Consider the following 72,089-nt stretch of genomic DNA (forward strand, 5'->3'; position numbering starts at 1 on the left):
TTATGTGGGATTTTTGAAATCCAACAAACTCATAGACAATGAGAGTTATAGCTTGTAACATCAGCGGGCGGACGAAAATTAAGTTTTAACCTATAAAAAGCTTGAACCAAGCTTGGATGGGTTTTGATAAGTTATTTTTTCAGATACACGCATTTACCTAAAAATAGATGTGGCACAGTACCACAAACGAGTAATATCATTTTTTTTTTGTTTTCCTTTTTAAAATCGTTATATGATTTCAATATCGAACTACCTTCGAAAAAGTTTTGTAATCTGTGAAATTTAGCTCGATTTGTCGTGGGCATGGCTAAATCGACTTCTCCCATTAATTTGCACCGTTTAGTATATCTACCGGTATGTCTATATCTATCTTGATTCCTATATGAATTTATATACAAGAGTTATGTGAACACCTACCTACACTTGTATACCATACACTAGCATGCGCGGGTATAACAAACAGCAAGCAAAATAGTTAGCTTATGGGTATATGGTGATAAAGGCAGAGCCAAAAATAGCATACATTGAATGCATCGCTCAGCCAGTCGCAGGCTTTAAGTAACCGACCGCACAATGGAATTTCACACCAAATCTTCTTATCTGCCTCACTCCCACCTACCGCACGTTCAACTCCAAGTTAACGGCATTAACGGCTGCAATTTAATTGCACTCAATTTACGCAATAATAGAAGAAACAAGAGCAACAAGACCATTAGTTTATGAGCTGCCAACATTGGCGACAATAGTCACAACTACAACTACCGTTACAACCACAGCTATAGCAGTTGCAGGCGATGTCGTAACTTCGACAAGCTGCAAACAAAGTTACTCTTCCAACTTCCTGTGGTACGGGACACCGGGAATTGTTTAGCAGATTTTCACTTCCGTCAGCAGCTGCGATTGCTCGCATTTTTTCAATTGAATGCACCCAGTATATGTATGTATGTACATGCATATGTATAATTATATGCTTGTGTGTAGATATGTATGTGGCAGATGCGTGACTACTTCAAAGAACTATTTTCGTAGGCGTGTCAACTATACTGCGAGTTTTTAGTAGCATCCTGCTAGTTGGGAGGGGCATTGTCAAGTGGTTTACTGGCTTCCGGAGTTTGTGAAAATACAAACATAGGAGTACAGTGGCATAATTTTATGTAAATTGGAAAGCAAAGAAGGTTGTGTTCGCTGTTCAATAATTACAACAAAATTACGACTCTCTTACTTTTTTGATGACCTGTTGCAATTACTCAGTTGATTAGCTGCCGCAATATGGCGGTAGTTTTTTCGCGCCGAAACTATTGTTTGCAAATATGGAAATATGGATTAATAACTTTTTTTCATTTGCGCTTAATTTTGCACTAAAAACAATAAATAAACAATATTACAGGGTCCGGCACTAGAAGTGTAACCAAATTCAGACACAGACGTGTTAGTTGGCTAAATGACAGTCCAGAGTATTGTTTATAAGCACACGGAAGCATTTTGAAAAAGAGTAAACGCGAAAAAAAGAAAATCAGGGATTTCAAACGTAATAGTGTAATTGCATAATACATATTTGGCTGAAAAATCACAACCAGCGATTGATTGTGAGCTCAAGCTCCTTAAAGTATATAAAGTTTTTGTTCATCCCACAATTACTCGTTACAATGATACTGGTAGCATCGCGAACCGTCATGGAGGTGGTCATTAAAAGACTGCAATGTCACGTGAAATGGTTCAAAGAGCGAAGCAGTGAAGTGCCAATCATATGGCGAAAGAACTGAAAATTTCTGACCGTAGGATCCGCCGCATACTGAAAAATGATCTCAAAGCCAATCCTTATAAGATCCAAAAGGCGCACGATCTCGCACCAAAGCAGCAACAAGTCAGACTTGAGAGAGCGAAGGAGTTGCTTCGCTTGGCCGAATGCGGTCAATTTCCGAATATTGCGTTTTATGACGAGAAAATTTTCCAAATTTAGCAATTCGTTAACTCCCAAAGCGATAGGGTTTATTTGACCGACCGTTCATACGAGAATTGGAGTCATCGATTGACCATCAGGAGGACCGCTGTAACCGCAGGTGGACGCTCTCCAATCGTTTTCATCGAGCCTGGCGTCAAGGTAAATGCGAAATATTATTGGGAAAGTATTCTGGAGGTTGCTTTGAAGTCATGGACAGAGAAACATTTCGATGACAGAACATGGACTTTTCAACAGGACTCGGCACCGTCTCAAAAATCTCGAGTGAACCAACAATGGCTAAAAAACAACTTCCCGAACTTCATAACGTCCACACAATGGCTCTAAAATTCACTAGAGTCGAATTCGATGGATTATTCTCTTTTGACCATTTTGGAGAACGAAAGTAAATTGATACTTAATTTTGTATTATTTTCACACATTTTTTACTTTGAATTGAATAAAAGTAATTTTCCAAACTAAATTTATGGCCTTTTTAATAGGTTACACTTCGAGAGCTGGGCCCTGTTAACTTCGAAGTAGTATTTATTAAATAAAGAATTTATTTTTTCTCTTCCATTTCTACTCCGCAGTGACAAATATTGTACTGCGCTTGATTAGCTTGTGCTGACCATCAAATTGCGAAAGTGAGATGTCTCGGTTCTCTGCCGAAACTAGCACTTATTTTACAGGGTGCGTACGGTACTTGAGGACAACTTGAGAGTAAAACTAAGTAGCTTTTATTTTGAACAAACTTTAATGAAGCTATACTAAACTAAACTTTACTTTACGAAACTATTTATCTATAAATCATTCCAGAAAATTTTCATTAATTGCAATAACTTCCTCGATCCGGGTCCGAAAACCACTGCAAAGCCGAATCAAAAGCTCTGTATTCATATTGATCATAATTCATATTGCAGCATTCAGAGAAGAAATTGTGTTACGGTGATGCTCATTGGTCTCACCCTCAACTGCACCCCATACGTACTAGTCCGAGACTAAGGTCTGAGGAGTTAGGCGGCCATAAGTTCGGTATTATGTGGCAACAGAAATGTTCGATCATCCAATCATGTGTCGCCATCGCTTTGCGTGAAGGAGCAGAGTCTTGCTGAAAGTCGTATAGGCAGTCACCGCGTACACTACAAATCTATCAAGGGTTTTATTACTGTCTCTACAACCTCGATAGATGCAGGAGAATTCATTCGAAATTTTTAATAAAGAAGTGTGGTGGCAGGGCTTAAAACCACAACAGTGGTTCGTAAAGTAGTAGTAAGTTCGTATGCATGAAAACAGGAACCTCCGTAGGTTGGTATTTTGGTTTGATAAAACAGGTTTTCGTCAGAAAAAACCCATCAAATCTTAGGCACTTTGGTACTTGCAATTCACGGCGAACCTTTTGAATGAATGGACGGGCGCACTTATGAAAGTTGGAGACTTCTAAATCCGTATGATTTGCACATATAGCGACGATAACTCCATGTCTCTTCATTTCTTGAGTTAAGTTTTAGTCCTACATGTTTTAACTGAAGAATAGCAAAAAGAAAAATCATGATTTCGCGAAGCTATGGCCATATGCCCCTAAACTACCTATTCACCCTGTATAATTTGAAGTCCTTAAAATCTTCTATCAACTTAGCGCGCTGCGGATCCACACCAGGATGCATCCCTTACCTTTTGTGCGCCAAATGTATAATTACCCCATACTGAGATGTATCTAACGCTGCATTTTTCAGAGAACATTTAAAACAGAGAAACTATACTGCCAGCTGGCTATTCTAACGAAGTGAAAAGCATTTACCGAACTAGAAACCAAATCTTTTCAATAGATTTTTGGCTTGAGTGTTGGTAGAGGAATGGTTAAAGGCAAATTATTGGAGATTTTTTAGATGCATCGTTAATACTAATAATCCGTGTGCAAAATCGTTCGATCAAAATCGTGCAACATCCCATACAGCGCATAAAAGATTCACTTTATAAAGGGGTTACATGGGTTTCGTTGGTTTCAAAAATCGTTTTTTTTTGCTTATTAATTTCAACAACATCTCAAGAATATTATCCTAAATTTTCAAGCCGATCCGAGTAATAGTTTCAGAGATACAGCCTTTAGAAGGTGTGCGCTCCAAGCCACTTTTATTGTTACTCAAAACTGTAAACGCGTTTTTCACTGAACGGTGTTTTCAAAGTCGGTTGTCGAAAACTACTCAACCGATCTTGATGAAATTTTACACAGGTGTTCGAGATACAATTTACTCGTGCTTGGACGAAGGATTTCTTTTATTTTCAATTACAACTATTTAAAAAAAACAAAATGTCAAGCAAATTTGACCGAAATTTGCATTTTTTTGGAAAAATGTCTGCCAAAATTCCAATTATTACTTTTTTTCTTTCCTTCGTTCAAGCACGAGTTTATGATCTTAACTAAAACACTTATTTCTGTTTTTCCATTTTCGATAATCCTGTCAGGAGTTATGCTGACAACGCGGACGCACCTTTTTTTCGAGGGGTCACCGAAAATGACGTCACAACTTTTAATTTTTTTTTGATGAAAATTTCAAAAATTATACTTTAAAAATGTATCTATAAGACAGAAAAAGTTTGAATTAAAAAATAATTTTTTACATAGAAAAAAAAAAATTGAAAATAGGCCTTTTTACCCGACGAAACCCATGTAACCCCTTAAGAATATGTTATTGTAGCCGCATAAATATTCCACATACATATACGGGGAATGCTGCTGAAGTGACAGTTCTTGGCCGGATATAAATACGGTTCCTTCCGGTTACGTAGAACCGACTGTCGCGGGAGCGAACAAGAATCTGTGGCTTGTTTACGTGACTTGGCTACTCAATACTATTTTTTGTTCAAAGTGCGTCAGATCATTAGTGTATTCTAGTTTACTAACTACAATTGACGACTTAGGAGCAGACTTTACGTTATTAACAAGATAAGGCGGGTTACACTGTAAACCGAATTTATATCCATTGGATCGTGTGTTTGCGCATGGATGCTGAGATGGAGGCATACTATGATACGGTCTAAATAATATAGTGTGCCTCCATCATGTGGAGCGATTGCTTGGGAGTCCTTCTATCAAGAGTACCGACAGGTTCAGCGCTTACAGGTGTGCATCACCGCACAGCCCAGCTTACACAGTTTAGTATGACTAGGTTTTGGCATAGAAAAAGTGATATCATCACAAGTCATACAAATTTAAAAGAGATTCTAAGTTGAAATGGACGATAAAGCCACTTGGAGTACCCCGCAAGGAAAAAACTGCAGGCACCGGTTTAAAGATGGCTCGAAAAGACCCGTAGACAAGGAGCTGGGATATGACCTCAAAAGCAAGAACATAAGGCCTTGGGTTTTGGGTATGAAATTCAAGCCTATCACAGCATTCAGGTAAAATCTTAAAAAAAAAGATACATACCTCTACAAAATTGGTTTTCTTATCCATAGAATAAAAAATAAATACAAATAAAATATTAACGAGACAAAAATAAAAAAGTGAAAAATTTATTCTGTCGCAGTGAAATCTTTCCGAAAATGTTCACTTTAAGAACATATTTTTTGCCCTTAAAATACTGACAACTTTATCAGCTTTTATCACTTACGTTTACACTACAACAGTGTAGTTTACCTTCTCCCTTCTCATATGTATGCATGTACATATATTTTATGCAGCTGCCTTTGCTGACGTTGCGCGCTGTATTTAAGCCACAAATCACTCCAGTGACACGATAAATCTACAGCACAAAAACGATTAATGTCCAAAGGAATGTACCATGGATTTGCGATATAAATCAGTAAATCTCTTTAATTAAAAGTTTACGCGAAAACTACTTGCAAAATTATTGCTATTTCTGCGTAATGTCTGTATGTTTGGTACTATATGTAGTATAAGTATGTGTGTATGGGTTACAAAATATTTTCTCTGAGTAAACTGAGTAAACAAAAACATTTAATAAATATTCTTAGTCATATGAAAGTAAATTCTTATTAATATGCTTTTAATATGAGAAGTTCTTAACTTATAACAGATGTTGCGTGGCTACTTTAAGGCGCTCTCAATCAACTTAAATTGACTTAGCTCTAAAAGCGTAAAAAAGTGACGATTCTCAACTTCTTCATGTTGAATAGTTCCTGTTCCTGTTGAATAGTGAGATTTTTAGTAAATCCACATGTCAATGTCTTAATTAGTGGCTTATATGTAAAAAAATATATTATCATAATGCTAACTTCTTAGAAATATGAGTTCATTTTGCAAGGAAATCAGATGGCTGACTCCGAAATTTAGCCTTCGATGACACATAAAATATTAATGCCGCTTTTGCCAAGATTGACACCTTCCAATGCACCTTCCTGATGTGTTTTCATATAGATTAAAAATTGTATGATTACATAAAAGAGATTATTACGATCGCAGACGCATGTATGAATTTCGTTGTCGCTTATGAAATTGAAACGTGGCTTTTGCGGATTGGTACAGAGTATAGCGCAGTGTGCTTTATTCTTCACAAGCGCAACCGTTTCCTTGGCAGAACGTTTTTCTTTGCCTATAATTACATAACGACTGAAGAAGGGACGACCGCCACCTTGCGGTAAAGGCATCAGTTGACTGTCCATATAAACGCAAAATAGATGGAACAATATCTGAAACAAACACAGAAATACAAATCTTAATGAATTTTATATTGATATATATGTAAATGGTTATACAGCTGAGTCAGTGGGTAGATGTTCATCCCATTTCAAGCCATGATAAGCTGCACCCGAGTTCCAGTGGTAGTCAGCAATGCAAGAACCCTCAGCCAAATCTGAAAAATGGTAAATGAATAAATTAAGTTAACAGTTTGTACAGTTTGCAATATCTCTTGTTACCTTTTATACGTTGCACCAAATACTCTTGATTACTCGACATTTCCAGAAATGGCAATATCAAAGGCAACATTGGCATATACTGATTCACAAATTTTTGATTCTCGACAGTTTTCTTAAGACGCTCCAAACCAATGCCTCCCATACGCATATCGGCGAATCCGCGATTTTTAAATGACTCATCAACATTTTTAATTTCTCTGGCCAAACGCCCCAGGATAGTTGCCGAAATCCACTGAATATAGAAAAATTGTTTAAATATTATTTTAGTTAATAGTTTACTCTTGGAGTTTATTAAACTATTTTTTGTGGTAGTTTCTCAACTGTCGTAGACACGACTATTCTGTGAACTTCCCAACTCTTTGGGCATCACTCAGAATTTTTAACAGGTGTTGCTGAGCTTAAAATATGAAGAGTGACTGGAGTCCTGGTATAGCTTAAAATATTATTTAACTTATAAAAGCAGCTGTTCTTACCCTTCTCAAGTTCACTACATATTGTGACAGTTTCTCGGAAGAAATGAGTCTAATGATTTCTGAATTGCTGTCCAAAAATTTAAGCCCCCCGTCCTCACTTGCCAATTGTTTACTTGGTGTGGAAGGTGCTGAGAGTGGCGTATTTATTAGACATTTTATTCTTTGTGAATCAATCGTATTTATACTCACTTATCATTGGAGCTAGTTGATATATAGACGTTTTAAGCATATTAGCTGCGGTGTTGCAGTAGTTCCAGAATGAATTTACGGAACTGGGATTATAGTGATGACTAACATCAGCTGTATCATTCATGCTTTGTTCGTGGATAGAAAATTCTCTGCAATTTAAAGTTTTTTGTATGAAAAATAGATTAAACTAATTTATTTTTTAACAACTTTTAAGACTGTTATTTCTTATCTAAAATTAATTCGTGAATATTGATGAATTTTCTACTTTTATAAGGTGGCGCAAAATTATTCACCCCCCAATCGAAAGTTTTACAATTATTGCAAATGGCGTCGCACGTCAATCACACAGTCCGGCTCACTTGATTAGATGCAATAATTTGTATGGAATGAAATGGTTATTACAGCAAGTGTATTTGATCTAGTAACCCAAAGTTTTCTGATAATTCAAGTGAAGACTGTACTGTGCTCGAAAATAAGCATGCAACAAAATATAATTCCCTGTAACGGTTGTTGTTATTATTCCCCAAATATGTACGGGGAATGCTACTGTAATGACAGTCCTTGGCCTGTTATAAATCCGGGTCGTAACGGTAACGAGTATCCGGCTGACGAGGGAACGTTCATCTAACGGTATTTTGCAGTAGTACAATTTTAGCAGCTGAAATGTTGTGCTTGATTTATTGGTTCACTTGAGTAGAGGCACTAACCAAATATTTTCTTTGTTGTTTTTTCAGGAAATCAGGAAATTTAGTAGTAATTATGATAGCCAACCAGATTACTATCTTGCCCTCGAAAAGGTACTAATATCCGCAATAAATCCTTTACTTCTGTCGCAAACTACGTATTTTCGCGAAAACCGGTACTAAAGTAAAACGTATAAAGCAAAGGTATATCATTCCCATGACAGCCGGTTCTACGTTACGGGAATTAACCGGCTTTTTCCGTTCAAGGGCTGCCACCCCAGTAAACTATCCCTGTCTTGTGCACCGTACAGGTCCTGACTATGTCCTTCCTGACTATGCCAGCGTGTTCCAAGCAGAACTGTTGGCGATCAGAGAAGCATGCAAATCACTAAAACTCTACAATGAAGTTGGTGCAAGAGTAGCTATCTTCTCAGACAGTCAAACAGCTATAAAGGCCTTAGACTCCAACTGCATTTCATCCAAACTAGTCTTACAGTGTAGATAGGAGCTGGAAATGCTTAGTCATTGGCTTGAAATCACTTTAATATGGGTTCCCGGTCACAGGAACATAAGGGGTAATGAGATAGCGGATGAGCTAGCAAGAAAAGGTTCGACACTAGACTTAGCAGAGGCGGTGGCAGTCTCCACCCCACTGAACACAATAAAAGCACCCATTGCTTCACACTAACATGCTTTAGTCGAAAGAAGATGGAAGCAACTAACTACATGTATTACAACAAACACTACATGTATAAAACAAAAAAACATGGCCGTCATACAAAATCCAAAGGACGAATGATCTGTTAGGATGCTCTCGGCCAAAAATCTCACGCATCACTGCAACCCTTACAGTCCATTGGAAAGTAGGGGATCATGCAGCTGGACTCAGCCTACCCTTCAATCCTAACTGCAGAAGCTGTCAAGCGTAAGGAGCGAAAGAAAGTCTTCTCCACTACTTATGTGAATGTCCGGGCTAGCTAGGGCACGACTCCGCTCCTTTAGTAAGCCTTTCTTGCAGCAAATTAATAAAATCTTAGGCATCGAGATGAAGAATTTACTATACTTGGTCCTCACTAAATGGACCGGACTTAGAAAAAAAAAAAAAAAAAGTCACCATTCCTAATACAGAAATCTATCAACTCAACTTGTAGCGAAGTATACTGTTAGAAAAAACATCAGAAGCGTTCAAATCTTATTAAAAACAAAGAAACACAAGCTAACAAACTCACGACTCTAACAGCGCATTCGAATACAATTACCATCAAAATTAGTGCGCACACAACTATTCAAAAAGTGAACCTATTACAACAAGCTACAATCAATCGACATTGAAATTCTTAAAGAACTGAAACCCCAAAATCGATGCGAGGAACAGAAAAGTCTTAAAAAAGTCATTAATGATCTTATTGAGATAGCCTTAATTATCTTAACATTTGCTACAACTACACTAGCTACAAAAACAAATAAAAACCACAGTGCGTTTATATGTCCCCTCACCAACGCAAATTCGTGGCGAACTGTTGTCATGAATAATTAACGTAACTATTCCCCAAGACAACAATGTTATGTATCGCGCTATACGCTTTAACAGACGTCTTACTTGGAAGACATATTCTTGCCAAAAGTTCGAAAACTTAAAACTTACTTATGAACCAGAAATTTGCATAAAAACTAGAATACAAAATGCCAATAAGGATCTATGGTGTACATTTTTGGGACAATACCTGTTCTACTGACTTCGATATGGTACAAAGAGTACAATGCAAGGTATTCAGAACAATATGATTAGCACATCAAAACTTCGAACATATAAAATAATCAGTAATAAAATCATGAATTGAGAAATTGGACTTACTTTAAATATTGTTTGAGACCCTCTTCATCAGTTATTAATTCCTCACGTCTGTATTTGTTATAAGGCTCCACGATAGAATTGGAATTATTCCAAGCACTAGTGTTTGATGCTAGATTAATTGATCTGTTGCCCATTGAAGAATTCCAGGAAGCATTAAATGGTTGCTGCTGCTGTGGCGGGCTAAAGCTATTACGTGACGGAGTTCCACGACTATAATTCCAAAGGTGAGACATGCCAGCTCGTGCTACAAAGATATACAATTTAGAAAACTTAATTTTTCCATATACAATACTTTATTCTTACAATCGTTAAAAGACGAATGCCAGCTTAACAAAGTGCTGTTGATTTGATTAGGTGCTAAATCGTCGCACATTCGTTTCTTTCTTTGCGGTGGTGGTGTGACAACAAAAGAGGAATCTGAAAGTTATATCGTGGGTAAATATTTGAAAAATGAAATTAATAATCTTCCTTACCGCAGTCTTCAAATTTAAGTAAATTTTTCTGTTCCTTTGTGCCCAATATGGGATTTGTATGAAATAAGTAGAGGAAATACTTCAGGAAGCATGAGAAGGCACCGAGTCCCGTCAGCACGGCCGCCAAATACTCCGCGTAATACCATTTAGAGTGCGTATACGGACACTGATTAGATATATCGAATAGTAGTATTGCGAGCAGTACCACATTGAAAGAGCCCCAACGCAAACAATTCTTAGCGCGTTTAGTACGCAAATGCAAATCTAATCCGCGCTCTACCAATTTGTTCGGCGAGCCACTAATCGAGGATAAATATTATAAATTAAGTCAAATAAACTCTTGAAAGACTTACCAATACTTCTGCAAACACTGCATTCTTTTGCAGTTAACTTTTATGCATTAAATTTATATTAGATTATAGAATATATTAGACAGATTAGCTATATAAACCACAATTTTGCGCCTTTTATCTCAGCTGTTTTATTCTCAATATTGTTTTTAAGGTTAGTTTTACGGCGAATCCATTACATGAATTCGTCTTGGTTAGCTGAGTAAGTTCCACAGGTTCCATCTCCACCAGCGACATCTGCACGCTTACAACGATGAGCGAAAATAGTTATTTATTGTTCAAATTCGGTTCAATTTATTTTATGATCCTTAAATCATTTCATATCTTCTCTTTAAAAATATCATAAAAAATAATAATTTCAGTTAAAATAACTGTATATTTGAAAAGCAAAAGAACTGCAAAATATTAGAACAATTCTCCAGATAAGAGTCTACTCGTGGAATAGGAAATTCTTAGGAACCAAACGTTTATTTTTTCATTTTGCAAACTAAGTATGGACAGTTGGAGAAGTAGATCGTTTCAAATTTCATTCCGTGTCTATATAAGTAATAAATATGTTAATAAATTTTGGCGGAATCGATTGTATAGTTCTCAAGTTATGCTGGCATCTAATTTAAAGCATTGGCTTTCAAAAAACCAAGCCCCTAATACATGAATATCTCTCTATAATATTCCGTTAAAAATATTTACTATAGAACTAAGTGGTCCAAATGATTACCAAAAAATATATTATGTAGGTTATAAACTTCAAGTTAAAGCAAAAATAATAATTGCTCCGTAAAGATACAAAACAGACTTTACTAATGCATTATATTCCACTTTCCGTGTCCCATATAACTTTAAATATGTCGCCCAAGACAATTAAGTAAAACGAAAAAAATCCGATAGTTTGAATTGTTTTGAAATTTTTTTCATAACGCTATTATAAATACAACCCTGTGCATTTGGATTCCAGGTCAAAATCCCGAAAACACATGCCCGAATGGACATTCACCCGAAACCCAATCACCCGAAAATAATTTACCCGAATAAATTTGCCCGAATACGAATACCCGAATCTTATTAATTTTCCCGAAAAATGCCCGAAAAAATAAAAATAAATTTTATATAAAAATGTTAATAAATAATTAAAATTCAAAATTTTGTAAACAAGTTTTAATTATATGGCATGGTGTGAAAGAAATTGAATTGTGTGAATTTAGGATATTTGAATGTTGTATGCTAAATTAGTTAAGTATTCCAAAATTTTGTTTTCTTCTTTATATCTTTGGTATTCTTCCGTTATTGTGCGTAATCGTTTTTGGAGTGATATCCAGGTTTGACGTGGTGTCGCTTCTTTTCTTCGAACCAATTGACAGTCCCAATAGAATTGATTATTTTTCGACGGTTTGGATCTGACATAAATGTATCCTCCGATTATTAATTTTTTTCCGACAAGTTGTCCCACTTCCTCAATTTCTTCCATTTTTATGAATAATTAAGAACGAATGACTGACTGATGAATTTGACACAAGAATTTTGACAACATTTGTTATGAATAAATAAAGGAATAGCACTCTTTTGTTCTTTTCTTGCATGTACTTCAAGTGTATACTAATTCTTAATTATTTTAAATTTTTTTTTCTTTTCGGGTAAAAGGATTCGGGCAAATGGGTTCGGGCGAAGACGTTCGGGCAAAAAAATTCGGGAAACTGTCAATTCGGGAAAATATACATTCGGGCGTGTGGATTCGGGCGGGTGTTTTCGGGCGTTTGGGCGTAAACGGTGCATTTGCTGCCATAACTTCCGTTGTAGGTCAATTTCTGTGTCCGTGTGTTTACAATGAAGTTGAGTTATGGTTTTCCGTTGTTTTGAAGTAATTATATGGATAATGTTGTTGTAGTAAAATTATTTTCGAAGAATAATTAGTGTAATACCGCGCGCTTTAAAGGAAATGGTGTTTGTAAGCCCGTAGTATTTCTGCGCAGAACTCCTTCTCGCGTTGGCGGCAACGGCAGCTCTTCAAAAAACAAAAAAAAAAACCTCATAAATCAAAACGTTACATGTTGTATACATTATGGAGACATGATAATCCCATCACTATCATTAGCCCTCGCTTTTATTAAAATTTTTATTTTTAATTGCAGAGCATTTGGCAGCACAATATTATTGCCTGTGGATTCTGGGCTTTAGTGCATATCTGCCTTTGCGCCAGTTTCACAACAACAACAAATGAGAATTTGTAAAGGATATTTCAAATAATTTTTTTGTTCAACACAACAAATGTGTAAAGAAACTCAGCTGATATGTCTTTATCTACCAGTTTTTGGTGGAGAACTTTTGCTTACGCTCTTGATTTGGATTGATGGCGGCTGCTGTATCCGAATTGTAGCGTGATTACCATTTGGTAATGTCCAGGTTATAAATCTCGGGAATGAAACACCAGATGATAGAAACGATTTTTCTAATAGAATTCGCCTCGCGGCAAGCAATGGCAAACCGCGTGGATTTCTACCATGAAAAAGCTCCTCATAAAAACACCATTTGCCCTTCGGAGGCAGCATAATTTTCATTGGAAAATTTTTAATACTAATATGAAAAACGAGGGAAAGCACGTGCATAAATGATCAGTGAAGTTTAAAAGAAATTTCAGTATAATGCGCCAAATTATAGGGGTAATGTCCCTGAAAGCAATTTAAAGACGAATAAACTATGATTACCGGAAAGTTGGGAGTTCTAAAAATTTTGCAGGAACCTCCCTCCCAATTATCTTTAAACCTATAATTAAGCTAAAGCCAACCCATTAATTGAGATAGAAGACATTCAGAAATATGTATTACCAAAATGCTTAGAATGGCGAGATTAGTCGATTTACTCATGTCTATGAGTCCGCTTGAGTCCATTATTTTCTCGGTAGATAGCTGTAGTGATCGATATCTCGTAATTTAAAGTTTAGGCTCGATGTCAAGGTGACATTTCACATTAAAAAAATGCGTTTGCTGTTTTTTGTTTGTTCCATTCAGTTGCGATGGAAGTTAAGAAAGAGAAAATTCTTTACATTTTCCATTTTTTCGTTGATAAAGGCGAAAATGCAAGCCAGGCCGCTGAAATTGTGAATGGTGCTTATGGTGCCGATGCGGCAGCAACTAATTATGTGCAAAGAAAATGTCGAAGATGTCGATAAAACAGAAGGAATCGAAGTTGACCACTACGTCAGCAGTCGTAGCACGGCCCAGGGGCTAAAGATCGAGCAGTTTTAATCCTTTTACGCAAAAATTTACCGCAAAAAAATGAAAATCTTTTTCCCCAAACTTGTATTTCAATGAAACTTTGTACACATATTCTCAATACCTACCTGCATTGAAAATATGTGAAATCGGTCCATAACCACGCTCATCTCCCATATAACGGTCATTTTCGAAAAAAGCAAAAAAAGTAATATATCACAAAGATCTTACGTTGATGCAAAATTACTAAAATTTTATACACATGATATTATCCAAGAAAATAAATCAGACGAGAAAAAAACGTGCTATCTATGTGTGTGGCAGGCTAATCACCTACCCTGTCAGAAATCAAATAGATTAAGGAAACCAACGTAAGACAAGTCTTGTCGAGGCTCTATGCTCCCGAGAGGAGTGAACAAGGAAAAAAAAATGGTGAACAAAAATTCCGATAAATTTTGTTGTGTTTTATTTATAGAAAATATGTACACATATTGTCAAATTAGTTAATAATCAAGAAGTAAAAGCATAAAACACAAAATATACCTTGAATGCTTTCGACTTGTATTACGGAAACTGCACCAACGGTGCCTGGAAGCTGTGGTTTAGAAGTACATAAATCTATATCATTGACCAATTCCTATTTAATATATGACTTGAAATATACTTTAAATTTTATCTAAAATATTTTGACTTACATTCTTCGTTTTAATCACCATTTTTAATCACATTTTAATTCGTGTTTATTTTAGCTTTGCGATCAGCTGTTTCACTAACTCGCAAATTCTTACAAGTAAAAATGTATCCAAAAAAAAATTCCAACCTCAAAATAAAATGTAATTTTTCTCTCTCACTTTACCCTACTTTGCAAATTTTTTGCATACATTCACACCAAATCTTCATAATTGTTACAAATTATTTGCTTCAAGAAGAGATCTCGTATCTGCTGAAGGTGACAGCTATTCGAAAACTATATTCATGGGTGCTATATGAGTGGAAATCGAACAATTGTCCGTATAGAGCACAAAAATATACTTAGCCACAACGGACCCTTACAAAGTAATTGTAAGTTAATTTCGGATAAAGCTGCTGGTGTAACTGTACTTGCCCGATCATAAATCCAAGTTGTCTTGATTGTGTTGGCCCGATTATCAGTAAACACTCAAACTTGTGTGCTATATTTTTACAATAGTCTTTATTTAAATGTGTTTTTCATGATTTTTAATTAGTTTATACATTAAACCAGAGTCAGTTGACTAGATTTGCTTGCTGCTCTTCTCTTCTCCTTTTTCGTAACCCTTTTCTGAGTTCATTTGATGTTCGAAATTAATTTTTCAGTGGGCGAAAATGCTTAAATACTCATTTCGAAATATATATGTAAATACAAAAGACAAAATTATATACATACATTTACATACAATACATACACAAAACATTTAAGGCTTTCATACATTTTTGGTATTACAAAGTCCACACAGAAAATCGGATGTGAATTAAATTGAGTTTTTTAAATGCTGATCATGGATTACTTTAAATATTTATTTTATCTTTACACATCAGAGTGCTAAAATTAATTCTAATACTAATTTGTAAATTTATTATGTATATAGTAGATGTACGTATATTTATATACTAAATTCATATGTGTATGTGGATTAGTACTTGACTGTATTTTACATTTGCATAGCTCCCGTTGTATGAGTTACTTATATTTAATACATACATACAATATTAGAAGAAACATTCAGTTAAAATGTACAGAGATGTAAGCTAAACTTTACAATAGGCAAATATGTTTATATCTTTATATAAATTTTTAAGTTTTTGTATATTTTAGTTATAAATGGATTATTATTTGATTTCCTCTTAAAAGGTCGGTAGTCAGTTATTGCGTTTATAGCTACACATCCAGTTAAGAGAGTTAATGCCAAAATTGACTCCATTGCGTGTGTTTCAATTTAGTTCAAAGCGCGTTTGCCCCAGCCGCCATGCAACTTCACCCAATCCTTCGACGAACGCTTGCCCCACATGCCCTTGAGATTATTCCAGCCCGGTTCGCGTTTGCCCCATGCACCTATGAAGTATACGAAAATTATAAAAGAATAATTAAAAATAGTTCTCATATTCAAATTTCTGCCAAATTGTCTTACCCCTGAACTTATTCCATGTTGGCGTATTACGTCTCTTACCCCATGCAGTATTCATTTTGTTCCAAGCACGTTTCTCATTTAGCAAATCGTTGTCGCCATTGTTGTTGTTGTTAGTAATAAAGCCTTCATTATCCTCAATAGACGTTGGCAGCTCATCATTGAATCTTAGCCCACTTTGCTCCTCTTGTTTTTCATTCAACAAACGATCTAGCGTACCAGCGTTGGTTAGGTACATCATGGAGTACTTGAGAAATGGTTCATCACGTTCGCCATTGCTTATCAATAGCGGTACTAGCCGTTCATCATCCTCTTGTTCGTTGTTGGCCTCAGGCAATGTTGGACCAGTATAGTGTGCACGTTTACCCCACGGACCCTGAAGCGCTTGCCAATTCCGTTTCTCTTCGTTGCCCGTCGAGAGCACGACGCCAGTAGCTGCATCTTCCCCTACTGCTGAGGCAGCATTCACTGCCGAAAATTTGATTTTCAAAATGGTGGTTACGAGTAGTACGTGGAAAATGGTCGGAAGGAATTTACACTTAGATTGTCGCTCGCAGTGGGAATGGTTCATTTTGAGTTTTAGTAGCTTTGCTGTAGCTGTAGAATTGGAAGAGAGTGCAAAAACAAATTTTGCGTTAATCATTTGCTAAATAATGTAATTCTTAATTTACTTATTAACAGATTGAAATTCATGCGTTTCAAAACACACAAGATTTCTTAAAAATAATAATATTAATTTCTTTTAGCTGTTTCATTTACTTGCACTTAATCATTAATTAATTGTATTAGAGCCTAGACAAACGGTAGCGTTAAACGGGATTAACGAATTAATTCGGAAGTATGTCAGGAATTAGGCGCAACTAATGCGGATTGACAACTATTTGTAGACTTAATTCTCATATTTTAAGCGGATTAAAGAAGTGTTCGATGGCAAAATTGCCGAAAATGAAACTTTAAAAGAGAAAAACAAGAAAGGCGTTCGAAATTACATTAATTGTTTTTATATTTCGGAATAGTTTAAGAAATTGCAATTTAATATTTTTTTTAAATAAATTATTTTTTCAGCTAATACCCTTTTTTATTGCCTGTGGTCCATCTTTTACTGGCAAAGCTATCCAATAAGCAAATCAGCTGTTCACTAATGCACACAGTACCATTCTAATCAGAATTTATTGATTTCGTAATCCCGATTCGCTAAGCGAACTTCCTCGGACAAAACATCGTTGTCAAAAATAAAACACCCTGCAGTATATGAGAATGCAAACAACCAAAGCAACGACGAACTTCGCCGATAATGGATTTATTTTTAATTTTACCCCTGCCATCGGCGGTAGCAAATCTTCTTCCCAAACGATGCCCGACTTGCATATTATAAAATTATAAACATAATATTTAAAACTTTGATAATTTGGAATAATTTAAATAAAGGGTTTTTCAATTGGCGCGGGTCGATTTTGGCGCCTTGTGGCAGCCATTTTGTTTTGGTGACATCTATCAAGTCTTTTGTTTATAATTCAGTTGTTTATGCCAAATCATCATGGCAAGTTACACGATTGAACAGCACGTTCAAATGATAAAACTTTATTATCAAAATGAGTGTTCATTAAGGCAAACGTTGCGCGCATTGCGCCCATTTTTCGGTAGACGTGGTGGCCCTTCCAATTTCTTATGGCCCATATTGAACCATATGGACCTAGACGACATGTGGTTCCAGCAGGACGGCGCTACGTGCCACACAGCAAACGCCATTTTATTCCATTTCAACATCTACCCGCCCTTATTGAAAAACCCTTTATTTGAAGACTAATCTGATTTACTAAGCGAAATGTAACGACGAATACCATCCGACGACATCGCACGGCTTGACGAAGTTCTCTCAGCGATTTGATTCTATTTATACTACGATACTTGCACAATAGTGAGATTTTTGAGCACTGAAAAATGCTGTTATAAAACTACGCTCAATGTTTTCTTCTACTTTTCTAAGTAAGACCGCTTTTTTTATATATAAAGCATACAAACAATTAATCCGAAAAAAGTCACCCAAAAAAATTTGTTGAATATGTTGAGAATGGCGGTTACATCAGAAACTATCGATTTTGATTTGTTGATCAATAACTAAAATCAAAAATAATTGAATACATGTTTCCCCAAAAAAGGCGACCGACGTTTTTTCTAATGGCAATCGCCCCTCGGTAGGCACTGACAAGCCACTGAGCGTATTTCTGTCATGAAAAACCCCATTTGCCGAAGCAATATTAGGACTCACACCAAAAATTGGAGGAAGAGTTCGTCCAAACTCCCAATAAAGGGTGTAAGACTTAATTATATATATGTGTATATGTATTACAAAAATCGGCACTCCGTTAAAAGTGTTCATCGCGCACTCGGGCCAACTTATGGTGTACATAACTGTTTAGCGTTGAGGCGCATATTTGGCTTATTGGCTACGTCAATCAGCAAAAATCGACTTATTTGGCCTGAAGAGCAATCCGAAGCTATTCAAGAACAGCCATTACATCCATTGAAAGCAACCGTTTGATGCGGCCTATGGGCTGAAGAAATCACTGGTCTATATTTCTTCAAAGGCGAAGTTGGCGCCAACGTAACAGTGAATGGCAAACGCTATTGCGCCATGATAGACTTTTAGATGCCGGAAATCGAAGCCCGGGATCTCTACAGTTGCGCTAGTTGCCATACAGCCCATGAAATAATGGATTTACTGCGTCGTTGTTTCGGTGAGAATTTATCCCTCGCTTTCGGATTGGCCACCAAGATTGTGTGGTATTGCCCCTTTGGAATTTTATGTGTGGGTTTGTAAAGTCTAAATGTTTTGTGAATAAACTAGCTTAGATTGAAGTATTGGAAGCCAACATAACTAAAGTTATTCAGGAGATACCGGCCGAAGTTCTCCAGCGAGACATTCAAAATTAGTGTTTACGGATGGAGGAATTACGGCGCAGTTGCGGCCAATATTTGAAAGAGATTATCTTTAAAAAATAAATGTCATGAATAGTTCTACACAAAAATAATAAATATTACCCAATCAATTTGAATTTTCATTGTTTTATTTCAATTTAAAATGCGATTCCTCTAATCCTAATAATTCAGTTCGGTATCTTAAAAAAATCACGAAATAAACAACTGGATACTAATACCATTTTATAAAAGAGTAATTAAAAGTTTTATGTATTTTTAAATGTTCAGCTTTGCTTTTGCATTTCTTTACAGCAGTTGCGAAATTCTAAGTTTCTTTAGTTTCGAGACACTTTACGTAGCATCAGAAATAGTCACAAGAACTTAATTTCTGCCTAATTGTGTACATATGTATTGTACATACATACATAATAAACACCTCCAAAAATGCAAAAGCATGTAGACTGGAAAATATGTCTACGCATGTAAGTAAGCAACGAACAAGTATTTTAATCGGTTTGCGTATAACGCCACTCGACTCTACGCCTATGCGAGTATGCTCCCAGTGGTCAGCGATTATGGCTAAAAGGTATAATAACAGTTAGAAGTGATGGCCCTTAAACGCTTAAGCAGCAAACGCATGGCCGAACAAGCATTCATTTGTGTAAGCATATACACACATACAGCTTTACATGCATATAGCAGAGCTGTATGCGAACAATGCCAGCACTAGAGATGGTCGTCCCCGGGATCCCGTAATCTTTTAATACACAGATATCGACGTGTATAGTATAGTATAGACGTTTCACAGCATGGAAAAATCAAGTATCGTGCAGTGATTAAATGTTTATTTTTGGAAGGTTTAAAAGCAAAGAAAATTTATGAAGGAATATTGAAAGTGTTGAGGACTTTTCGCCATAAATTAGTACAGTAGAAAGACGAGTTGCTGAATTTAAAAGTGGTCATACAAGCCTTGAAGACGATCCATGTCAAGGACATCCAAAAACAGCAAAAACACCAGAAACCGTAGAAAAATACATGATATCGTATTGGCAAATCGTCGAGTGACTGAAAGAGATTTAGAGTTATCTCATTGGGCAGTACAAGTAATATTTTGACTGAAGTATTGAGCGGCCATAGCCGAATGGGTTGGTGCGTGACTACTATTCGGGAGTGCGTAGGTTCAAATCTCCATGCTTGAAACTGTAGGTCCCTCCATTTGTTGAGCAACAGAAATTTGCACGACACAAATAGGAGAAGGAGCCCGGGCAAACACCTATCGGAAGTATACGCGCCAATTATGTTTTTTTAATTAGGTTTGAAAAGTTGTGTGTACAATGGGTGTACAAGACACATTGCGATTTTCTCTTTCAGAGCCTTTTCGAAAGGATAAAGTAGATTTAGTGCGTCAATTCATCACAATACATATGACTTGGATCTATCACCGCGATCCTAAATGAAGAGAAAAGGCTAAAAAGTGGTGTGAAACGAGTTCGGCTCCGAAACGAGTTCGTGTCCAGAAATCGGCAAATCGGCCAAGAAGGTGTTAGCATTAATTTTTTGAGATGCGTAAAATATTTTGTTTGTGGATTACTTGCAACAAACTAATTAAGGAAGAAACTAAGAGTATTATTGTAACCTTTTAGACTGAAGCTGAGGGAAAAAGTTCGAAAAAAAAGACCCAGCTTACAAAAAAAAAAAATTCTTTTCATCAGGACAATACGCCGTGTCAGCTTTTCACAAAAATAAACCAGATTTGACCCTTAGCGACTTAGCGAATCTGTTTCTAGACCTAAGAAAGTCCTGTATGGAAAGCATTTTTCATCAAAGGATGAGGTCATAATAGCTGGGGAAGCGTATTTTGCAACCCTTCCAGAGTCTCACTTTATAGAAGGAATTCATAAATTGGAATCTCGTTGGAACAAGTTTACTGAGGTTCAAGGAAACTACATTGAATAAATAAGTGTATTTCAAACTATAAAATTGTGTTTTTCCTATCGAACGTCGAAATTTATTGATCAACGTAGTATTCAGTAACGCTGTTGATATCCACGTCGCTTTAAACAGCATGTCATCGCTAGTAAAATTGGGTCTGAAAAGAGTGTACATTTACCAGCAGAAATTTTTACACCTGACCGATTTTCTTCAACCTTCAACTTAAGTAAATACGATTTAAAATGTGTTTATTTACTGACAGCTACTTTAGAAATTGTTTGTTTGTGTTGTTTTGAAACTAATTAAATAATAATCAAAATCAAATTTATTTAAAATTTTCAAGAATTTTCGTATTTATGTATATATACCTAATTGTATATATATTATTATATATATACATAATTGGCGCGTACACCCTCCTATTTGTGGTGTGCGTCTTGATGTTGTTCCACAAATGGAGGGACCTAGAGTTTCAAGCCGACTCCGAACGGCAAATATTTTTATGAGGAGCTTTTTCATGGCAGAAATACACTCGGAGGTTTGTCATTGCCTGCCGAGGGGCGACCGCTACTAGAAAAATGTTTTTCGTAATTTTTGGTGTTTCACCGAGATTCGAACCGACGTTCTATCTGTGAATTCCGAATGGTAGTCACGCACCAACCCGCCTGAACTTATGTATGGGTCTTTGCAAAAAACAAAAGTTATGTCCCGAAAGGACTTACGAAATCCCGAAATCAAAGCAAAGGTATCCCGAAATATCATAATCGAAAATAACCGCTAATATTGGTACATAACAAGCACCCAGTGCAGGTTTTCACAGCCGAAAATTCAGCCAATATCAAAAGTAATTTATAGTATGTGGCAGCAGAAGTAGTGACGACGGAAAATTGTCGAGCAGTCAATTGGTTGGAGCATTTGTTTGTTCATTTGTTGCTTTGTGGTGCATGAAAATTCTTTTGTTTGCTGTTTACTCTTTATGTGGCGTGATGTTGTGTTTCGCCACTTCACTATCCACACAAATCCGCCATCATCATAGATGGTATCGACTACAGCTGAATCTGGGTGGTGTTGTTAAGCGGTGAGTAGGCGCAAATTGACACTCGGGGTTTTTGGCTATAATAGCAAATCATCATCAGTTACAACAACAACCACAACATAACATGCATATACATATATATAACTTTGCAACGTTTCTCTGAAAAGATACAATACAAAAATGTTTCACCTCTCGACTTACAACAAAAACCAAGAATGATTAAAGAGCAGTGGGCTGAGTACAATCAAAAGTCAAAGTTTTGAATGGATACATGGTTATACATTTATATACGAATCTATGGCATAAACATTTTTTCTTCATTTTCATAAAAACGCTTTCCCACAAGGGATAAAATAATCAACCGCTTATCACTTACGCCAGCTCATTGACTAAACATTCATCATACGCCCTGTTGTACGTGAGCATCATCCAACTCGACCTATAACATTTAAATTCATTTGTATATGTACTTGGGTGCGTATGAAATACAAAGCCTGTCAAAAAGCAACTACAACACCATTCTTCACTGTGATTTTCTTCAGTCTTTTGTTTTCCATGCATTCTCTTCCATACTACATTCGTCTATTATTTGGCAGCAGGAGGAATGTATGTGTGTGCGCGCCTGTTGTGCGTACTAATGCTTGGGTTTGCCTTAGATAACATAGCAATTATGTATATATTTTGATTTAAATCACTTACGATTATTTGAATTTTACCGCATAGTAGTTACGTGTATTTTTACGTATTAAAGATGAGTCTAATAAGAAAAGCTTATAATTTCAAATTATTATTGTATGTATAGTACATGTCAAAGTTCGCACAAGACATAATTAGGGTAGAAAACGAAGACCCTTAATAATTTTGTATAAATTTTTTACTTACAAGCTAAATAATGAAATCTCATGATAGTTTGACACTGGCATCTATTTTGCGCTCGCATAAGTGTCTAATAACCAGCAGTATATATCCGCATTACATACCTATTAGATCGATTTATGGTTAAATACACACTGGTATACAAATACTCGTACATAAATTTTTGCCCAAAACATACTAGAAATTATCGTACGACAAATATCTTTCGAACATAACCATTTTAGTTATACCTTACGAAAAAACGAAAAATCGGTGTGGTTTAAATATTGCAAAACCTACCACCCTTACAGAGCGAATTTGCAGTTTAGTTAAACACTTCAAACCTGAGCTGAGCAATAAAGAGACATGAGAGGGGTTATCTACAGCCAGCAAGATAAATCAACGGAAAATTTACCCGGAAACGCTACGCAAGAATACTAATATATTTCTAGCGGAAGCCTACGCAATGGTACCCAGGCTTGCTGCCTCGACTTTTACCAAGTCACTTCAAAACTGGTACTGGTGTGTTTTGATAAGCTGGATATCTTATGTCATTACAATTCTAGGCCCATTTTTCTTGCTAGGATTTTTATTTCCTCTTTAACCGTTGGTATTTTAAGATCCTTGTGGATTTTGGAAACACGGACAATTTATTAACATCTTGAGCATTTACACTGAAATCTCTGTAGTATTTGAGTAGGCTGCGGTATCCCATATCTAGACATCGTGTGCCCTATTGGGTTTTTGAATGGCTTTTTAAAGGGTGATCAAATTGGAAGTAGTTTTTCCAATAGGGTTTCTTTCACAGATCACGCGTGACTAGTGTCACTCATTGTATCATTGAAATAAAATAACCGTTTGGTTCGGCCTATAAACTGGAGGTATCATCGGCCCACATTTCTTCAAAGACGATTCTGGCGCCAATTTAACAGTGAATGGCGAACGCTAACGTGCCATGTTTAACGACTTTTTGATGCCGGAAATTGAAGCTTGCGTTCTTCACAAAATTTGGTTTCAACAAGACGGCATTACTTGCCAAGCAGCCAAACCGCCGGTAAAACAATAGATTTATCAATTTATCTCTCGTCTTGGACCAGTAGATTGGCCACCAAAATCGTGTGATATCACAGCTTTAGACTTTCATTTGTGCAGGTATGTCAAGTATAAATGCTTTGATAAACCTGCTTCAGTTGAGGCATTAGAATCCAACATTACTAAAGTTATGCAAGAGATACCGACCGAAGTCCTCCAGCGAGTCATTAAAAATTGGTGTTTACGGATGGAGGAATTACGGCGCAGTTGCGACCAATATTTGAGAGGAATTATCTTTAAAAAATAAATTTCATGAATGGTTCTACACAAAAGTAGTAAAGATTGCCCAAACAATTTGAATTTACGTTGTTTCATTTCAATTTAAAATCCGATACCTCTATAATCACCCATTAGAAAAGAATTATGTTAGGTAGTCCGGCTGCAAGCTGATGAGTACACAATGTTCGTGGACATTCGTGTTGCTTTTGATAATGCCACTTTTGGCTCAATATATTCTTCTGCCGAACGAACCCTTGTAAAGTGGATATATTCCATGCTCTCTACGAGGCTGTGAACCGCTGGTGAGAACAGCGACGAACTAATCACCACCATGGCTAAGCGAGGATGTCCCCAAGGGGGTGTTCTTTCTCCACTGTGATGTTGCTTGGTCGTAGACTTTCTATCAAGTAAGTAAGTGTAGACTCCATAAATATGGTTTCTGGCACGAAGACGAAACTTCGGGACACAGGGAAATTATTAAGTTGACATCAGAGCAGTATCTCCACTGTTTTTGACCTAGTACTCATAGTTTCATTTGGAAGGAAATTTTATGTTAGATTTCCATTGCGTGAGTATTGGAGCAATCCAGAATATATTAGAGAGGTTTAACGGATATTTTCTTTACCGTTGGGTCCAAGAATGAAATAGGGTCTGGATCCCGCGGGTACTTAAACGATAGTAATAAGTATCACATAGCCGAATGGATAATCGAGAGGAGAGGGAGCGGAAAACAGATTGGAGTTTTCAGAGACAGAAAACTGTCAAACTTTATACTAAAACCTGGAAGGAGAGACGTTCGGTTGATGTTCGGTATTATTACAGGACACAACTCATGGAGTCAGCATATGCCCACCATTGGAATCATGGAGGACCCAATCTGCCTGTCTTTCTTAGAGAAGGCGGGTAGCACTTTCTCTGTGAGTGTCCTGGCTTTGCTAGAGCAGGACTACGAGTACGGGCTCCGATTTAGTGAGAATGAGTATTATTCGTTCTCTAAAACTGGAGAATATTTATAGATTTACCAAAGAGTCTGGCAAATTCTCACAGGACTAACTACCTCTGTTTCTTTCTCTATTCTTTCTTATCACTTTCTCTGATACTTTTCTCCTTTCTCCCTTGACTATCTACCCTCTTTTCAGAGCTCTAAATACAATGGGCTTATTATCCTCAGTGTTTAGGAGCCACCAAATCTCTTGATGCTCCTTTACTCGACCAATTCAAATTCAAATTTCAATTTCAACTAGCAAAAAAAAGTAAGCTTTAAACCCAAAGTTTATCTTTTGGTGTGAATGTGAGTTTCTCTAGAGAGATTTGAGTCCATATGAATACCTAAATACTCAGTTTGCTTTGTGGGATCTCGATGACATTGAGCTTTACTGGAAGGCAGTGTTCACGTCTGATTGCAAATGTTACTTCAACTAATTTAGTCACATTCGCTTTAACTCGCCAATTTTGTAGCCATTGGGTAATGTCACCAATACATTTTTGCAATTTTAGAGATGCTTTGTTCGCAATTTTATCTACAGATAGGAAAGTTGTATCATCGACAAATGTTCCGATTAGGTCACCTGATGAAACTAATATTAAAGAATTCGGCTTCAATCAAAGGAAAAGCCAGTCTCAAGCATACTCAATGAGCACAGGGCTCTATTTGCTGCTTGGCTGTCGGAGTAGATATTTACCTCACTTGCATATGTACATATGTAGCCAATCAACTGCTTCCTTGATTGCGACTACCTCAGCTTGGAGCACACTGCAGTGGCCCGGTAGCCTGAACTTGAGTTTGATGTGGAGCCATCCGTGAATAGATTCACCGAACTCTGTTGTAGACAGTTACTGTCACTTGCAAATGATGTGATGGCAATTTCCTCAAAAATATTACTTTTTCAAATTAACCTAAATTTTTAACCTCAAAATTTGTTTCCCATTTAAAGCTCAGAAATCCACGAGAAGCCATTGCCCCCTGAGCATGTGACTGTTTGGTGTGGTTTTTTAAGCGGCAGCGCTTTTGTCTAATTTTCATTCGAAAATGAAGACGGTTACAGTTACTATAGTAAATGGAGCGCTCTTAAACATGCTTTCAAATTGTTTATAAATTTTTTTTCTTTTGAAGAAATTGGAGATAAAACAGCCCTCTAACAATCCATCTCTTCGGCCTTTAAGTTCGATAGTCGACGGAAATTAACCGTTTTTGTGTTGTCTGTCGCAATTTTACACCATTATACTTTTTTTGTGATGCTGTTAATCAAATAATTCAGAAATAATTCACTACTTATGTAAGTATCACATCGTTGAAATAAATCCCAAAATCAATTAGTTTGATAGGGTGGGCTACTGCTCTAATGGGAACAGCTGTGCCCACCATTTGGATGAAGTAATGGAAATGTTCACTCTTCCATATAAAGTAAAAATTATTGAAAAATATTTTACGTACTTTTTGTGTTCGATTTTTTTATATCCACAACCATATGTGCATATACAGTGGCTCACATAAGTATATTGTTCGTGAAGACGATTAAGTAAATCCTGAAATTTTTATATATTTTTGTATTGTATTGTAAAATTTAATGTTAATACTACATAAAAACCTGAGCAACACTTAAATAATATTCTTAAAAAATCAACAATATGCAAAAAACAATCAGAAATCATGGTTTACAAAAGTTGTTTGCTGTTGACTAGTAGTGGTGCATAAATATGCTTATATGCACAAACTGTATGATATTTCGTGCGATGACAATTTTTTTTTAAACGGCCTCTAAGCGTTTTGGTATAAATTTTACCAAATTCCTATCAAATTCAGCAGGTATTTGTTCCCAATCCTCGAGCACAACAGCCCTAAGCTCACGTTTTGATGAAATTTTGGGGTCCTCCACTTTACCATCGAAAAAGGCACACAGGTTTTTTATAATATTTATGTATTAACTTTAGGTGAGTGTTCGCAAATGCATTATGATGAAAAGTATACAGATTTTCTACATTTGCGTTGAAATAAAAACTCATTCGTTGATATACCCATTTTTTCCGCACTGGAATGTATTTTTTCTGTTGGAATGGACAAGTAAAGATGTTTATGCAACGTACTATTTATAAGAATTAGTTTTCCGACTCCCTGAGTGTTCATACAATTCCAAACCATGACAGAACCTCAACCGTGCTTAACAGTGCATTTTTCCGTCTCGGTGGTTAGCGTTGCAAGCCACCTATTTTTTATTTTTTTTACGACGGTTGGCGACATTTATGTTTTTAATTTTGCACGAATGTTGATTATTGCTTCCTTTTAAGTGAAGAGGGCGTTAATAGCTAGAAATACACCCACCACGTGTTAAGAAAATTTAAAGTAAAAATCCGTAACCGCGCGTTTTTGTGAAAGCTAGAAGTAAAAATTCATAATAAATTCAATAACGCAATTTATGGTTTGATTTTCGTGCAAATTTAGTTCTTGTGGTGTGTTTGATACACAGTGGTTGCTTTCTCGCTTAAATTTCGATTATTTTACGAATATTTTTTATAATCAATGGTGGTTAGCAACAATAACCACCGTGACGTAAGTATTCCTAGAATTTGCTTTTTTATACGGTCACTATGAGTGGGACTTTCTTTGGTATTTACAATATTTTAGGCAATTATTTCAATAATGAAACGATCATTGACGCAAAGGGAAATTGAAGAATGTTTGTATGAAGATTTAGCTTCAGGACCTGAAAGTGAAGCCAGTTCCGATGAGGATGAAAATGTAGACACGCCTGAGTGGCCAGTGTCAAAATCGATATTGGATGTGTGTGGGGCAGATGTACAGAATATCCATGAAGAGCTATTCGAAGACGAGGAGTCAGAGTAATATTGATAGCTCTACGACCTTGCAGCCTCCTAAATGGAAAAGGACCTTCTCTATGGATATGCCTGGCGATATACCTCAAAATGCGGAACAAGTTACTCGCAGGGAAGGTGATGGAAGTCCAGTTAGGATCGATTGCCCTCTGGCTGTAAAGAAATACAACAGCAATATGAACTTCGTTGATAAATTCGATCAATTAAAAGCATGTTACTCCATCGACCGAAAATCCCAAAAGTAGTGGCACCGAATTTTTTTTCGTTTCTTCGATTGCTGCGTTATCAATAGCTATATAGCTTACAAAGAGCTTCTGATTAACAGACCTCATTTGGATGAGTTGACATTGAAGGACTTTCGCCGCTCAATTTATCAGGGGCTGTTAGCACCTTGCTACGTAAACAAGCGAGCTCCAGGAAGTTCCGCGATCAGCAATGGGTCAAGCCCAAGATCTCCTGTACCAGTTGCTATAAAACGGTATAAGCCTAACGTGCCTGCTGAAATCCGCCATGAGAGTAATCGACGCCAACCGCTTAGAGGCACAGCTAGAAGATGCGCCTTTTGCAGTACCAAAAGCGTCCCTGTCCGCACAGTATGGCAATGCAGAACATGCCACGTCCCACTTTTCCTCCGAAAAGGAAAGACATGTTTTTCAGATTTTCACAAGAAATAATTATTTGTAAATTTATTACCAAATTTTGTATTGTCTTTTTTCTAAACATAAATAAAAAAGTGAAGTAATTGAGTGCATTCGTTTTAATAAATTTTTGTACCCTTCAGTCATGGTGGTTACTGGTGGTGACCACCTTGTTTCTCAAAAACCTAACTGTAATTATTTTTTTTTTTTTGCATTCGTGTGTTACTTGTATTCTATATTCACCAATTAACAACAAAAAATAAATTTTTTATGTCTCAGTAAAGAGCGTGACGGAAAGAGTTAAGACTCCTGATCTGTAGCTCTTCATTTGAATTCCGCCACTTCATACGACTACCAACCGACCATAAAATAGTGTGCTTGCTTTTGTTACTAAAGATTACGGTTGTCCAAAACTCAAAACTTTTTGTTTTTTAGGTGTTGACGATTAAAAGCCGCTTTTATTTATTAAATATTTATCGGGTGGCTTTTTAACTGCATGAGAACTAGCGATACCGACAACTATGGTTTGACAGGCAAACAATGTTGACTTTTCTGTTCAGTAAGGTAGGGATAGGCGGGTACAATAATGTGCCTAGAAGGGTACAATAGGATAAAAATTATCATGAACCATTTAACACCAGAACAAGGCTGCCAAATTACGAATATTTATGTTATTTTGACAAAAATAAATCTATTCGCGAAGTTCATAAAGCAAAGTATTGAAGAAGAATTCGTCGCCGTTCTCAACTGGTTGGCCTTTGTCCTTCGACTAAGTGGAAAATTTTCGTAAGGATCTTGGTATAGGTGTCACAAGAATTGAAGCCAAATGATCATCGGTTGCGTCGCCTTTTTGCTGATTGGGCTAATTTAGATTTATTAATCAGATTCTTTGGTAAAAGTAGCTAAAAATTGGGTTAATCGAATGAACCATGCAACTCGATACACTGTGCTCAGGTCATTAACTGGAATGTCCTTCAGGATGCCGGTACAAGCCTTTTGAATGGCCTCTATGAGCGCAACACGTTTCTCTTTTATGACCAAATGCAATAAGAATAGATAGAAGGCATAGGGAGCCATATCAGGCGAATAAGGTGAGTGATTGATGGTTAAAATGCGATTCCTAGTCAAAAATTAGTCACAAGAGTTGATCGATGAGATGGTCCATTATTTTGCAATAAATGCCAGATTACTCCTTCGCAATATTCAGAGCGAATTCGACGAATGCGATGCAAAACGCCAAGATAGGAAATCGCATTGAAGGTTTGGCCCACTGGAACCGCAAAAACAAATGAGCATCGACTTGATTTTCGACTTCTCCATACGCAATTTTTTGGTTGGTGACTCGGCCATAGGCCATTTAGCACTTTGACGATTAATTTAAGTTTATGTTGGAAACAGAACGTTTCATCACCTGTTACAATATTGTAAAGAAAGTTCTCGTCTTTTGTCTCCTCTTGAATGACATCTTTCGAATGTCGAGTTCTGAGCCAATTTTGGTCCTCAGTTAAATTGTGCGGAATGAAACGTGCACAAACCTTTCGTAATCCCAAATGATTAGTTAAAATGCGATAAATCGATATTTTGGAGATAGTCAACTCTGATTCCATGAACTTCAACGATAATTTGGGTTCATTCTTGATACATTTACGAACAATTTCGATGGAGTTTTCGGTGATTACTGATTTTGGGCGGCCTGCATGTTCATTGTCATTTATGCCCTCACAACCATCTCTGAAACGTGTAAATCACTCATGAACTGTGGTACGAAACGGACAATCGTCGCTATAAACTTTTTTCATTGATTCAAATGTGTCGTTAAACGATTTTAAAACAAAATTTGACATTACCTCTTTGTTCGAAACTCATTTTTGTACCGATGACACAAAGATACTGACACTTTAGACGCAATAACTTCGCTTCCACTGAACCAAATGTCACCAAGCTTTCACTGGAAGTCAGCTAGAGATGTAACTTCCAAGCCACTAACTCATTAAAAAGATGGCTTTATCAAAACCATTTTTATGACACCAGTCTTGTTAATTTTGGACTTCACCTTATATATTACCATTTTAAGTTCTCAAGCTCTTAAAAAAACATCCTATATATATGTAGCTGGTTTTCCCCGTGCTATGTGACTGTGGATGTTGTTACTCTGAAGTACTCTGCGTATTGTCTCATTGGATACTTGGGATGGTCCAAGTGTTGTCTTTAGTTTGTCGCTAGTTTTTCTGGCTAATATACTCGTATGGGGGTTTTCGGATATTCTTCTAATATTTGGCGTTCTTCTCTGAGTGTCAGCAACTTCGGGGGACCGCCAAGTGTTATTATATATTTTCGCTTTATTACGATTTCTGTTGTTTGGGCCATCGATTAATCATATTACAGATGTATAATAGTTAATTCCTTACACTTTGGTATTTTCGATATGCACAGTCCCACAATTACGATGGTGGTTCATTAAGTACCCGTGTTAGAAATAAAGATCCTATTTAAAAAAAAAAATTTTCCAACATCGTCCCCTTTTAGAAAGAAATAGAATTTGTCGAACTGACTTGCTTGTTTGAATTAAATTTTTTTCCCTCGAGCCATTTCTTCATGTTAGGAAAAGAAAAAGTTGCAGGGGGCCAGATCGGGTGAATACGGGAGATGCGTCAGGAATTCATGCAATTTGGGGATGACGCGGTTCGCATCCCAAAAAATCGTTGCCATGACTTTTCTGGCCGATGGGAATGTTTTCGCCTTCTTTGGAGCAGATACACCGGGAGTAATCCATTGTTTTGATTGTTGCTTAGTTTATGGTATGTCGTGACGAATCCAGGTTTCATCAACGGAGACAACTCGACGTAAAAAAAAGTTGCCTTAAACTCTGTCATCAAGCACTTATTGAACCACGCTCGTACAAACGAAGTGAACTGCAATATAAATAATATTAATAATAATACACTTTAGCAACCCCCAGTTCACCAAATAAGAAATAAACACACGACACTTGCTCGAGTAAAGGTTTCAAAAACAATAAGCGAAATACTTCTGTGAGCACAGAATCTCATTGCCACGCACGTTTTCTGTTATAATTACTTAACCATGCAATATTTGTCCTTGATGGGTACCCAATTTCTTTAGAAAATACGCAATAAGTGTAAGTTCGCCTGCTTAATACATAAGAAATCTGAAAATTGTACACACAAGGAACTATGCAAAATACATCTGTAAGCTACTGTAAATACATGCATGTATGTATTTGTGTGTTTATAATTGTATACCTTTAGCATATGTTTAGACACTTACTTGCAAAAATATTGCTTTTGTCATTAAAATATCTGGATATGTTAACAACTTTGCCTGATGAATTGGCATTATTTACAAAATACAAATACCAATAAAGTGATATTTCGTATGATAAATGTATGCGTGTATGCATGTATGCATGTATGCGTGCTTGGTATTGTAATTTTTAGAGACTGAGCTGCTTCTCCAATTTTTACGAGAAGAGCAGCTGCTATAGGTGAAATGCTTATAACTTTTTATTAATTTATACCAGAAGTGGGAAAGGAACCAACAATCTTTAGATTACTGGTCCATGCGCCAATTACCTATCTGTAATTATTTGAACGCTATATTCACATTGAAATGAATCTTTGTATAGTTATCGGCACGAAGTCATAAATAATAGGATTATATAGCATTTTATGCTTGCATTTGTGAATTAATGATGAGTACCTCTAAAAGAATTTTGGTCAGTGGTCAAAGCACACCCGCACTCGCACTTATTTAATACGCGCAGCATTAAGTTTGCCAATGTTTACATAAAAACATAATAAAAAAAAACAAAAAAACACGATAAGCAATTTGTTATTTTCCTAAATGCTCTGTGCGCCTAAATGTATGTAAGTACTATGTCGCCTAAGTCCATACAGAATGTGTATCAATCATTTATGTATATCCGCGCGCACATATTTATGAATGAGTAAATAAAATATATATGTAACATATGTAAATACATATGCCCGTTTATGCCGCGACTGACTGTTGTTTCTATGCAAAACAAAATTTATGGCGCGCCTAAAATGCTAATAACACTGAAGTATTACATACTTATTGATGAAAGCTCTTTTACAGCATAATTTCAATGCAAATATTGCAAAATTATGACGTTTCAAATGGCGTAATGGATATAAGTGAAATGGTTCCAGTACCACTAAAAGCATATGGTAAGTAAATATAGCGCTTGATAGCTAAAACCTATTTATGGGCATATGCATGGCATGTTATGTCTATGCAGTGCGACAGTTAGCCCTAATAATGTTGGAACAGACTTCTAAAAATGTATTATCATGCAGTCCATACATATTCCCACAGAAGGAATATGGTCGATTTCAATAGATAGCGGCTGATGTCTATACGGTTTCCAGCAATATCTTAGTACACTGAGCCTGATATCAAAACTCCCCCGTGTTAAAGAAAATGAAAGTAAAACATGCCACGATTGAGCGCAAAAAAAATTATGTACAGGCATAAGTATGTGCATATCTACACATACACACATACATACATATTTATGCATGGTGAAAACAATTCAGAAGGTGTTGCCAATATCAGACCGTTAACCGGCTCTCAGTTAATTAGAAAGAATCAGCTGATGGGCTAATATTAACCGGGGTCATAATAGCGGTTTGTTTTGAAAAAACTGAGATTGTGTTGGTGATGTACGAAAAAATCAGCACAATCTTCGCTCCTGTTTTTATGAGGAGCTTTTTCATGGCAGAAGTATTCTCGGAGGTTTGCCATGCCTGCCGAGAAGAATACTTTTTCTTCATTTTGGTGTTTCATGGAGATTCGAACCTACGTTACACACACAAGTCACACAAGTACAAGCCGAAAAGGAAATACCGTGAAAATTCTTAAAAGAAACTTTAGTTGAAATTATTTCGTTTCAATTGAAATTATTTTAGAACAAATAATTATAAGTATTAAAATCGCAACATTTTTCCAATAAAGTAAAAAACGAACTATTTTCGTGAGTTATTCTTGATGCCTGTGATTGGCAGTGCTGCCATATATTTAATCGAGTTCCTGGGCGAGTTCTCACATAAAATGAAAGAGTTCCGCATTTAATCATCTAAGCCGACTGATTAGACAAGTGTGTGAATACGTGAGAAATGAGCGGGCAGAATACTATTTCCGTGTACCCGGTAAAGTGGCCGCCAAAGTCACTTTGGTGCAGTTGCATGAAGGAGATGTGAAAACGCGAACACGAATGCAAGAAGAAGAAATTAGACAAACAACATAAAAAGAAATTACGCAAGTGCGCCGTCAGCGATGTTGTTAAATGCGCTGAGAGCAAAGTAGCGGTACTTTGTTATTCTCTCCATCATGCGGCTTAGCTATTCGGTTTTTTTATATGAAACTGGTTTCCGATACAATTTTGTGCGCTAAACAAACCGTTTATTTTTAGTTTTGGAACTTAATTATATGGCTATTGGAGTGTGAGATTCAAGCACGTCAGGTTTTTGAGAAAACTGGTTGTAAAAATACTCAAAAACACTTTTTTTGACCTCCCGATTTTCTGGTAACCATAACGTTTTGGGCACTATAATTGTGACGGAATTTTGGGTTTGACATATAAAGCCCGAATTTTCAGAATATATAGACCTCAGCGGCACCTAGCGAGGCTTAAAAGCTCAAAAATGTGAAGATCAGACAAACAGGCATTCATTTCTATATATGTATGTAAGTACATATAATATTATATATACGGCAACCACCGAAGTCGAATGGATTGGTCACCACTCGGCAAGCCACTGCAAGCCTCCAAGTGTATTTCTTCCATGAAAAGGCTCCTCATAAAATATATCTTGCGTTCAAAATCGGCTTAAAACTGTAGGTCTCTTCTTGTAGATTTAACTTACAACTTGAAAAAGATATTTTTATATTAAGTGCTTTCTTCTCGTTTTCGCAATTATCTGTTTTTTATTGGCACCGACTGTACAAAATACACGTGATCTTATGCGCTGCTAGTTTGGTTGCTCATTTCTATGTTATTACTGCACTTTAAAAAAGTCACCATCACATTGATTGATATTATATTAAACTCTATTTATATGCTTGCGGTGAAGAAACGAAAACAATCCAATGCTCCTATTATATACTGAGAATGAGTAGGACAAAGCAACAAATATTATTCTTGTTCCCACTTTATGTGCTCTCACTGAAAGCATTCATCGAGCGGAACCGAGAAACTTTGCCATCTCTACCTCTCTTCTACCAATTATTGTTAAGTTCTTAAGTATGGCATTATATTCATTCATTCATAACAATGACCTTCATCTCAGTGACACCTACAAGTCAGTTGAGGTGTTAGATTAATACGCACTCGTGAAACTTCTTCCACACTCATCGCAGCCAATTAAAATGAGTTCCTATATGTTCATATATACTAACATATGTACGAACATACATATAACATATGAAGGAAACTTCATCAGAAGATTAGCAGATACTTTACGATGTTATGGAAAACGTTACTCATCAATTTCTAGGTGCTCCAAAGTTTGTTACAGACGATAAAGGGGGAGTTCTTTAAGCGAGTTGTGCTTATTATTTAACTCGACTGTAAGTATGCAATGCCCTATGATAGTTTCCGTTATTTGTTTAATATCTCATTCAAACGGTATGCATCTATCTCAAACAGTATAGTGGTAGAGCACAGGAATTGTGACCATCAGATAACAAAAAGTCTGCTTGGTGCACACTTTAACATTGACTACCTCTGGAGAACTGTTTGGAACTATTGTGTATTGTAAGGTCTCGTTTTATGCGATTTTGAAGTTATGTGGTGTGTATTTCGTACACAAATTTTTTGGACGAATATACTTATAGGCTTGTTGAGGAAGCCCGTGCATAGACAGTATCCGAAAATCGTGGAACGCGAAAGGTTAACACTATTTTTCTTTCATTCAGCCATTAATCCATTGCCTTATTCGCAAATATCTATTATAGAGACAGTCTCTTCTGACGATGAAGGTGATTTGGAATTAATCGTTTTGTTGTTGTTAAGCGGGATTGTCGCGTAACATTATGATGTATAGCTCTCCTTCTCTTTCTCTCTATGTTATATATCTGTATACTCTGTCTTACAACGAAGCCTGTGTCTTAGGTATAGAAAATGTATAGCTCTCTTTCTCCTTCTCTCTACGTTGTATCTTTTTTTCTCTCTCGCGTAACGAAATCTCTAAATGTTATATTACATTTTTTCCAATTCACTCTCCATTCTCGTTCAAATATTATATCAGACCGCCGCTAAAGAAGTTTCACTTCAAAAAACTATTTAACCGAATCGCCTAAAATTTTAATATGTTGTTCACAACAAAAACCTCGATTTTTAGAGTGTCAAATTCAAAACCGCGCCATTTTTTCAATTTTTTTCACCCGGGACATAGCTACAGTCATACCTACTTATTAATAATTTTTTTGGTTTTTGTGTTTCAGATAAATAGAAGAGCTAAAATGGACAACACCGTCCAAGTCCAATTTTTGGAGAGGGTCAACTTCAGCGCCATTTTTAAAACTATTAAAATTTAATTTTTTTTTTTTCATTTCATTTCTCATGTATGAAAAAGAAGTTAAATAAAAAGCCTCAAAAATTTAAATATTGTTTTTCATTTTTATATTTCTGCAAACTTTATTATGCGGTTTTAAGTTAATTTTAACTCATTGTTTTGGTTTTGTGCAACTTAAGAAAATTACAAAACGCAACCCTACTTTTCCCAGGCAAGTGAAGCCTTTTTTATGCGAATTTTTTATATGCGATATGTAGAACGTATCCACCATATTAAAAAGAGACCTTACAGTATATCGTTTTAAACGATGAATAATTTGCGATCTTCATAAAGGATTCAAAATTGAACACTGGAACGGGATCTGACGCCTGCTCTCAGCAATTCTTATTGAGAGAAGCTCACATACTTTCAAGGTACTGCAGTATTTTCAAGCCCAGATCTGTGCAATTGATATGATTAAGTAGAAATCGCCTCTTTTTTATAGTCAACAGGCCTGAAATCAAGGCGCTTATAATGGTAACAATGAACTCGAAATATGTGCAAGATTGTCGAAAATGTCTACAGCTTCTTCAAAGCACAGTGTTAATTCGTACTGAGACCCGAGACAAACATAACTGGCAGTGCGAAAGCAGACGAGGAAAGAGTATGAGATAGAACTTAGGTAGTCGAAACTAAACCTACAAGCCGCTCTGTAACTCATGTTTTTGTCTGCAATTAAGAATTTATTCTATGATCTATCCTAAACAATTTTGTAATTTACAAAAATGTCGATCTTCCTGCCAGTAATTATCTATAGATAGTAACGATTTTACAAAATAAGTGTATGCGGTTTGATATGGAGTAGTCAAAGGTGTGATGGATAACTTCTATTTAAATTTAGACACGGAAAAGGGTTGAGAAATTTACACCTTCTTGTACTCCGTCCACCTCACCAAAATCTCAAAAAGAATGCTACTTGCCTCAGCGTAATCGTAGTACTTTTCTCCGGGCTAACGCATTCGCGCATGTTAGTATTTTGTTTTTGAATAGCTGGCTTCACTATTTCTACAAGCTTTTCAAAAGCATTTTTAGACATACTGTAAAAAGTCTGAAACTTGTAATCACCATTTTATAACTTGGTCGTAGCATTAATAACCTGCTGTTTGAGTTATTCTTAATGTACGGGTGCGCCCATTGCCTCTTTTTTCTTTTCTTTCTCCTCCAATGCACAAGATAATATAATAAAATAAATTCCTCTTCAGCGCTCGACATGTTGGCAACTCGTTCTTTAATGGTAGACAGTCGCATGGTCTCCGGATATGTAAGCGTATCGTCATCGTCGCTGCATTAAAGAAACAAGTCGCGCCGATGACGATTCGGGCCATATACGATTCCTGGAAGGCATTCAACACGAAAATGTAGCCTCGTATAAGAATAATTATGATATACTGAGTTTTACTGATGAGAGGTAGAGTCTATGCAATGCTCTGAGGCTTCTGGTGAAACCCTACTTCGATGACCTGGGCAGTTTAGGCACAGTTTTGCTAAGTGCTGATTAAATAGAAGATTTTTATCTCCGTTCGCTAGCCTTTGCATTTGTTAGTCCGAATAGTTGAGATCACGAAGTTGCATCACGAAGTTGTTCCGTTTATAGTTTTTAGATAAACTTTTTGCATGGCAAAAATACACACACTTGGAGTTCTTCCATTGCCTGTCGACGGGAGACTGCTTTGAGAGAAGACTTTTCTTTCACTGTCCACTGTAAGTCTCTAGCTGAAAATCCAATGGCGCTGACGCAAAAGCCCATTCTTCTATGGCGGCTAAATTAATTTCTGCTCTTCTTTTCAATTGGCAACATACGCTTCTTAAACTCAAGTCTTTTTGAAGCGCAATATGCTAAGTCTGTGCTTCATAAGTATATGTGTACACACTTATATACTCACTTTCTCTTAAATAAACAGGCAACGAAATAAGTTTGCATTTGACACCCGCCACTCGCCAAATGTCAGCTACTCAACCACTTTTTAATTGTGTATGTGCGTATATTTTAGTTTGGATAGGCTAATCATAAAATCGAAGATGAACTTTGTTTATTTAACCCGTTAAGGGATTTTTTCAATAAGCTTTTCGCAAATACCAACTGTCAAAATCTGCAGACAATTTTCTGATACAAGGGGCCAAGTGGGAGTGATGAGAATTAGCAAAATTCTGAAGTGGTTTTAAATTAATGTAAATTACATTTTCCGCTGGAATAATGAGAATTGTTTACTTTTTCGTATTAAGCGACATCCTTTTTTGCTGGAGCTGTAAAAATTATTGTCACCTCACTTCTGAATAAAATGTGTTTATATATAAATGTATGTGTGTTTATTTAGTTCTGGCAGAAGCGCTTGTGCCGATTTCATAAGTACTAAACCAACAAATCAATATTTATCAAAGGGGGCCTGGCGAATTTTCGATGTTTGCATAGGACCAACATTAACAGCAGCAAGCTCGCAGCTAAAACAAATTCCAGTGCTGCATACAAATTAACTACAATAACAATAATACATATTAGACCGTTTTTAACGCCTCAATTTCGGTGACAATGTCAACAAAGAATACAGCGGTGAAGGACGAAGTTTGTTGTTTCAGCTTTATTTTTACGTTATTAGTCTATTAACAGATCTGTCTAACTTGCGACATGCGTGACGTACTAGACGTTTCTAAAATTATTGTTGCCTAAGGTGCTTACTCTCTTTCTAAAATTACAACAACATTAACATTTGTGCGAGTTGGCATTGCATGATGTTTTCAAGAGGCAAGGACTTTGGCATCCAAAGCCCTTTCAGAATTGTTAAGGCTGGTTGCGTGGGTGCCGGGAACGAAAAATTGAAATTCCAAAATCGACACCAATTCCAATTCTTAAATAAACAACATAACCTAACAATCAAATAGATTCGGTACACCATCATCAGCACGCGTCTCCTCACAACAATCACTACAAGAAGCAGTAGCAGAAAAAAATGTCAAGCATTGACTGGTTCAGCATCAACCGCGTACATAAACAGCCAGTAGCTAAAAAGCAAATCGTTGTGGAAGCAGGTTATTTTCACTGAGGTCCAACATCTGTCTATGTACCATACGAGGGTCGTTTGAAAAGTCTGCGCAAAAATAAAAACTACTTAATTGTTTGGCGTAAACCTTTTTTTTATTTTTCGGCAAAGTCTCCTAGTCTAGGCTATACAATTCATTCAACGCTGTTGTAGTTTGTGGATCCCTTCTGAATAATAGAATTTGTCCAAGTTTAAAAAATATTAATTCGTTTCAGTAATCATCTGCTCGTTTGAATAAAATCTTTTTCGCGCCAGCCATTTCTTCAAATTAGGGAACAAATAGCAGTCCGAGGGGTCCGAGGGAGCCAAATCTGGAGAATAGGGGACTGTGAAACGAGTTGGAACCCTATTTTCATTAATTTTATGATCACAACTGCTGAGGCGTGAGCTGGTGCGTTGTTGTGTTGGAAAAGTAAATTCACTCACCTTCTTCGATTCAAACGAGTGCTAAACACAAGGAAATTCACTGATCTAGCGGAAACGCAATGTAAAAGAAAACATCGGACACAGAAACGAAAGCTCGCTTTTGCGAACATATTTCAAACGAAAACTATCTGAAAATGATGCATCGCCTTTTTCGTAAAAAATAGGCGGTACACTATTTGTTGGCACTGTTATATAAAAATATTCTGGGCTCCCACGTTTTCTTTGAAACGAGTTCTCGGGAATAAATTGGCGTAAGCATTTTCTTGGTGCAACAGCTAAGAGGTATATTCGGGGCTCAGGAAATACACTTTTTATTCGAAGTATGTAAGCTTAAAAGGTTTAGATATATTGCGATAAATATATAAGGTGGCCCAAATTAATCACCTTATCGGAAAATTTATACTTTTTGCAAATGGCATCGTACTAAAATCGTATTTGATACTTTTGAACTAGACAGCTGCAGTATAAAAACAAACAATTAATACAGCGCGTAAAGGTCAAATAAAGGCATCCATAACTCAAAATATTTTTTTTTTATTTAGTAAAAAAAATCATTCCATATATACGTACGTATGTATAGCGTAATGTATAAAAATATATTTAGAAATCCCAAGCAGTTTGTATGCACACGACCGTGATTTTAAAAAATGTATTAAGGCAAAAGAACAGAAGTGCCGGTTGAAAAACTGCAATTTCAACTGTATATTTTCACTTCATTGTTTAACATTTTCATCGATATGTTTAAAAATATAACGAAACAGCTTTCCGACTGTATAAGTTCCGCTGCATTGTTTGTTGTTTTTATGTTAGAGAGTAAAATTTTAATAAATTTAACAATCTAAAAACTCTATATAGTTTTGTCTTCAAAAGGAAATCAATATGAATATGATATTCGGCATATATCCGCCGCGGCCACGAGTTATAGGCCCATTCGATCAGTCAAATTTTTGTTTACTTTTTCGGCAATCCTTTCTCATTTGGAAAGCGATAAGGACCAATGATGCCGCCAGTGCTTTATGAACTTTGCGAACAGATTTATTTTTTTTTTCAAAGTAACTTTTCACAATTTAGAAATGCTGTTCTGGCGCCAAACGATTCAGGATGACATGCAAAATATTACCGAACAGAAATGTCAACACAGTTTGCCATTCTCAGCTGTCAAACCATAGTTATCGATATCGATAGTTGTCATACTGCTACAAAAACACTGGTATATATATTTTTATGATAAAAAAAACAACTAATTCGTTGCTAATTTTGTTTTAAGAATGTTTAATATATAGGGTTTTCCAATAACCGGTATTATTGGTGAATGGATTGCGCTATCGAGAGATGATTAACGATTTTTTATGACCGGAATTGGATGGTATTGATCTGGACAACGTTTATTTTCAACAAGACGGCGCTACGTGCCGCACAAGCAACGAAACCATTGATCTTTTACGGGAAAAGTTTCCGGACCGTGTTATCTCTCGAAGAGGTGATCACAATTGGCCACCGAGATCTTGTGATTTAACACTTTGTGACTTTTTTCTTTGGGGCCAACTGCCCAGGGTCGATGCAAGACCTCAAAGATGGAATTCGTGAGGCTATCGAGGGCAGACACTTTGCAATTCGGTTATGGAAAATTTCATGAAAAGGATATTATCCTGAAAGCGTGGCCGTAGTGGTCCTTTGCCTAATGTTATTTTCCTCTATTAACGGCATACCTTCCTCTTTATAATGAAATAAACTGCCGCTCATTTATATAAAAAAATAGCATTTTTCTTGGAATATCAAAATAACACCCTTTGTTTGGAAAACCCTACACTATTTACATTAAAAATAATACAGCCGTACTTTTGTATTTGACGGGACCTGAATAGAAATGAAATACAGTAAAAACATTGAACAGCGACAGTACATACGATCCGTAAAGAATATGAAAAATATCCGCTAGCTATACTTTTTCAAGAAATCGCCTCATTTGTAAGTTACTCAGTTTGAATTACGAGGGAAATTAAGAACAAATTCTTGTTCTCTCTAATTTTTATAAACGAACTGTCAAGCTCAAATAAAAAGTAATAAAATAGAAGGCATTTCTTGATAGATTACCACAGAGCAGCAATATGGAAATTAATACATCACATTTTTTTGTTGTTGTTTAATAAGAGACTGATTTCCGAAGTATTTTTGTACGCTGAACACGATTATGGGGTACCAAAGTAAGAATCATGTCATGGTTGTAAGAAAATGTGTGGTAGAAATCCATAAAAACGTGTTTTTAGTATTGTCACCCCACCCTTCCTCAAAAACTTGACATGCCAGAGACCAGACCATAACTAAACAAAAGCTGGGGAGATCTCCGTACCCAATTGCTGCTGGAGCGATACCGCCGGAAGCAGACCAAATCCAGGATTGAAAGAATTTAAAAATACTGGATCAGAAAATTTATAGACAGGAGTTAAACAACCTACTATCACAGACGAAGAGCCCGCAAGGGGCTAGCCAGGCATTTCCGAAGCATTTTAGAGGCACTCACGGGAAACGATACATTGCGGATTCTTAGACTAATCTAGTTCTTTCCGACAGCTCAATGCATATTAGTAAAGTGCGAAGGTCGTGGCTTCTATAACCGGTCATTGGCTATTTGGCAGGCATAAATATTGTAGAAGTTGTAGAAATGAGGAAGATGAAAAAACAGTTGATCACTTTTTTTGCAATTGTCCAGCCTTAATTATAATAAAATCAGAGCAGGTTTTCTAAGAAAACCTTTTTTTTCAATTCTCTTACGGAACTGTCCGGTGTGGGGATTGGACCACCCATAAAATGGTTCCACGAAAAAAATAATGAGGTCCCCGTGTAGCACTGTTGTATCACAACGAACGTCTAAGGTCTAAGTGAGTTGGTCGTACAGACCGACTATCACCAAAAGCTAACCTAGTGAGCTAAATTACTGATTGATACGTAGTACCCAGGAGTTATTAATCTCTCAGCCTCAATTCTATTCAGGTAAGAATCGAGCCAGCAAACTAGATGGATCTTTTTGAAAAATAATTTATCATTAAGGTAGTCATACTGTAGAACCGAATTTTCAATCCAGCGTGAGATTTCCAATCACAATTTTGAGACCTTTTCATTTTTCTATATCGTTTACAGTCTCCAGTCTGATTATATGAAGATTGCGGAATGTTGAAATCCGAGCATTCAAATATGCACAAAATTATTATTGTATTTTTGCATACCTGAAGGCAAAGTCGAGATTAATTTAAAGAATTAATATACATACATATGCTTTTACTCTTTTAATATAAAATTCCAAAAAATATAGAGCGTTTGACAGAAATTCTAATTTGTTTTTAAGTTTTTAATACTCGTGATATCAAATATTTTCAAAGTAATATTTTTATCCACACATCCGTTCATTTTTCCACTCTTTGGCGTTTTAACGAACGCACACTACTACAAAAATTTAAGCCCACTCTTCAAAATACAACTATAATTGACCGCCGCACAAGCATCCGGATTTCAGTGTACGCCATTGTATGTACGTAACTATAGAATACCTGAGCTCATTGTACATAATCAGCTATTTTTTACTTCCGGTAAGATATTTCTTAGCGATTTAGGCCAATGTATGAATCTCCCACGCAGATATTACAACTGATGACAAATGTAACCATTTAAAAGTTAAAGCATTTTAATTCAAAGCCATTTCTAGGAATCTGCGTAGGTAGACAAAATCTAATGTTAGCAGATGGTGAAACTCTCAACACTTATGCAAATCATTATTTCCATTCACGATTACATGTTTACTTTTCCAATTGTATGAATGCGTGGAGCTTTGGTGAATCTCATTTATTCGGCGGAAAGATAGGCCGAAGGACACATGTGCAAAATTTAGGAAATCCTTTTGCAATAACTTGTTCCTCCTCATTTCCCCTGGTACCTATGCACAGTTTAAGTTGCAAGACGAAGGGCAGATTTTAAAGGAAACACATGTATTTTAAGAAAATTACAGAAACTGTCGGACAGCTGACATGCCGACGTAAAGACGTACACTTACATACATACATATGTGTATGTCAATGCGTTTTTAATGAGGATGTTATTGAAGAAGGACCAGCTGACAAACTACTTTTTTAAATGTGTGTTTATGTATGCAATCGAAAATTTAGATAATTTATCAATGGGGCAGATGCAAATGTCTGGGGCGGTGTGGTATGATAAAACAGTAGCTATACTCTTTTTCATTGCAAAGAATCCCGTTAAATCTAATACATGCATATGTGTTCCAAAGAATACGTAAATTGATTGAAACTTGTTATGAAAATGGTCAATCTTTAAGAAAAGCATATCACAAATATCATATTTTTTTATGAAATTAAAGGTTTGAATAAGTCGGCAATTCAAAGATTGGTGAACAAATTTTCAGAAACTGGTTCTATCGCGGATTGAAAACGGAGGGAAAAGGACCAAAGAGTTGCGGAATATCCTTCAACATAGACATCTCGATATACTCAACAATTAGGCATTCATGAATCAACTGTTTGGCGGATCTTTCCAGGACAAGGTGGACATTTAAGTTAAATCATTTTTCACAATTGTTAGGAGCCGTATTTTGAATAAAAATAGTGAAATCTGAAAGAATCTAAATTTGGGCATGCTTTGTTTTAAAACAGCATCTAGGCGCGTCTTTTCAACGACCTTTTATTATCAGATAAGAAATTACATTTCTTTTCAATTCAATTCTGTTTATTTTACTATTATATTAATTAAACTTAAATAAATTAAAATGAAGCTTGAGATTTACATACATACACAAATATGATTACATATTCTTCCTATTTTGTACATCAAAATAAAACAAGTAAAGTATAAATTTCATTTTTTTTTTTATTGAATTGTTGAAATGAAACAAAATTGGTTTGCATTAATCTGGTTTTCAGCTTTCTAGATTATTAAAATGGAAAAACATTAAAATAATATATATTAAATAATCAATACTAGATTTTTGTGACATTTCATTAAGTTCTGAAAATGCTCCGAACGGCAGATATTTTAGTTTTTTGAGGAGCTCTTTCATGGCAGGAGGAGGTTTGCCATTAATGGCGACCGCTATTAGAATGTTTTTTTCTAATTTCTATTATTACCCTTTCGAAGCTTTGCACTTCCGAATGGTAGTCACGCACCAACTCAATCGGCTGCGGCGGCCGCCTTAAGTATACTATACTACCTTTTATTATATACGTACATACATAAATATGTTTGTACTGAGCACGGATGATTTAAATTTTATCTGCACCGGTAACACAAACCTGATCCTGTATGTGGGGACGCTATTGAAAATGTGCTGAAGGCTTCGCTGAGATGTACGAGGGATTGACTGTCATTTGGAGGAAACTGTAGCGCCGTATCGGTTGTCTATGTGGGAAAATAACGAAATATGGATATTGGTAAGCGAAAAGACTGGGGAGGGGAGTTCGACAAAGAACAGGTTTATCCAGACTACGAGTATTCATGAAAAAATAATATTCATATACAAATAAAAGGACACATTTCATATGTACATGTGTATATTTAACGAAGTATAACATTGCTTTTCCAATAGGCAGATGCCCCACTTATTAAACGTACATATCTACAGTTACATATAAATTACCCAATAAATACCGTTGACAGCTTTCTCAAAGTATTATTACATAATATTTTTCACGTTCAATTAGAAAAATAGTTTATTAAATTCGCATTCATATGTGTTCCATGTAGATATACCAGTGCCTGCAGCCACATACCACATATACATACATAGGTGCATATTTACATATATTACTTAAATATTTTAGTTTGCCTAAGCAAAATACAGTATATTTAATTCACATACATATGCCTGTATGTATTCAATGTACGTACATATGCACATGCATATGTGTATGTATGTCTTTTGAACGACCCTTTATTAACATTTCTTTTTCAATTCAATTCAATTATGTTTATTTGCATGTGGGTGCATACATGCATTCATTAGATGTTTTTTCTTCACCAACACCTACCGAGTTACGAATAGCATATGATTTGGTAAGACTGCATTTTTTTCGTTTTCGCAAACTGTTATATGTATGTCTCGCACACTGTCACTAAAAACAAAACCTAAAGTCTTCAATATCAGTGTAAAATCCTCCCATATGGTTCTGAGACCAAGCTTGTGTCTGACCAAATAAATCGACGTTTTCAAATGCTTAACAACAAATTCCCAAGAATTATACGCCGTAACTTCAAGAAACAATCTCCAATATGGACCTTCTTTGGCTTACTAAAAGCTGTCCAATTAATTCCGACATAAAAAGACGAAATATGAATTGGATTGGACATACTCTCCGCAGAGAAGACGATAATGGCTTTTCAATGAAATCCCCAAGCAAGACGACGCAGAGAACGCCCACGTCAAGCTTGGATGCGTGCAATCTCCCACGAGAGCCCTTCTAAAAGTAAATCAGACACATAACAGTTGACCAAAATCGTTGGAGTACATTTATTTCCGCCCTATGTTCCGACTAGGAGTGATATAATATGCATTATGATGTCTTTCTTAATCAGTTTCTTATTTTCAGTTAAGAATGGCATCTACATGTATAATTTATCAGGGATAAAAAAAAACGTATGCCAAATGTAATAGAAAATACATGTGCATGTACATATGTATCTGTGAGAACGGAATCCTCTAGCATGTAGAGAAGTGGTGAATCGAAGCGGTAATTATTACCATATCGACAATTACTCATCAAGTATTAGAGGTTTCTCATATCTTTCCAAATGTTTCACAATGCGTACTAAAGTTAATTTCAAATATTTGATAAAAATTTTCTAATAAATTTAGTTTCAGGCGATAAATAATATCAAATTGAGGACTGAGACCTTTTCAAAAGATTAAGAATTATGTAGTTTTCAAATGGTTATTGGGTATAAACAAATGCGACGTATACAATTACATACGATAAACCATTGTTTTCACAATCGCAGCTGCTTCCATTTCTTATTTCAACAATTGACATTTTTACATATGTACATATGTATAGGGTGGGCCATGTAAAATTTGCTTTTTGAATCGGCTATAAAAAAAACTAACCAATATTTTTTCAATTTTTTTTTTATTTTGAAGATTGAAAATTGTCATCATGAAAAATAATATCGTTCAAATGACTGCGACGACTGGCTTTACAGGAGGCCATTCGATCAACCCAATTTTTAAGCACATTTTCGATTGTTTGGGCTCGAATTTCATGAATGGCAACTTCGATTTCGAGTTTTAAAGCATCAATCGTCTCTGGGTGGTTCGCATAGCATTTGTTCTTAACGGCTCTCCACAAAAAATAATCCAATGGGCTTAAGTCACAGCTCCGAGGCGGCCAATTGATATCGGAATTTCGGCTGATTATTCGGTTTTCAAAAACGTTCGAGTATAACTTTGGTAGTGTGACAAGTTGCACCGTCCTGTTGAAACCAAATGTCGTCCATGTCATCCTCTTCAATTTTTGGAAACAACTCGTTGAGCATGTCACGTTAACGCTCGCCATTTACTGTAACCGCGGCTCCTCGCTCATTTTCGAAAAATGATGCCGCCAGACCAAAAACCGCACCAAACAGTGACTCGGTGTGGATGCATTTGCTTCTCTACAGTAACGTGTGGATTTTCTGAGCCCCAAGTCCGAAAATTTTGCTTATTGACGTAGCCACCGATGTGAAAATCAGAAAAGAAGAAGAAGACTCACCACTTTGGAAATAGGTTTTCAATATTTCCCAATTTTGTTCAAGCGTATAGCGTCCCATTTCGTAAATGTCAAACCTTTAAGAAAATTATGAACACATTTGACATGTCATTTGTGTTACCATTCTCAAAAAAATAGGTGGTTCAAAAAGCAAACGTTATATGGCCCACTTTGTATTTACATACCCATATGCACAGTGGCTCAAACGGTTAATCTTTCAACTTTAAAACAGATTTTCCAACCGATAAATTAATTTTATTTCGAAAACTGCTTGATTTTCATTAATTTTTAGTCTACTCAATTTAATCAAATATACAAAATTATATGTATTTACATTACACATTTATTATTTTAATTATTTAAACATTAAACGGAAAATTTGTGTCAAAATGAATTATCGTACATAATAGCATGCAACAGAAGCCCGTTATATTTCAAGCGCGCCATCAATATGCACATCGAATTTTATAAAAAACGCTACAATTTTAGTTTCCTACAAACATAATGTGCGAGACCCTCTCATTTTAAAGTGAGAGCGCACCCAGGAACTCATTTGTGCACTTGGCAGCACTGCCAATTCCTGGCCTAATAACAGCTGCTATAAATCAGGCATCAAAAATAGTTGACGCAAATAGTTCGGTTAATTCTAATGGAAAAGTATCGGGATTTACAAATTTATAATTATTTGTTTTACAATAAAATCAGTTTAAACGAAATAATTGAAATTATGATTTTAATTAAAGATTATTTTTAGAATTTTCACAAAGTATTTTATTTATTTTTCGGCTTCTACTTTCAGTTCATTGTATGTTTCTTATGAGAACACTGTAGAATACAATGACACTTTGCTTAATATGTCCATTTAGTATACTTCTAATTTTATTGAAAACTGGGTATTGGTTTATTCTAGTTTGTGATTTTACAAACATAAATACTTTTGCTCACTATTTTTAACTTAGAAATGTAAAGTTATTTTCGGTAACAGTTAGTTTTATTTTTTTTTTTTTGCTTTAAGTTATTCTGTTTATTGTTTTACAATATTTTTTATTGTTGTCCACTTCTTTTTTATATTTCAAAAATGTAATACTTTACGTATTTCTTTATAATTTTGTACGTCCTTTATTAGTCCGAAAAACTAGAGCGCCCGTATAAAATTCACAAAACATAGTTTTCATGGAAACGGTAAAATACTCGTATAATAAATCATTACTTTCTGTACTTATTCTATTGGTTTAAGTTATTATACACAGATGAAAGAAAATATTATTTAAATGGGTTGATTGGAAAGGGTTACGGCTAAAGAAAGCACAATATTGAATTTGAGTCGAAGAATACAAAGACTTCTGTGTAGCACAGAGGTGGTTCTGCTATGGTATTTATTCTATTATAGAAGTTCATATTCCTATATCTGAACATCTTTAAAGCTAATATTGGACAAAGTACCGATCGGTTGATATATTGTACAATTTTGTTTTCTATCAGGACAACGACCGACAGGCATATCCATGGTTGCCAATATATGACTCGTCTACAATTGCACTAAACTACTCCATTACATCCACTCAATCGCTTGATCTGAATATAAGCGAGCGTGTTGGAGCGGAATTAAAACAAAAAAAATTGTAATACTCACGAAATGAAGAAAGCTTCGAAAAGCGAATGGTTCAATATTTCACCAGACCTACTTTGACATAAACTTGGTGGAATCTGCATACGCCAAGATGTTTAAATGATGAAGTACAACAATACAAATGAATTGTTTTTTTTTGTAGTATGAATTATATTTTTATAAAAAATTGTGGTGTGTTTATAACTTTGCAACAGGGTGTACCAAGTTGTTTAATAAAGTAATAAGAGAGGGCATTGTTACGAGCTTAAATTTTTTTTTTGTGTTATGTTGTTACACTCTAGATATGTTACGTATGTGAAGTTTCATTTTAATCTGTCAACTTATTCTTTAGTTACAAACTATTTAGCACCCACGTGTCACAGTATTTTCTACAATGGAAAAATCGGGTATCGTGCAGTGATTGAATTTTTATTTTTTAATGAATGTTGAAAGTGAATAAAGAGTTTCCCCCAACAATTAGTACAGTAGAAGGAATTTAGACGTGGTCGTACAAGCCTTAAAGACGATCCACGTCAAGGACTTCCAAAAAAAGCAACAACACTAGAAATCGTAAAAATATAGGGAAACGTATTGGAAAATGACAAGTGACTAAAAGAGATTTTGTAGAAGCTTTAGATATCTCATTGGACAGTGTAAGCAATACTTTGAGTGAAGTATTGGGTTTCAGAAAGCAGAAAGCTGTGTGCACCAAAAACACATTCGAATGCGACTTTCGACTTTCTCAGCAACATTTTGAGCATTTTCGATTTCGATTTCGATTTTGTGCCTCGTTTCATCACTATGGGTGAGACTTGGGTCTATCACCATGATCCTAAATCAAAACGGGAAGCTAAAGAGTTATGTGAACCTGGCTCTTCGGCTCCGAAACGAGTTCGAGAAATCGGCCAAGAAGGTGCTAGCATACGTTTTTTGGGATGTGAAAGGAATTTTGTTTGTGGATTACTTGCAAACTGGTAACTGGTTATTGTAACCTTTTAGAAAAGCTGAAGGAAAAAATTCGAGAAAAAATACCATTTTGCAAACGAAAAAACTTATTTTTCATCGGGAGGGGCGCATTTTGACAGTGGCCAAAATCCATAAATTAGAGTTCGAATTGTTGGATCTACCGACTCACCAGATTTGGCCCCTAGGTCATATGATAAGGTCATAACAGCTGTGGAAGCGTATTTTGCAGCCCTTCCTGGTTCTGACTTCGGGGATGGAATTCATAAATTGGAATCTCGTTGGCACAAGTGTATTGAAGCTCAGGCAGATTATACTGAATAACCATAAAATTATGTTTTTAGTACATGAGAAGAAATCGTAGGTGAAATACATGGCTAAATATTGTAAAAGAATAATTTCGAACCATTTTATAAGGGGTCCTCTTAGACAAAAGCTACATATTTTATATACGCTATCTTTCATTGCCATTTACATTGCGAATAAGTTAAGGTGCTACCCCGGTATTGATTGCAATAAAAAATATACTTGTGTCAGGCAATTAATAATAGATTCCTATACGAATAAAATTCTGAATATGAGCTTAAAAATTAGTAAATTCTGGTTTTACGTTACTAAAAAACATCTAGTTGCTGTACCTTAAACATACATATGTATGTATTGTATTAACTCTCTGTAACTTGTGAAAATTACCGGGAAATAGTTTTCCACTCTTGATTTTTTTAGACTTTTCAAATAAAGATAAAAGCGGATGTTTTGTATGAAAGTTCACGGTTTAAAATATTCTGCAAAGATATTCACCCTGAAATTTTACTATTTTCACCAAACTTAGTATTTCGACATGCATTTATACCTTTTTCACATATACGAAAAACACTCAAATAAATTATTTAAAATTTAATTAAGCCGTACCCAAATTTATCTGAGAATACAAAAAACTTCGGGAAAGTCTTCCACCTCTGAGACAATGGCTCTGAAAATTTTGGACTGTGTAATTGGTGCACGAATTTATTTATTTAACTATTTATTTATTGTTCACCTAAGTGACTAATAATCTACTACTCTAATCTGCTATCAATTAATATGTGCAATCATGTTTTCATTTAAAATTAAAAAGAATATTTTAATAAATGCTAAAATAAACTTACTTTCTAATTTGACTTCATTAGTTGCTTTGTTTCAACCCATGTTAATAGTTTAAACCCCTTTGGCATCATTGTTGAAAATGTCGAAGAGATTGATACATATGTAAATAAAATACATATGTACACAACTAATACTAGGTACTAAGTATTTGAAAACAATCGTTGGGAAGCATAAACGAGTTTTCTGTTGAGTTTTTTTTTTAATTTATGTCACTAGAAACCACGAAGCATCTTTTGGGAATACAATTTATTATATACAGTAGGTTCTGTTTTTATGCGGCTTTTTTTTATGCGGCTTTGAAATAGTGCGGTTTTTTTTTAAATTACAAAATGCATGTCGACCTATCGGGAATTGTACATATAAACAAGATTCTAAGCCAGCTAAGCAAAAACTCATCACAGATTACATCAGAAATGCTAACCCTACAAGTATGGAACCGCCTGCATAACTATCTAGATCAGACGTGTACATTTCCTCAAGTGACGAAAGTGATTTTACGCCAAATCCTAAACGAACGCGCAACATGTGGGTATTGTCTGATTTTATTTCTGACTTAAATTTATTTTTCGATTCTGACGTTTCTTAAATAAAGATATAATTTTCAAAAATACAATATTTTGTTTATGCGATTTTATTTAATTATTTCAGATTCATGCGGTCTATGGAACGTATCTATAGTTATAATATGGGACTAGTGCCCTTTTTTATGCGATTTTATTACATTATTTCAGATTTATGCGGTTTTAGCATTTGAAACGTATCTATAGTTTTACTATAGAACTAGTAGCTTTTTTTATGCTGTTTCTTGCGGAACGTATCTACAGCATAATAACAGAACCTACTGTAATTAAAAGTGGAAAAATCCACTATTATTCGTCAATGGTAATGATACTGAGTAAGTGTGTGGGAGGGTAGTAGCAAGAAGGTCGGATGGGTATGTGATTTTTTGAAATATTTTTTTCTGCTATTTTAACTTGGCATCTATCGTCGGTATTTGCAGATCTCTATTTATACTCGTGTTTTTGATACTCCATGTATCTGCTTAGATTGTTCTTTGTACCTTGGATTGCACGCTCTGGAACATATCGACGTTAGTAGAACACGCAGTACCTCAAAGCTGTACACCATACATCCACACTGGTTTTAAAATGGAATTGTAAACTAGTATGTTTTATTTAGGCTATGCAGATTTCCGGTTCATTAGACTGAAAAGTTCCGGGGCTAACACATAAATGGTTAGTTTCGTTACATTCACCTGTTTTTCAGTTAGTACTAACCCTAAAAAGACAGCTATTAAAATTTCATCATATACTATTCATTAGCTCGTGAGTTATTCTGTTTTTGTTATTTTCAAAACAATCGATCAAAAATAATTTCGTGTTTTAATTTTACACTGTTTCCTCATGGGAAAAATACCGTTTAAGGGAAGCAATGGTTTGAAAAGTGTTATGGGGCGGTAACACCAGAAAACATAAAAAAAATCCACAAAATCGAACAGAGAAGTTGCGTGCGTTAGCTGACATCGCAAAGATATCAAAAGAACGTGTTGGCTTTATATTGCATGAGCATTTGAACATGGGGAAAATTTGTTCAAAGTGGGAGTCGCATTTGCTTACTTTGAAGACAAGGCACCGTGTCACAAGTCAATCAAAACAATGGCAAAGCTACATGAATTGAACTTCCAATTGCTCCCACATCCTCCGTATTCGCCAGAAACTGAGTCTTCTTTTGAGACAAAAGATAAATCGTACTACCAAAGTGGTATTGAAATGTTCGAGCGGCGCTGGAATTATAGCGTTGCTCTTATTGGAAATTACTTTGATCAATAAAGCTAATTTTGAACAAAAAAAAAACGTGTGATATTTTAACTATGATATTGCATTGTATACCATACCTAATTTTCGTAGGAAAACAGGATGAAGAATCATCTTGCATATGTCTCTAGAGAACGACTATTCGATAAATGGTGTCAAATTTTCCTCAATTGGCTGTCGGTACATAGTAGTGTTTATGGTCAGTGCCCCTACGCGTGGTCAGAAAGGTATATCACTCTATTCGGCTATCACCTTGCCTAAAGGCATGTTATTGCCTATCGTGAGTCTCTATACGAAAATTCTGTAATTCTTATGTTTAGTACTTCGAATCAAGTACTTACATAGGTATTATGCCCAAGGTTTACTTAAGTCAGAATACAACTTCCCATTGTCTAGAAACACCCTTTATTGGTGAGCGGAATGCACGAATAGTGGAATCCATAATGACATAGCACACGTTTGGGCTGTGAATTTCAGTACAACAAATTGGCCACTTATTTAATATTATTCCTTCATTATTCCTTATTTAATATTAATCCTTCTTGGTCGATACCTTTTTTGTTACTTAAACAAGCAAATATATATACAGTAGCTCACAGCTTATTTCATGCAGTTTCAGTTTATGAATTTAAATTATTGCAAAATGAAAAATTGTCGGAATTAAAAAAAAATTGTAAATTATTAGTTAAATAATTTGCTAACATAATGAGTAGAGCAGAATTCGTGGAAATATAGTCCCACTCACACTACGCGATGAAGTGCAACCACAATGCGGTATCTTCGCTCACAGCTTATTTCGTGCAAGCACTTGTTTATGTTCTTGCGGTGGCTAGTCGCTTGGTTAATGGTATTTTGAATTTCTAGTTTATACAACTAGCTCACAGCTATTGTTCTATGTAATTTTTAGTATGTTTGTGATCGCCAAGTGGACAATATAAAAATATATATATGTATGTACTATATGGTCATCAAGCATTTTCAAAGCGGAAAGTCGCGGCGAAAAATTGCGGAAATAGTTTGTTTGAGTAGTGCTACAATAAAAAGTATCATTGAACGCTTCGTTCTTGAAAATCGGGTGCAAAATAAAGGCCGATGTGCCCCAAGTAAAATTTTTGACGAACGTGATGTGCGTTTAATTGTTCGAAAAATAAAAGAAAAGCTAATGCTATCGGCTCCAAAACTGCTAAGCGAAATTCTGCAGAAAGTGAGCAAATCATGTTGCGTCGAAACAGTGCGACGGGTACTACGTGAAAACGGACTTTAATAGTCGAGTAGCACGAAAGAAGTCATTCACAAATAAAAAAAAATCAATTGAGCCGAGTTGCCTCCGCCTGAGAGTTCGAAATTAAAGATTTTGATTTCTGGCAAACGATAATATTTTCTGACGAGTTCAAATTCGACCTATTCGGCTCAGATGGAATGTCTTACGTCTGGCGGAAACCTAATACAAAGCTCCACAAAAACAACATAAAATCAACTGTGAAACCTGGTGTAATGGTATGGGCATGTATGTCAGCAGCCGGAGTGGGAAATTTAGTGTTTTACGAGAGTATTATGGACAAAACAATGTACCTTAATATTCTAAAATATAATCTACTCCAAAGTGCTGCAAAACTTGGAATACCTCAAGATTTCCGTTTCTACCAGGACAATGACCCTAAACATAAAGCGGCAATCGTGTAGACATGGCGTTTCCACGGCAGTCGGCTCTACGTTACCGAAACGATCCGGTCAAGAACTGTCACTCCAGCAGCATCCCCCGTATGTAAGTATGGGGAATGTTTATGCTGCTACAACAACAACATGGCTCATATGGAACTGCTCACATTTAATGCAACCACCACACATAAGCAATAGAGATCTGATGAAAACCGTAATTTTGAAGGAGTGGAACAAAATCAGACCGGAAGTAACTAAAAAACTGGTGGAGTCAATGCCAGAAAGGTTAAAAGCTGTTAATAAAGACAAAGGATACCACACAACGTGCTGAATCATTTTTAAATTATTAATTTAACTTAAATTTAGGAAAATATAAATACTGCTTGAAATAACCTGTGACATATAATCTTCAATTGTTCTGTGTTTTTGTTTTATTTTTTTTTTTTTATTTAAAGCTTAAAAAATATATGAAGTACCTTTTTTATACTGTAGCTGTGTATAAATTGTTTGATATTTCAATTTTTCAAAAAAAGTTTTAGCTTTCAAAATACCACATTCGAAGTTTTAGTAGTTCGCCTGCATGAAATAAGCTGCGAACCACTGTATATATGTATATACATATATAATTGGCGCGTACTCCCTTTTTGTGTGTTTGGCCGAGCTCCTAGTCCTGTTCATGGCGTGCGTGTTGATGTTGCTTCACAAATGGAGGAACCTTCGGTGTTAAGTCGACTCCGAGCGGCAGATATTTTTTTATGAGGAGCTTTTTCGCTTTTTTCTTCATTTTGGTCTTTCACCGAGATTCGAACCTACGTTCGCTCTCTTAAATCGGAATGGTAATCACGCACCAACCCATTCGGCTACGGCGGCCGCCGAACAAGCAAATACCATATGAAAAAAGGTGCAAAAGTGCACTTCTATATTGAAACCTTATGTATGTTGAGAGGTTTTCGGCATCATTAAAAACATTTTTTTGATCGTTTTAAAAACTGCTGAAATGTTTTTTGTTTTATTACAATTTGGTTATTTGACATCCGATTTTCAAAATCAATATGCAATTATTCATAGTCATGAGAAGTTCTGTATTGTGTTTTTAAGTCCTTTTGAGTTCTGTAATCATTTTCACATAGTTGAATCAGTTTATCCCTAAGATATTCTTCTGTGTTATAAGCATCAAGAACTTTAAAATTCATCAGAAGTTTGCTTTTAAACTGTTTTAGTGTGGAAACCCTCGGATTTCAAAAATCAAATGTCAAATAACCAAGTATTATAAAAAAAAACAAATTCGGTGGGTTTTAGAAGAATAAAAAACGATTTTTTAGGGTGCAAGCTCCTTTGAATATTAGCTTTAAATACAGGTGTGAATTTTTATTAGGTAAAATAAAAATTTCCATCACTCATTTTTTTTATTTAGTAAAAAATGCCTGTCTAATGTCTGTGCCTATTGACTAAACGGAAATTATCCAAATGTTGACATTTTAATAATTACTTAAGTGGAAAATACCTCCAATTTGAAATTTTCCATATTCTTCAAACATAATTTAATTAAAAACAAAATACTTTGATTTGAAAACTGTGTGAAAATATTACGTTTTACATTTCCCATTTTTTTCAAATTTTTAGCAACAATTTCCCTGAACTCTATTATAATTGGAGTTATGAGTTATGCCAAAATTAACCTGCCCCAGAAATTTACTTGAAGGCGATGTATGGCAATTAATAAAGTTTTCGTCTAAATTTATTTGAGAAGATCAAAGTTTCCCCTTTAGACTATGAACTGGTAACCCTCTATTGCTCTCAAATATGGGATGTTCGTTCTTTTCAAGGAAATAAAATTGACCACACAAAAAACTAACTAACTATATAGCCCAAAAATATTATCTTTTATAACTTCTGAGAGTGAATTTTAGGTTTAATTAAAATTTTATATAGAACCAAATATGGTTTTTCTCTACCGAACATTTATTAGTTTCTCTTGGTTTTTGGCAATTAAATGTATTTAATTTAATTTTTTTTATTTTATAAATAGTTTACACAGTTTCATGTCTACAGTGGGCTTCGAACCAAGCCCATACCAAGCTTATAAATAATAAGACAAATAATTAAAAAATTAAATATCAACTACTAAAAACTCAAACTTTTCATTGAGCTACCAATCTTTCGCTTATTTCAATTCTGGTTTTATTTTTCATCACGCTTCTTTATATAACTTTCTCCAAAACTTTTTCATTCCCATCAACGCTTTAAAATAAAAACTATGCTTAAGTTACAAAAAAATCCGCAACTCACCCTTAGGAACACAATTTAAATATAATGTATGCACTTTGCACCTTCTTCCGCGTTAAGTCCGTTAATTGCACAACTTTAGTTACTTCTCGTTGTTGTACAAATTCTCACTCTCGTACTCTACTTGACTTTATTGGTTCACTGCGTTTAATTAATTTTACGTCGTTTAAGTTCTAATTCAATTATAAAACAATATTAAATTAATTTGCCGAGTAACTTAAATGGCCACACAACTACTACTAATTTCAAACTACGCAAGCAACAGTTATTTTTTAACATTCACACATTCAACTGCTGGATGCTCTTCTCAAAAGCTCAACAAATGCTTTCATTCGCTTCGACTATTGAATGCTTACTGTTTGCAGCAACCAAGCCAACTGAGTTCTTACACCTGTTGATCGACGTTAAATGGCTCGAAATGGCTACGCGGCCACTTATTTATATGTGCCAACGGCAACTTGGGCGTAGAAAGACTTTTTACGAGAAGGTAATATATATAATTTTTTTTTTGAAATTGCAACACAAAAATGTTTTAATTTTTTAATGAATTGTTTCATTAAAAGTTTCAATTTTCTTCCCGAATTACTGCAATTGAAAGATTCTTGCATATGATGTATAACAGTCACTGCCCCCCACTTATCCCTTTGCGGCGCTGTGACACTGTTTTACCACCAACTGTGGCGCCAGCAACATACACATGACTATTTTGCCGAAGGAGTTTCCGAAGCATGTCGCCGTTTCGCAACTAAATCTGGCTTCCGAACGACTAAACGCGTAACGACAAACACGAACAACAAGAAAAGCGGAAGTACACAAGCACACACTGGCAGATGCACATACATGGCACATATACTTAATACTTATATAGAGAATACTGCTTACGCACACACACATATATATATATAGAAAATGAACGACTACACTTCCACACACAAATCCAAAACGCATGTCATACTCAATGAATTTGTTGGTGTGCTGTTGGAATATGCTGTATGTATTGTAGTGCATTTGCAAGAAGGAAATGGTTAACAGTGTTGCCCATATGCCTACGCTTTTGTTTTACTTAACCACAAAATATGATGGCAATTGTTAAATTTGTGTGCTCACGGATTTGCCGAGTGCCCATTGAAGGTGTCGTTCAGCCACCAAAGACAATTAAGACATTTAATACATTTGATAAATTGCTTCGAGCTGGCAATGAGATAACTGTTTGTGCATACATATACATTTTGACTGCTGCATTTAACTAAGTATATGGGTGTTGTGAAAGCTGGGTGTGGGTTGGTTTTTAATTAAACTAGAACAAGTGAGCCTCTCTTGGTTTTTGAAAATTTTGTTAAATCCTAGTAGCAACAGGTGGCAAAGAAATTTGTGGAGCTTCGTGACATACCATTGTTCTTGTGGATAAATTCAGTTCAGACAATATGAAAATTTTACAATACTAGAATATGAAAAATGCAGTGGGCTTGATAATGAATATGGCCATAGTTATTCATACACGTGCACAAGTGCAACCACTTCTATTTTGGTTTCAAAATATATTAATTGTTAATACATACATATGCCTATACATATATAGATCTTTTGTTGCATGTTTTTCCGGGTTCCTACCACAATTTGCGTGTTTTATAGGGCTGTGTTAATGGATCCGCTGACGCAACGCATTTGACTGACGTGACGTGTAAAACGTACCGTGGTGCCACAATGAACCAAAGCATATGAACAAAAAAAAAAGCTGATGTTCTTGTCGTGAAAGCATATATTGTATTTCGTTCTGTATAAAAAGGTTTTTGGTGGTTGTGAAATATATTATAGAATTAATGCTTATTAAAGCGAAATGGTATTTTAATAAAATTTATGGTAGGCATATACGATGAGTGTGACCATAACTTCAAAATCGCACATTAATTTCAAATATAGCAAATAATTATCGGGGAATATCCTTTATGAACTGTATCGCAAAAATGTTAATGGGATTGATTAATACAAGACTTCCAACATATGAATAGAAAACACCAGAGTTACTCAACCGTGGATAGGATGGCATATAGTTAGTCCTGCCATAAGTTCTGCTATAATTTTTTTAAAATAAAGCTAGTTTTATTCAGCCGCCTTAGCCGAATGGGTAGGGGCGTGAACTCGGTAAAAGATCAAAATAAAGAAAAAGTTTTTTTCTAATAGCGGTTGCCCCTCGGCAAGCAATGGCAAACTTCCGAGTGTATTTCTGCCATGAAAAAGCTCCTCAAAAAATATCTGCCGTTCGGAGTCGGCTTGAAACTGTAGGTCCCTCCATTTGTGGAACAACATCAAGACGCCCGCCAGAAATAGGAGGAGGAGCTCGGCCAAACACTCAAAAAGGGTGTATGCGACAATTATACATATACATATATATACATATACATATGTATATAGTTTTATTCATGATTAAATAAAATATATTAAGAAAACAAAACTTTCAATTTTCATTCGAAACGAACACCATTTGCTTTTACACATGAATATTGGCGTTGCTGCCCGAGCCAAATATTGTTTGAGGCTCTCTAAATGTCTATGAGGTCTTCGACAGGTCAGGTTCTCCAATTCTGACCACAACCTGTAATCTAGTGACTATGAACCCAGAAATATTGTTTTTCAGCTACTGCTGGGTGGTTTTTGCTTTATGGGCTGGAGCGGAATCTTGCTGAGGGATCCAACGCTCTCCAGTGAAGAGAGTACTGCTCAACTGCTTCACCACGCCTTCCAAGACCTCCTTCTGGTACACTTTTGCCCCGGTCTTAACCACTTTTTCGCAGAAATGAAGAGCTGTAATGCCTTTAAAAGGCACTATCCACCAAACCAATACAGAGGTTGGACGGTGGCCACGCTGAACCCTTGGAATAACATTTTTTGCGTCTTTAAAAGTTTTAGCATAGAATTTGTCGTTTTGCTTATGAAAAACTTCTTCAACAGAGAAAATTTTTCATCTGTGAAGAGAATGTTTTTATTGCCATTAACCGAGTTCCACCGAAGAAGCTGTTTGCATCTGTCGAGTCTAAATTTCTTCAAACGCGTTGCCAGTTGAGCGACGGAAGGCTTTCATGTGGAGATCATCTCTAATTAGTCTTGGCATGGATCTGGTAGATCCATTCATTTCCCTGGACATGATTTTTTGCGTTCTAAGGTGATTTCTACGAATTCTTTCTCGAACGGCGTTTATGGCTGCACTGGTTCGAGCCACGCGAGGACGCCCCTTTTTTCTGTCTGTCACTGCAGGCATTTGGGAAAAACGATTGATCGTACGGTAAACAAACATACTCCAAATGTTAAGTTTTTACAGCAATTTGCAAATCTCACTTGCACTTTTACCACACTTAAGTAATGCAATCACTGCAATGCGATTTTTCTTAGCTCCCAACTCCCTTGTTAACAAGCGAACTTTGTCACGAAACTAGGTATAATTTATGAGTAGACATTCCATATGAACAAAAGCAAAAATAACGAAACTTTTTTCTACGAATTTGTTCTCTCCCCATACATTCTAAAAGTTATCACAGAATGCCAAAACTAAGTACAAATTTGCGTCCATGGTACATTTAAAATTCCATAAAAACAAAGCCTTTACGCATACCTCGTGAATTTCAAAGCAGTCTTCGACAGGGTGCCCAGGAATCTATTAATTTATAAACTCTGACCAAAAGGAGTATCAAACAAAATAAAAAATCTGATACAAAATATATATTTGAATACGAGAACCGCAGTTTGGACAAGAAGGAAAGTATCAGATTAGTTTGAAACCTGCACCGGTGTGCAGCAAGGTTATCCGCTATCGCCATTCCTCTTCGCATTAGGCATAATTGATTTACAGGACTGTTTGGGAGGTGGTTTACTGATTCATGGAATAAATGTACGCCGTCTTATATATGCTGATTATATTGTCCTCCTTCATATAATCCCAATGTCATGCAATCTATGATTTGATTAAAAAATGGAAAAATATTGCGCTGAGTGGAACATGGAAGTAAATTCAATGAAATCTGAGATGAAGATCTTTAGTAAAGGTAATCAACTAACTAAGACGGAAAAATGGCTGTAAAAAGGTAAAAAAATAAAAGTAGTGACAGAATATAATTATCTTGGTGTCATTCTCACCCCTAAAATGTCATTTGCTAAGCATGTGAAAGCCAGAAATAATTCAGTAAACCATACATTTCAAACAAAGCAAGCTGCTCAAATCTGGGGTTATACGCTACTTGAAGAAGTAAATAAATCTCAGCGTTATATTATTAAAGAATTTTCAAACTACATGAAATACAATTGGAAAACTATTTATGATTACAGCAGCAGTAGACTCCTGCACAAATTAAAACAGTGCATATTACGAAAAAACGTGTTTTAGCGCAAACAACTCAACAACTTAGTTATGGAGTTCGTCTTTAAGCTTGAAGAAAATATAAATGCTATGGATTGGCAAGATCGCTGTATCCAGCTTTTATCATGGCAAAACAAAAAACACAATCAAGCGTGGCACGAATTTATAAACCTTTAGATTACTAAAAAGTAGAATCATATTTTAGAGAAATCTGACATCTCTACAACATTTAAGGCAAAATGTGGATTGCTAAAACTGAATGCAATAGCCTATGAATCGCGGTGAAAATTTGCAGGCTATGCAACGTAAACGAAAAAGAAGACATGCATCACTTCTTAGGAAGATACCCTGTACAGATGAAACGACGCTGAAGTAATACTCGTATATATATATTGTATAAGTGGCCAAAATTGGAGAACGCTAACTGGTTTTATGTACTAAGCCTTACACTATAGATAATTCCTTATAGCAGAGTTCAATTATTAATTTATTTAAGAGCTCTGTCACAAATATTCGTATTTATTTCTTTATTTAAGTTTAATATTAAATGAATTATTGTATGAATTGAATCAATTGTAAGCCCTGACGTTTACAAATTAAATAAAGAATTACTACTACTACTGCATTCACTTGTCAGGACAACTTGGTTAAGCCAAGCCCCTCTCTACTCTCTCAAGTTTTTATCGAAAATATAAGGGTGTATTTTAACTTATGCAATTAATTTAAATTCCATTTATTTTCTGCATTTAATTTGATATAGTAATTTGATATAATAATAATAAATGCTACCATATAGAAATCAGCCATTAACCATGTTCACCACTCATCTAACGGTAATTTTAGAAAACGTGATATCTCTATTATAGATGAAAAACCATTAATCAAATGTGATGAAATTTATGAACCCAATCAAAGAAACTCTATGAAATTAAAATTATGAAAAATTTGCGATACCACGCCCACTTTTGAGTAAAAGCATGTATCTCGATAACGACTTAATAAAACTCACCCAAATTTGGTACAAATATTGCTTTAGATGAGAAATGAATATTATTGAGCTCGGATAGAAACCACGTCCATTTTTATAGTATAACACTGAATTTCTGTCGGTCCTTCTTATTTTACAAGTGTTACTAGACAGCCCCAATTATATTTCCATAAAATGTGCGCGGGTATATAAAGTTCGGTTTGAGCCGAATTTAGAGTTTTTTAGATTTTTAATTTAAAGGTGATTTATGCCCGAAGTACAAAAACGCACTCGTCAAAAACAGTTCTAGAATGTTTTAAACTACTAGATGACGTATCTAAGTGCTAAAAGGTGCACCTTATCTGGGTACCAGGCCACAGGGACATTCCAGGAAATTGTAAGGCGGATGAACTTGCAAGAGCCGGTACAACGCTCGATCTCGAACCGGATAAGGCGCTGATACCCATGCCTATAGCCACTTGTAAATTACTTATAGACAGGGAAACCATCAAAAAGGTAAATACAATCTGCCAAAACCTCACAACATGCGAACTAAGCAGACAGACATGGCCGAACTGGAACAGCGGTCGATCGAAGATCTTGCTAAGATTCAACAGGGAATCTATAAGAAAAATGATAGGTGTATTAACAGGTCATTGTTTAATAGGCAGCCACGCTAGAAGGTTAGGACTACCTTACTTCGATTTCTGTAGAAGCTGTCTAAATACAGAAGAAGAGGAAACAGTCAGACACCTTTTATGTGAGTGTGAAAGCCTAGCTAGGAGAAGGCTGCGCACCCTCGATACAGCATTTCTAACCGATGTAGCGGATATAGCCCATCTAAAACTAACGAAGCTCTGCTCGTTTATTAAAGCAACCGGATGGTTTGAAAGGGAACACATAGAGTAAGGATAAGCTCCAGTGGTATCACAATGGACCCGCCGAAGGTCTAAGTGTGTCTTACGACAACCACCCTACCTACCTACCTACCATGCCCGAAGTATTCCAAGATTGCTGGCTTGAGGCAAATTTAGAATTTTTACTTTTTGAATTTAAAGGTGATTTATGCCTAAAATATACCACGATTGCTGGCTCGTATGCTTTCAGCAGCACTTTTTAGAGCCTAGACATAACTTTCTGTGAAAAAATGGGCAATGATTATTTAACACGTTACATTTTGTTGTTATTTCTTTTTTTGTTTCATATTTTATAATATTTTTCAGCTTTTTTAAAGTTCGCCGCCTATGATGTCACATCAAATAAATTCATTTGAAAAGTATTTATTTCAATCATTATATTTTAAATATTTATGATTGGAAATAGGTTAGGTTAGGTTGCTTGTCTAAGACAAGACTCTCCGTGGCCCTAAGGTTCATTCTTATAACTGCATTTGATTTCCATCTCTCATCTAAATTGCTTAAACCACTTAGATCTTTTAAGAAGGAAACTAGTGCATCCCCAAGATATTTGGCACTGCTTCTTGTAAGTGTAGGAGATTCACAGAGCAGGTGTTGCACCGACTCAATTTCTTCTTAATCTCCACAACTCCTGCAGAAATCATTGTGAGGTACACCCATTCTACTGGCTAGGGTGCTAATAGTGCAGCTTGGAAGGCACTACACCGGTCTGGGGGTCGAAAGGAGCAATTTAAGGGTAATTGTTCTTAATACACTCCCGACCCAGTGCCATTGCCCATCTTTCAGCCGCGAATATAAATATAGTGACTTCTATCATTTCATATCACTCTGACCTGCCAATCCTTTCTGTCGAGTATTCGTATTTCATAGTACTTATTCAGATCTATCTTGGGAACCAGATAAACTGTTTTCGATGCGTCTTCCAAGTGTTCCACAAATAGTAGAACTGATGCATGACTGTACGAGTTTTCTTTTAGAAGGCCTGCTGCTTTAATTCTGCAAGCAGTTTTGGCCTATCCCTTCCGCACTTCCAGCGCCGCAAAAAATGCAATAACAAAATGAATTAAATGCGCACTATTGCCGCCATCGCCTTCAATGCTGTGAAAGACGGGTTTGAAATGGCTTTGAGTACGACATTTGTATGAGATTTGACCAATGTTTTGTGTGGTGTTTGCATATATGTAAACTCGCCAACGACAGCAAACGCAAAAGTAAGCTGCGGTGGAATGGTTTCATTGCACAGTTTTCTATATAGCAAGTTAAAAAAAAATTATTTTAACTTAAGTTAGCGAAATTAAATCTAAAGTAATATAGTCTTTAATAAATTCATAACCATTGTATTTTGTTCCAGTCGTTCTTCTTCCAATCCACTGGCATCTTTATTTCAAAATAAACTTTACTTTCTCCCATATTTTTCTTTCTACATCGAATAATAACGCTTACAACTATTCAGATTACTACCACCTCGTAAGTAACTACTAAACATGTGAAATACAATAAAAAATTATTACTGGAATGCAATACTCCATTACTATTACTTCAATTCATACATAAGAAACAATTTAGTGGGCACTTGCGTCATATTTGCCTTAATATTTCCACTTTTCCACACATGCATATGCACATACGTACACATAGCACACGCATAATACCTTAAATGCATTAGCTAGACGCAATGTGCCCATCTGCCTGGCAATATGGCTACAACAATGCAATTTCACGAAATGTAAAAGGTTCATACCAGAAAAAATTCATGTTCCCTCGATATTGTCTTCAAGGACTCTCTGCGCAATTGGAATTGCTTACACTTAATTGCATATCTTGGTGTGTTAATGATTCTTGATTGCACTGCATACAGATTAAGACTCACAACCAACATAAATGTATACATGTCGTACGATAGAAGTGGGAATATTCGCATAAAAGGAATACTTCTGAATTCAACCGATCTCAAGAGTAGTTTCAAACTGGTATTGAATGGATGAAAAATGCAATTCCCGCAAAACATTTGTTGTAAATATTATTTAACTACATATAATATTGTATGTATATACTAGCGGCCACCGTAGCTGAATGGCGTTACTATCATTCCACTACCATTCATTTTTTCTAATAGCGGTCGCTCCTCGGCAGGCAATGACAAACCTCCGAGTGTATTTCTGCCATGAAAAAGCCGGCTTAAAACTGTACGTCTCTCCATTTAAGGGGATAGGCTCGGTCAAACACCCAAAAAGTGTGTAAACGCCAATTATACTTGTAGTCTATTATATACTAGTGCTGTGACCTGAGATGATTTATTGTGCTAAGGCTTCAACAAAGACTAACTATTTAGAAAGTTAAACTTCTGTGTGCTTATAATACAAACACAATCACAGAGGTTCAGCCCGTAGTGCCTCAGAAAAGTCTGTTCTTACCAAGATGCACATGTACAGAAAGGTTCTGTACTTGTGGCCTTCATGCCACGGTAACAACTATTGGGTTGAGGAATAAGTTCGTAGTGTTTTTATATTTTCTTTTATTTTACAATGATTTGTTTTCTGTTTGGCAAAGGGTAAGTATTAATTCGATAGAACTCGTTGAGGTCTACAAAACTATGTTAATTGTATTTTTGAGTTATTAATTTTTTTTTGTTTTGAAGCTTAGAAATGGAATACCCAGGAGGCAGAAGTGAACATTTTCGACACTTGCTCTTCTTTTCTTCTCATCGAGGGTAAAAAGCTGCCCAAGCAGTCCGAGACATTTGTGACGTGTATGCAGAAGGTGTCATAGGCGAGTCTACAGCATGAAAATGGTTTGCAAAGTTAAAAAATGGCAATTTTGACGTCGATGACACGATTCAATGGAAGAACGTCTCAAATCATTTCAGAAGGAGAACGATCGCCAAGCCTGTCATGAATTAGCGGATAAAATGAACTGCGATCATAAAACGATTCTCTATCACTTTCATTCAATGGGATTTACAGAAAAATTGGAAGCCTAAGTGCCTCACGAGCTCAACGAAAAATATAAAGAAAATCACCTTCAAATTTCTTCTCAGCTGCTTAGCATCTCGCCCGTCTTCGAGCAACACGGGGTCATAAACAGCTCTTTTATACCGGATCGTCACGAGAGATGAGAAATATTGCCTACACATCAATATGAAACAAAAATAGGAGTGGGTGGCTCCAGGAGATACAACAAAGCCGAGAGTCAAGCCAGATCTTCATCCAAAGAAGACTGGTGAGACTGGCAATGCTACACTACAACAACAACAAATTAGTCGAGAGGTAGGAAGAGGTTATGTAAATAGCAACTAGGCTCATAAAAACAAAAATTGTAAGCCTTTGCCAACCATTATATTTATTCTTTCTAAGAATTGCGCCTTTTAACCGATTATGCCATTTATAATATTTCGCGAAAAAAAGATTTTTTATTTCATTTGAGAAAAAATTACTGTTAATAGTTGACTTTTCTGTGTTCGGTCGACTTTAGCTACCACAACATTAATTTTAATTTATTTTTCTAATTTGTTAATAAAACTGATAATAATAATAACAAAAAAATTCAATTTAACGGAATTTGGTACCAATCGATGGATTTCAAAAATTTATTACTTGTTGGTATTGGGTTTTTTCGACTCGGTCGGCAGTCTGATCGGCAACACGAGATATTTAATTGGGAATCATTTAAAACATATGGGATATATTGAAAAAGCCAATATCGGGAATTCTTATGAGTTAACACATGCTAATTTAACCCAACACATTGACAACTGCAATTTGCAACTGAAACGGAACGAAATGTTTCGCTTATTCCTAATTTTCGCAATAAGTGATCATATTTCACCAAAAAAAAAAAAAACATTTTATTTAAGCAACTCATTTCTTCGCGAAAATTTTGTTATTAAACTTTAAAATACAAATTGTTTCAATTTTGAAAAGGCTCGTTCAGCACTAACTTTCGTAGTAAGAATGGCCAATAAAAGCAAATTTTCGAAGCCATAACACCGAGCATTTTATTCTATTCCAATGTTCAGTTAAATCTGCGTCAATCCTCTTTACAGAAATCAATCTTCGTAGAAAGCTTTTCTGATTTCTTACTTAAACTAGAGAGTACACAGCGGCCGCCGTAGCCGAATGGGTTGGTGCGTGATCACCATTCGGAATTCACAGAGAGGTCGTTGGTTCGAATCTCAGTGAAAGCAAAATTAATAAAAACATTTTTCTAATAGCGGTCGCCCCTCGGCAGGAAAATATCTGCCGTTCGGAGTCGGCTTGAAACTGTAGGTCCCTCCATTTGTGGAACAACATCAAGACGCACACCACAAATAGAAGGAGGAGCTCGGCCAAACACCTAACAGAAGTGTACGCGCCAATTATTTATTTTATTATTTTTTTTACTCATCGGACGACAAATTTGTTAAACCAAGTTTGAGTAAACCATTTCTTAAAAGCGAAGAAGGGCCTTGAATTGACGATTCATCAGCCAAAAATGGCAAATGCAATTCTAAATGGAACAGGAAATAAAAAAATAGCATTGAATGTTTTGGAAACCAGTAAAAAAATAGTTTCTTTCAAATTATCAATGCGACGAACGAATTCTTTCAATTGGTTTTTGGTGCATTGCATATTTTGCTTCGGTAGAACAGCGATGCCTGCTATATTGGCCTTGTGCATTTTCTCCATGTAACAGATGTCCGAAATTTTTTTATATGGAATATGAAATACCCACCAGTGTCAATGACAAAAATTGTCAAAAATCAACACGACTCTTGAGCCACTAGAAACTTGCACTTTATTATACCAGGATTCAGTGGACTACTTACTACCCTGCTTACCGAAAATATTTCTAAAACCTTTGTTTAAAAAGCTGAAAATGTTAATTAAAATTTGTTAATATTTTTCTTTAATTTTCATAAAATTTGAAACTTGGATTTATAGTGCAATGAACTACATTTCTTTTCATAAAATTTTGTTTTTAAGTTCATTAAGTACCTGGACACCATCAATGACATGATGAGCAACACTCTTAAAACTGCTTACCAATATTTTACTGTTTACTTACGCAGGTCTTGGGATAAACGCGAAAAAACGGACAAGATCCTTTTTTACGTGGAACCTCCTAAAGCTAGGTAACCACGAGCTACACCTCAAGGGTCACGGTAAGTACCTTAGGGTAATACTAAACAGTAAATTGCTGTTGGAGCACATATTTAATACCATTGGAAAGGATTCAGCGACTCACTGTTCTATGAATAATAGGAGCGATGAAAACCACGTCTACAGCGGTGCTAGAAGTGATACTTTGCACACCACCTATTGACCTTATGGCGGAAAATACGCGAGGAAATTAGTGGAATCTGGAGAATTTACTTAAGGAACCTTCGGACATAGCTCGTTAGGAAAGAGGAGTACAGGTTGCATAGACTACATGACTCTAAGATTTAATTGAGAGAGAAGGTTTCATATTAAAATTAAAGAGGTGGGATGACATAAAGGCATGTAACCTGGCCGTAGGACTTTTCATATTTGCACAGACGGCTCTGAAACTTTGAATTGAGCGGGAGCGGGAGTGGGTATTTACTGCTCAAAACCAGGGTTTAGGCAGCTTATCAAGCTACCGGATCAAGGCAGTATTTTCCAAGCGAAAGTTTTTTGCTGTTGGGAAACCCGTGGAGTTAGCCTACACAAAAACAGAAAATGACTCAATAACTAATATTTACGGTGACAGTCAAGTAGTAATAAAAGCAATAACCTCATATTGTATTGAGGGGTCCCGGTGGTCTAGAACTCGAAAATTTCGGGAAACTTTTTTTACAATAAAAAAAAAAATAAAAAACGACTTTTAAATTTTTTAGGCATTTTATTTAATTTCTTTTATTTACATACGAAATTGAAATTTTTTTATTTTTTTATTTAAACTCATCCTCCCGAAAAATTGGACCAGGATGGTGTTGTCAATTTTGGCTCTTATATTTATCTGAAACACAGACACCATAAAAAATTATTAATCAGTACGACTGTAGCTATGACCCGGCTGAAAAAATGACAAAATGGCGCGGTTTTGAACTTGACACTCTAAAAATCGAACTTTTTTCAGTTTTTTAATAAAAAAATTACGAAATAATTGAAATAATAATATGATTCTAGTACGGGCGATACCCATTGATGTTGTGAACAACATATTAAAATTTCAGGCGATTTGGTCGAATAGTGGTGTCGTTTCGACATTAATGAGTTTAAAGCGCGCGAACCGCTCTCTACCTAGTTAATGGGCTGTAGAAAATATACTATTTGAAATTTCCGCATACAAATTTCACAGTATATTCTTAAAATACTATACTTTCGAAATATCGAAAAAACAAAAATTAAGTCTAAAAATGTCCAACGATGCAGGAAGAGAAGAGAGGATAAAGGATAAAGGAAACTTTAGAATACATTCTGCATCTTTGTATGGCATTATAAATGTGCCTAGGGATATCTACTTTAAGTCTTAAAAGTGGTCAGTCTCCCTGGTATCGCTAAGGACCAATTTGTGGCTTAATGCGAGCCGGGTTAACCTAACCTAACCTAATTAAAAAACAAATAAAGTATCAAAACCTGTCAATAAGTTCATGAGCTATAAACGCACTATATATTTCGATAGCATCTAAAAAACCCGTCATGAAAAGAGTGCTTAAGTAAAATTCGAGTATTAGTATTACAACAACAACGATTGAATAGATGTGCAATTATTCCTATGCAATTCCAATTCCAACAAGTTTAAAATGGAGAAGGCAAAATACATCAAAGGTGAACATACGAGTCGCCTCTTCCCGTCAAAAGCTGATGGCAAGATTCCAAACCAACTAATTTCCTAAAACTTCTACCGTTATGCTATTTTTAAATTTCGTGGAAGAATGCACTGCCTTATTCCGTTTTCTCTGTCGAGAAGCTACATGGCAGTGACACCAACCCACTCCTAGACCATTTGCTTTGTTCGCAGAAACTTACGCCATGCGATTTCTATCTCCTTTCTAAGGTGAAGTCTGAGTCCTTTGACGGAGTGAAATAAAAGGCGGCAAACGTTCTGTCGAAGCTACCATGGCAACCGGTTCTACGTAACCGTAACGGCCGAAAAATATAATCGACCAAAGACTACCACTTTAATATTATAGCATTTCCCAAAAAATTATGCGGATTGTGTTATGGGTTGCAATAACAACAAAAAATAAATAAATAATTGGCGCGTACACTTCTGTTAGATGTTTGGCCTAGCTCCTCATCCTATGTGTGGCGTGCGTCTTAATGTTGTTCCACAAATGGAAGCACCTAAAATTTTAAGGCGGCTCCGGCTTTTTATGAGGAGATTTTTCGTGGAAAAATACACTCGGAGGTTAGCCATTGCGTGCCGAGGTGCGATCCCTATTAGAAAAAAACGTGTTCTATCATTCAAACCTATGCACTCCCGAATGGTAGTCTTGCTCCAACTCAAGCGGCAACGGCAGCTTACAGCAACAGCAACAGTAGGAGTTCATATTAAAGGTGAAATAAGAAAAATATATGAAACCAAAATTAAATATTTTGCAGCACTAAACTTGCTATTTAATAGCCGCATCGTACAGTCCTTTTTTTGTTTGTTTTCTTTTTAACAACTGTGGAATTTTTCAAATTGTTCTTATCAAATCATGTTTTCGCAACTTCAATTAGAGTGTGTCAAAGATGGGGGCTATACTCGTATAACTGATTTATTTGCTTGTCTATTTTTTTCAATCAATTACAGCTTTGCACGAGCTGTTTATGCATTTTATTTACACTTTTTGTTTGCAAATGCTATTTGATCTGCAATGAATATTCATGAGAGAATCGATTCATATTTTTAACGTCCATGGAATACCCTTCACCATTGCTGCTGCCCATTTATTCACATAACTTCGTGCATGTCCTACCGCTGCCATTGTGGTGTGCGTAAACTTGATTGTATATTTACAAATTGCGTTTTATCAGAATAGTGACAACGCATCTTAACATTGTTGACGAATGTGTTGTTCTTACTCTGTGCACTTACCATTGTTATACCCGCGTGCACTAGTGCCTAAGGGTATTCTAATTTTGTTCGCATAGCGGTTATATGCAACAGCACAAAGGAATCGTTATGGATTTAATACATTTATAAATAAATGGTGGGTGATACAGCTTTCTTTGTTATTTGAGTCATATGTTACTTTGACAGTGGCATCTCTTCCCCGCTGAAAATGTTGACAGGAAGACAGTATAGTATCATAGGTACATATTTCCGTGGAACTAAATGAATCGCTTAACGCTTGAACAAGATTAGGAACTATTGCAAAAATTATATTTTCTGACAAAGCCGCTATGAAGCCGATGAAGACTATGCTAACAAGCGAAACTGGCTTATTTGTTGATTGGAAAACCCGCACGTGATCGTCAAAAAGTCAATGCATCCTTAGAGAGTGACAATTTTGCGCGCATTTCAGAGTGGTGGCATCATTCGCCCATTTTCTCTGAAAATTCTGCTGCAAGTGAGATTTCGGTCACCGATAAGCACTGCAGCGGCATGTTAAACTATTTTTTTGTAACCAGCAATTGAAGGCTTGGCCTTGGACGATCTTTAGTTTCAGCAGAATCGTGTGCCATACTACACAGTGGATACCAGAGTCTATCTTTGCGTGCCAAGTTCGGTAACCGTCGTATCGGCGATGTCGATTGGCTACTGTGGAGCTGCGAAGTCACGCCACTAGCCTTTTTTGTATGGTGCCGAAAAGAATGGTTGTTATGCGAACAATTCAGTAACGTTTCAGGCTCTTAAGACAAATATTTAGTAGGCCATTCGTGAGATAAAGCCAGAAACAGTCACCAAGGTCTTGGAAAACTCAGTTGACA

At 35.8% G+C, this 72,089-nt stretch overlaps 2 protein-coding genes across 3 annotated transcripts; both read right to left on the minus strand.

The window, feature by feature from the left end:
* Positions 1-5,520: 5,520 nt before the first annotated feature.
* On the minus strand, positions 5,521-10,912 carry LOC129242802 (transmembrane protein 209-like). The gene is made up of 9 exons (XM_054879652.1): positions 10,847-10,912; positions 10,494-10,792; positions 10,324-10,437; positions 10,021-10,264; positions 7,483-7,631; positions 7,294-7,421; positions 6,821-7,052; positions 6,659-6,756; positions 5,521-6,592 (listed from the first exon to the last, which is right to left on the minus strand). Exons 1-9 carry the CDS (start codon positions 10,867-10,869, stop codon positions 6,233-6,235), a joined length of 1,647 nt encoding a protein of 548 aa, XP_054735627.1. The 5' UTR covers positions 10,870-10,912; the 3' UTR covers positions 5,521-6,232.
* Positions 10,913-15,900: 4,988 nt separating this feature from the next.
* On the minus strand, positions 15,901-57,386 carry LOC129241250 (allatostatins MIP-like). Of its 2 annotated transcripts, none has more exons than XM_054877483.1 (3): positions 57,000-57,386; positions 16,197-16,790; positions 15,901-16,120 (listed from the first exon to the last, which is right to left on the minus strand). In XM_054877483.1, the coding sequence occupies exons 2-3, from the start codon at positions 16,762-16,764 to the stop codon at positions 16,005-16,007; spliced, it is 684 nt and encodes a 227-aa protein (XP_054733458.1). In that variant the 5' UTR covers positions 16,765-16,790; positions 57,000-57,386; the 3' UTR covers positions 15,901-16,004. The 2 variants fall into 2 exon arrangements, with proteins under 2 accessions (XP_054733458.1, XP_054733459.1); XM_054877484.1 differs by lacking the exon at positions 57,000-57,386 and adding an exon at positions 26,681-26,701.
* Between the last annotated feature and the right edge of the window lie 14,703 nt (positions 57,387-72,089).

Source organism: Anastrepha obliqua, chromosome 3, assembly GCF_027943255.1.
Source record: "Anastrepha obliqua isolate idAnaObli1 chromosome 3, idAnaObli1_1.0, whole genome shotgun sequence".
NCBI classification, from domain to species: Eukaryota; Metazoa; Arthropoda; class Insecta; order Diptera; family Tephritidae; genus Anastrepha; species Anastrepha obliqua.

Excerpts from the sequence above, each read along its gene's own strand:
- LOC129242802 (XM_054879652.1), bottom strand. The coding sequence starts at position 10,869 with ATGCAGTGTTTGCAGAAGTATTG. Across the intron at positions 7,632-10,020 it reads GGTCTCAAACAATATTTAAA|AGAATTTTCTATCCACGAAC; the intron begins GTAAGTCCAATT and ends TTTAAATTGCAG. Across the intron at positions 7,053-7,293 it reads ATGTAGTGAACTTGAGAAGG|TGGATTTCGGCAACTATCCT; the intron begins GTAAGAACAGCT and ends TTCTATATTCAG.
- LOC129241250 (XM_054877483.1), bottom strand. The coding sequence starts at position 16,764 with ATGAACCATTCCCACTGCGAGCGACAATCTAAGTGTAAATTCCTTCCG. Across the intron at positions 16,121-16,196 it reads AACATGGAATAAGTTCAGGG|GTGCATGGGGCAAACGCGAA; the intron begins GTAAGACAATTT and ends TATACTTCATAG.